The sequence below is a fragment of the Monodon monoceros genome, unplaced genomic scaffold (assembly GCF_005190385.1).
Source record: "Monodon monoceros isolate NGI ecotype Baffin Bay Population unplaced genomic scaffold, NGI_Narwhal_1 Super_Scaffold_11, whole genome shotgun sequence".
Lineage (NCBI taxonomy): Eukaryota > Metazoa > Chordata > Mammalia > Artiodactyla > Monodontidae > Monodon > Monodon monoceros.
In genome coordinates, this window is record NW_021703767.1 from 74,296,887 (window position 1) to 74,368,975 (window position 72,089).

Genomic DNA, 72,089 nt, shown 5'->3' on the forward strand with positions numbered 1-72,089 from the left:
TTGTTGTCTGACAGGCGATGATGATTTAAGAAGCAGCAAAGTCAGAGGACACTGGCATTTTGAAGATTTGAGAGAAGGGCTGACCTCAAGTTTTCATATCTAGGTCTATGTAAACACACAAAATCCTTTCCTCCCCTGTCTAAAATTCTTTGCATAAACTCATTTGACTGAAAGATGAAGTCATGTGTATGAAAATATCCATGAGATTCTGAACATGTTTATCAGTAAAAAGAATTTCATTTTCCACAGGGAACTCTACTCAACATCCTGTAATGGCCTATACGGGAAAAGAATCTAAAAAAGAATGGAGGGCTTCCCTGGTGGCGCAGTGGTTGAGAGTCCGCCTGCCGATGCAGGGGACACGGGTTCGTGCCCCGGTCCGGGAGGATCCCACATGCTGCGGAGCGGCTGGGCCCGTGAGCCATGGCCGCTGAGCCTGTGCGTCCGGAGCCTGTGCTCCGCAACGGGAGAGGCCACAGCAGTGAGAGGCCCTTGTACCGAAAACAAAAAGAAGAATGGAGATATGTACATGTAAGACTGAATCACTTTGCTATACACCTGAAATTAACACGACATGGTGAATCAACTATACTACAATATAAAATAAAAATTAAATTAAAAAAAATTTAAAATTTCATTTTCTAGAAAACTTACTTCTGTTAGACAGTGGGGGTAACCAACAGTTCAGAAAGGAGAATACTGGGCCAAGTCACCTTTAGCATTTCCTCCCAGCTCTAAGATTGAGTCTGTAATTCCCTGTCCCAGGGTTTTATCCACGCTGGAGGGGAGCTGTCTCAGGGATGGAGAGAGACCATGCAGACCAGATACATCTTCAGTGGAAGCTTCATCTTCATAGACATTTGACCTCTAGAAACAGAGTTAAGGTCAATCCCTTTGCCAAGAGGTCAACAAACTACCTTCTCAACTAGGTCAGTAAACTAGGCGTAAAAGACCTCAAGGACCATGAAGTCTCCTTAGAGGGACTTTTTGAACATTCAGAACATGCGTCAATAAACTGGCCTGGACCCAGAATTCACTGAAGGGAGAAAAAAACACAAAAGACTATGATAAACCCAAGGATTATCTTCTTGGCATTCCCTAGAACAGCTGTCTGGCAAATGTTACACGGTGTCTGAGATTATTTTAGAAACTTCGTCTTGAGGAAGAACACGTAGAGAGAATATCAGACAGATTTGCCCTCATTTTTTGTCACAGAATAAGAATTTCAGGGCCATTGGTACTTTCAGTGAAATCATCCTGATGATGGTCTTATCATTTTTTGAAACTTAAATCATGTCACATCCAATAAATTTATAACCAAGTGCGGTCACAAAATAAGGTGATACCAATAGTTACTTGGGTCTTCCTTCTCCTCTTCCTGTTGCTTTTCCTCATTATCATGGTAAATGGAATATTCAAAAGACGTGTTAAACAAGAGAATTCTGCCAAGTATCCATAGATGCCCATCTTAAATGAAATACATATTCAGTGGTAAAATGATATGTGCTTTCCTAAATTTCCTTTCAGACCTCATTTTCTCCCCAAATATCCTATTTTCAGGGCTTAGTAAAACAGATTATGCCAGAGAGGGCGGGGGAGGGAGAGATAAAGAGAGAGAAAGAAAGAGAGAGAAGAAGGAACGTTACCCGTGAGGGCTGGAATGAAAATTACAGCAAGACTGTGATCAGAGTATAAAACTCAATGTAGCTCTTGGTATCTATACCTGTGGGGGTGAGTGAGAGGATGGCCTAGCATGAACCCCTCACTATGTTCGTGTTCGCATCAGAATTCTAAGTGAAAGAGCAGTTTGTCAACATGGATCATTTACATCAAGGTAGTGTCTGAACATTGAACACGTGACTCAGCCATTACCTGAAGATGCCACCTTAGCAGTTCAAATGATGAAGTTTGGGGTTGTGTGTGTGTGTGCAGGTGTTGGTTACTTTATACAATAATTATGGGGAGCTTTGTGGCTAATCTAGAAATCAAACTATCATTTGTAACATGATTTCCACGTTCTAAATAATAATTTTTTAAAAATTTTGGAACAGAGCAGGATTGTGACTTGGGGGCAACCTGTTCCACTTGGAGAGAATGGAGAGTCAGTGCAGCTTCCTATGGAATGCTGTAGAAATACTCCAAACATTCCCCAGGCATGTCACTTCTTTGAAAAAGAAGAGTAGAAAGAGCTAAGCTGGAGTTTGCCCCAGCACACGTACAGAGCTCTGGATGTCGGCAGACTTCATTCTCTCTTCACAAAGGAAATGGGTATGTGCTGACTGCATGTCTCCTCTCATTTCCAGCCTTAATTTTCTTTCTCTTCTGCCTTCCCCAGGTTATATTAAGCTAAATGATAGGTTCGCTAGGTGTTGTAGATTTCCTAAAGTCTGCAAGGAAAATAGACTTACTGATCAACCCAGACAATGCTGAAGTGCATTAAGACAATGAAAGAAGGAAGGAAGGAAGGAAGGGAGGAAGGAAGGAAGGAAGGGAGGAGAGGAGGAAGCGGGGGCAAGCCAGTCATCATTAGACAAGAAGAGACATACACTGTATGATATTTCATTGGAAGTTGATCATTTAGTGGGAAGGCAGTAGAGAGCACAGAAGAATCCAACACAGGAAGGTATTGTTCTGTGTGATGGTGAGCTGGTGTGGCTTTTATTCATCTTACACTCTGATGAGAGCACATTCATTTCTGGTGGTCCTCCTTTTGAAGAAAACCAGTATTCACATTACAAAATCAGACTTAAAAAAAAAAAACCTTAAAGTGTTCTTTTAGATGGGAACCATCTCAATAGCCTTAAGTGTTTTGTTTTTCAGAACATTTTTTTTTCATTGAATGGGTCCAATTTAAAGGTAAAATGAAAGAATGCTTGCTAACTAAAAGTTGACTGTAAATGACTACCAGGCATCATGAATTTAAACTAGCGAGGGGAGGGAAGGTTTGGGAGTGTGGGATTAGCAGATGCAAACTGGTATATATAGGATGGATAAACAACAAGGTCCTACAGTGTAGCACAGGGAACTATATTCAATAGCCTGTGATAAGCCACAATGGAAAAGAATATGAAAAAGGATATACATATATATATGTATAACTGAATCACTTTGCTGTAGAGCAGAAATTAACACATTGTAAATCAACTATACTGTAATAAAATTTTTAAAAAAAGAGTGAGGAGATAGGACTGGTTTATAGACATTGCACGTAATCCTTTCTAGCCCTGCACCAGGCTGCCGCAACTGACAGGTTACTACACTGTCCTTGAAGGATGGAGCCTATTTCCTGGAAGAAGTGACAAAAATATGTTTAATATTCTCTACTTTGACTTGTTTGTGCCTGAATTTCTTCTTTAAATTTTTAATTTTAGAATAATTTCATACTTACACAAAAATTGCAAAAAAACCCACACCTTTTTTTCTGAGCTTGAATACTTTAGTGTGTAATTTTTACAAATTCCCTTACATAATTATAATGCAATCATTAAAATAAGGAAATTAACATTGACACATTCCTACCATCTAATCCTCAGATGCCATTCAAGTTTTGACAATCAAAGAATGTTTGTTATAGCAGATGGATCCAGTTCAAGCGTACCTGCTGCCTTTAGTTGTCATATCTCTTCAGTTCCTTCACTTAGAATACTTCCTCAATCTTTCCTTGATTTTATAACTTTGATACTATTGAATATCACATTCTGATTATTTTGTGGAATGTCCCTCAATTTGCGTTTGCCATTTGATATTTCCTCCTGAGTTCATTGTAAAGTTGCTCTTTTTCTCTTTGTAATTAATAAGAATTTTGTGTGGAAGTACTCTGAAACTATGCAAATCTCCCATTTCTTAAACTTTCACCTATTAGTTTTAACAACTACTGATGTTTCTTAGATGATTTAATTATTACCGTGATGGTTGCTAAATGACAAATTTTCTAATTCCATCATTTCTCCATTTATTAGTTGGTGTTTTACTGTAAGAAAAATTTTTTCTCCTCTCTTTCTTTAGTTCTATCAGTATGGACTTACAGATTTTTATCTTAACGATTATAATATATTAATATCATTATTTATTTTGATACATAAATTGCCCCAGATTTGACCAGTGAGAGTGCTTTGAGGCTGACTTCTGTGACTTTATATATATCCTCATTCTTTGAAAGGCTGTGAGTCTTTTGAATGGTAGCTCTGCTGGGCTCAACGGAAAGGGGGCTGTTCTTAGAGTCTGAAGACCTGGGTTGAAGTCTTCTTGACTTCTTTCATTCCCAGTTGGGTATCCTTGGGAAAGTGGCCCTTCTGTATTCTGTAAATGGGGGTAATCAATACCTGTATTATCTTTAATATCTATATTGATTGAATTAAATCTGTATAAAAGGAAACATGATATTGATCTTACTAATCATGAAATTTAGTATTCATAAAAATTTCATTGCATTTGAAAACTATCTAGGGTTAGAGTTTCCTGGGTCTGTATCAGGATTGTTGAGAACATTGTAGAAAATCAAACAGGTTACTTATAGGCAATTACTTTCAAAAGCAAAAATTATAAAAGAACCATGAAAAGAAATTTTTTTTTTTTTTTGCGGTATGCGGGCTTCTCACTGTTGTGGCCTCTCCCGTTGCGGAGCACAGGCTCCGGATGCGCAGGCTCAGCGGCCATGGCTCACAGGTCCAGTCACTCCGCAGCATGTGGGATCCTCCCAGACCAGGGCACGAACACGTGTCCCCTGCATCGGCATGCAAACTCTCAACCACCGCGCCACCAGGGAAGCCCTGAAAAAAATTTTAAATAAAAATGATATTTGATGTGGGATGAATGTACATTTTAAGACGTTTAAAATGATGTGGAGTGGGACCCTCGAACTAGGAGAGTTGAGGGCTTGTGAAGGACCTAAGCCAGGCAGAACAGTTGGGGAGTGAGTCCCCTGTTCCTGTTCCAAACACAGAGGCTGGACAGCTAGAGTTTTGGGAGCAGCAAGTGCCTTCCTGTGCTGGATGGTGGAGTGGGAATCAATCCCTAATTAGTCTGTGACCCTGAGCAGACTGCGCCCCTCTCTGGGGCTCACAGTCCTCAATAAAACCAAAATACAAGCAAATATGCAAAAGTCCTTTAAGCTCTCTTACACCTCTAAAAACTGTCTGTGACAGACATAGAAAACAAACTTATGGTTACCAAAGGGGATAGCGGGGTGAGGGGGAATGCGGGGTGGGGGGAGCTAAATTAGGAGTTTTGGATTAACATATACACACTACTATATATAAAATAGGTAAACAACAAGGACCTACTGTATAGCACAGGGAACTATACTCAGTATCTTGTAATAACCTATAATGGAAAAGAATCTGAAAAAGAATATATATATGTATAACTATATATATATCTATGTATAACCGAATCACTTTGCAGTACACTTGAAACTAACACAACATTGTAAATTCATTATAGCTCAATAAAAACAAACGAACAAGCGGAAAAAAAAAACAAAAACCCTCTGTCTGAAGATGCTGGACTCCATGATCGCTCTCCATCCTCGAGACTCTAAAATTCTATGTACCATCCTCTGAGCTTTGATTCCAGGAGCTATTTATTTTGAGCATCAGTTACTGCATAGCCCATAATCAAGGATTCAACTTCTCTCGCTGCTGGTGTCTCCTTCAGAGAGGAAGTAGACCCGTCGGGCTTTGTGAGCTGGCGTACTCCCCTCTTTAAACATAATTGCGTCCCCGCCCTAGGGACTGGGCTGAGAGAAGGAGAGGCTTTCTTCCTAATCCATATGTATACGGGTTTGTAGTCCTTGCCCTTGACAATTATATCAAAAGGAGGATATTTTGCTAAGGTGGAGTATTAGTTTTCCATGGTTGCTGTAACAAATTACCACAAACTGGGTGGCTTAAAACAACTGTGATTTATTTTCTCACAGTTCTGGAGGCCAGAAGTCTGAACTCAAGATGTTAGCAGGCTTCAGGCTCCCTCCAAAAGCTCTAGGTGAGAGTCCACCCTTGCCTCTTTTAGCTTCTGGTGACCCCCGATGTTCTTTGGTTTGTGGCTACATCACTCCAATTTCTGCCTCTGTTTTCTCCTCTTCATCTTTACAAGGGCACTTGTCATTTGGATTTACAGAGCACTTGGGTGATCCAGGATGACCTTATCTAGAGATCCTTACTTACTTACATCTGCAAGTTCCCTTTTTCCAAATGAGGTCACACTCACAAGTTCTGGGAGATTGGATATTGACATATCTTTTGGGGGCTACCATTCAACCCACTGCAGGGGGCATGAATGTTGGGCTACTGGCTCTTAGATGAGCTCTAGAGTGTCAGTGATGGTGGATAGAGAGGGTGCTGTGAACAGCGCCAGGGAGAGGGAAGGATGGAAAGAGTGAGGAGTGTGCACATGATCCCTGTTGACCTTGGCTGGTGGCGTCGTCAGCAGTCCTGCAGTTCAGTGAGGGCCATTCTGAGCGCCCGTCTCTCCTCCTTTCCAAAGGACGGTGCTGTATCAGTAAGTTAGGCTTGGCTCTGCTGCAGTCACAAACAACGCCAAAATCTCAATGGTTCATACAAGCATTTTTCATTCACTTGCCTTACGTCTCTGATAGGTTGACAGCAGGACTGCTGCAGGTCACTTTCACTCTGGGACCAGGATGATGGAGTGGTAGACTGGGAATATGGCCAGTCTTGTGGCAGACGAAGAAGAGTGCATGATAAACCTCGAGCTGGCTCTAGAATCTTCTGCCTGGAAGTGATGGGTGCCTTTCCTGCTCATTTCACTGGCCAGGGCAAATCACATGGCCAAGGTCAATGGCAATGAGGAAGAGAAAGATCAGCTTTTCCCAGGGAAGGGCAGTGAATGTTTATGAACCACAGTAAGGCAAGCCACAGGTGCTGCAGGAACAGCTCCTCTGTCTGCTGAAAAGATGCATAGCTTCCTCTACCACTTCTCACCCAGGGAAGATTGCTGCTCATCCAGGTTTTCTTGAAACCCTTAGCATTCAATTCTCCAGGGATTGTGCTATCTGCATTTTTTGAGTATACCCTACTCGTTATCCTGTACTATGCAGGCCTCCCATCCCTGCTCATTCCCCATCCCCCAGGAAAAAACCATCGGGTTATAGTTTCATGCCATTTTCTGGTAGAGCTGCTGTTGGGACTATACTTTCCAAACACAACCTACATTGAGCGTCTCCAGTCTAGTTATTTTCACAGCAGCTGTGGGAAGAACACTTTGCTCCTTCCTCTGTTTGCAGAGGCTCTGAGGAAATGGTCAAAGGCTTGGCCCTGAAGTCAAGATGGAATCATCTACGGATCCCAAAAGTCTTCAACAATTAAGGCGGAATAGGTCTTAAAGAGGTGGAGTGCAGCTTCCGTGAATCTAATGGTCCATAGATGAAATGCAAGGTTCTGTAAGTTTCTTAAATTGTAAGTATAACTGAGGGAGAGTATATGTCCAGTGGCTGTGCATTTTCTGGGGCCAGGAATCATAGCTTACATCTAATTCTCAAAGAATCTGTGAATCCAAGAAGATTAAGAACCATGGAATCTCAACCATGTACCAAATGGATTGATTCTAATGTATTAGCTAACTTCCTCGAAAGCCTTTTCCCTATACGTTGGTTTTGTTTCAATGAGTTAATTTCTCTAGTATCACAACCTACTCTGGGAGAAAGAAATAGTCTTTGGAAAGTTACACTGACTTTCAAAGCCAGGAAGGTATCCTTTGGTGCATTCCTACCCCAGCAATTATTGCCCTTCCAGTGCCTGCAGAGCTCCCTCCAGCCTTCCCTTTAGTCTCCATGGGGACTCATTAGGTTTCTAATAGCCAAGTGGGAAGACTTACAGCTCTGGCTTACCAGAAGGCCTTGTTTTGGGAATTTCACAGACAGTGCAGCTTCTCTCTTGTAAGGAAATTTACACCCCACGATGCAGAATAGGGAATGACTATGGCAGATGACAATAATAGGATTGCATCAATATTATATGCTTGCCAGCCAAAGAACCAATGTTTTAACAGCACAGGTTATTTATTCTCCTTTATGAAGCTAGTTGGATGTGAATAGTATTTCCTTTTTACTGATAAGGAAACATAGGGTCAATATTTTATTAGCCTCTTGGAGCAGAGATTCTTAACAGGGTCCTTGGATGGGACTTCAGGGGTCTGTGAACCCCTGAAATGACCTGCAAAGACAAGAATAAATTTGTATGCGCATTCGGGAGGGGAGGAGAGAGGGAGGAGCATGAGATTTTCATCAAATTCTACAAAGTTCTGTGACTGTACAAAGTTCAAAACCACTCCCCTAGGGCTTCTATTCTCGTAAAATAACTGGCAGATTAGCCTAATCTTAACGTTCAGCCCTATCTTTGTGAGGTTATTTCCCCCCTTGGTTGCTGACCTCCACGACAGTGAAAAAACTAGAAAGCAAGAACAATCGTGGACGAGTCATATTTAGATAAGTTTCTCTTACCTACCTCTCTTCTGGAAAGTTTAAAATCTTACTTCTACCCATGATCATCCCACGTATGTTAGAGTCCCAAAGACAGAGTGGAAAGAAACCTTAAAAATCATCAGGATTCATGGATGGGAAAACTGAAGCTTAGAACTGAGGCTTAATCACACTCACATAATAAATCAGTGATCAAGTGAATGTTCATTCCTTTCTGAGAAATCAACTCCCATCTCAGTTGGAAACCCCTTGCCAATATTTTTAAACAAATGCCAATTCAATAAGATTCATTTTTCTTAACATTATGTAAATGAGGCAAAGGAGACTGAGTGGCCTTCTGTCCAGGGTGTAGGAAGTGAAGCCTGTCTGGGGCTACACGCTCCCTTGGGACACGTTGTGGTGTCAGAAAAGAGTTCTGGAAGAAGGAGGCCCTTGTCCATTTCTGTTTCATGAGTGAGCCCCTTCTCTTGGCCACAGCTGGAGGCGTGGCTCCCGACCCACTTCCCCCCGGAGAGGGAGCAGAGCGTTAAACCAAAGTGCATCTCCCCAGGACGCCTGACAGGTTCTGCTCTCCCAGAGCTGCCATCAGAACCTCCTTTCCTCCCCAGCCTTGCTTCCCACTGAGGGAAACGTTGACTTTTCCAGGTTAAATGTTCCGAGTCAAATAGTCCCTCCCGTGAGAAGCAGAACCATGGTCAGGTCAGGGGACCAGAGAGGCCGTGAGCTGATGCTGTTAAAGTGTGCCGGGTTTGATCTTTAAAGATATTTAAATGTCTTTCTGCCCCAGAGGCAAACTTTGTTCTGGCTGGAGGGACCCTGGACCTCTCTAACCTCCATGAGGGGTAAAGTCTGGTGTTAATGTCACTAGTGAGCCGTCAGTCACAGAAACTGGCCATGCCCCGGTGTCTTCCAAGCGGACCTAACAGTGTTTCTTCAGAGAGACCTTTGATAAGACACTTCAGAAATGTAGTGATTCATAAGAAAGATGTTATTTCCTACAGACTAGGAAAGTTGGAGGATGCTTTAAGATATTATTCACTCATTAGACAGACAGATGAGGAAACCAGAAAGGGGCAGCTTCCTGAGGGTCCAGAGCCAGGAGGTAGTAGCGCTGGGCGGGAGACTTGGGTCTTGTGACTGAGCTATGTGCTTCAGGCTGCTCTCCACATCACAACTTTCTGTCTTCCTTCCTACTCAGACAGTCTTCCTTAAACTTCAATCTCCAAATTGTACCGATGGTTCATTTGTGGGACCCCAAGGCAAATTTCAAGAACTAAAGAATGCAGATCAAAAGATTTGCCGAGGGCTACCCTGGTGGCGCAGTGGTTGAGAGCGCGCCTGCCGATGCAGGGGGCGCGCGTTCGTGCCCCGGACCGGGAGGATCCCACATGCGGCGGAGCGGCTGGGCCCGTGAGCCATGGCCGCTGAGCCTGCGCGTCCGGAGCCTGTGCTCCGCAACGGGAGAGGCCACAGCAGTGAGAGGCCCGCTTACCGCAAAAAAAAAAAAAAAAAAAAAAGATTTGCCGAATAGCATCTAAGAGACTTTTGAACACACTCTCATTGAGTGGAGAGGGCTGCATCCCGTCCTTGCAATCAGGATAGTGCACAGACCCTAGCCCTTCTGCTTCTACATCCTCTACAAGCCCAGAGCCCAGGGATCCTACTAGGACATGGCCGCAGCCAGCTATCCATCCACACACGTGTCCAAGGCCACTTGTGTGGGAACCCGTTCTCATCACCTCTGCCTCCGGAGACTTCAGATGACACCTCCCCATTCTCCCTTCCCCTGCTCCAGCCCCTCTCCGGTCGTGCGGGAGCCAAAGGGGATTTGTGCAAACAGGCACAGGCCCAAGCCCAACCCAGGCCTGAGGAACTTGACCTGAAGCAAGAGGATAACCCAGGACAACACACTCAGCTCCCCGGACGAGGAGGGGTGGCCCGGCAGCCGGAAAGAAAACTCCTGGACTTTTTATTGAATCCATAAAACAAAAGGTGAAGGGGTTCTGGGGAGGGGAGGAACGTCCGATGATTTATGGCGCTGGTGTGCAGAGGAGGAGAGCAGGGAACTCTGTCCAGCTCGGCGGGCGGCGTGTGATTCATTTCCCCCGGGGCCGCGGGGCCGGGCGGGCGGGCGCAGGCAGCCTGGGGCAGCCGCACACCCAGCGCTCGTTTATTTACGGTGGTTTATCAGCGGCTGCGCGCGGCGATAAAGTTTATGAAAAGAGGCGGCGGCTCCGGCCGCCGGCCCGGCCCGCGCTCCTTTCCCACACTGATTAGGATCGAGCAGGGCTTTGGAAGCTGTAGTTAAGGATCTCGGGTGCCCGGAGCCGCGTCTCCCCCTTCCTGCCCCGCCCGCCCGCCGGCTGCCCGGCTGCTGCCCCGCGTGGGAGCCGAGGTCAGGGTTGCGGCCGCGGCCCGGCCCGGGCGGGGGAGGGGAGAACCGCCCCGCGCGGGAGGGGGAAAGGGAGCGCCCTGGCCAGGGATGCTGGCAAGGAAGAGAAAAATACCATTCAAATAAAAATGCGCAATCCCCGTGTTAAGAGGTAGAAGAGGGATGATGGGGATTTTTCTCCCCTGGAAGTGTGGTGTATTCTCATCCCCTGCGCTTACTTTTTTAGATCTTTCTCCATCATTTCACCTACGTTGTTTTGTCTTTGCATTTGGACTTCAACTTTTCTTTTCCTTTTCATGAGCATATTTTGTTCGTCCCTTCAAGATAGTTATTGAACACCTACTTTGCAGGACACCTCTAAGCATGGGGGTTTTGGCGTGGGGGGAGATTCAAATATGAAGAGGGCGGTCCTGTCCCTCAAAGTTCTCATGTCCACAGGGACAGACAGTCCAGTAAAGTGTAACAGCAGCCCTGGGACTATACGTAGCAGACACTGAGGCCGGCAGGAAGGCAGGTGCCGCTCTAATGCCTTGGCGGCATTAACTTGTTTACCGGGTCAGAGCGACTTTAGGAGGGAGGTGCCATTATTATGCTATTTTACATAAGGTAAAACTATGGCCCAGAGAGGGCCAGTGGCTTGCTTGAGATGACTCAGAAGTCAGTGGCTGAGCCGGGATTTGAACCCAGGCAGAAAGGCCCCGGAGCCTGGGCACCTAACCTCGAAATCTCCCTGACACTCTAGAATAGATAGGGAGCAATGGGAGTGCAGCAGTCTGATGGCCTATCCTTCCTGGGAAAGACGGTAGACAGTGGACTGTCTGCAGGTGGGGCGGGCATCATGAGGGTTGGGCTCAAATAGTAGGTTTTCACAAGACAGGCATGATGGCCAGAGGAAGGCAGTTTTAAACAGAAAGAACTTCTTCTGCTGTCCTGAGTTCTCCAGGCCCAGCTCCTTTCACCTTCCATTTTGTATTTTCTCCAAGGAATGGGAGAGCAGTAGTGCAGAACCTTCATACTGCGTGAAAAGAAGGTCACCTTCCCAGGCCATTTCCTTGATCTGGAAGGCTCTATCTGCAACTGCTGTAATCCTAACAGTTTTCAAGTCTGAAGTGTCATCCCCTCCTGAAAGCTCTCCTGGCGGCTCCTTATTTTCCTGCCAATGACTGAAAGCAATCCTTCCTCCTCCTGTCTCTCACGCTTGCCTGTATGCAGTAAAGCTCGTGGGTTTGGCCTCCATCTGTCCTTCTTACTAGACTGTGAACTCCTGGAGGGCACTGGGATATTCCTTCCCTTCTCACCTGCTTCTGCCCCAGGCCTGGTTTAATATCCTGCACATATGAGGTTCTTACTAACTGCATTTGGTGAATAAATGAGGGAGAGAGAGAAAGCATCTGATCTCATAGGTGTCTCATTTACCCCTCGATGGATTTCATAATCAAGCAAGCTAAAAATGGAGATATGTGTCCCCACCAGAGAAGGTCTGGACCAACTCTGCCAAGAGAACACAAAGGCAGAGTCACCCAAACCCCGAGTCCCTTAAAATCCCTCCAGACTGGGAGTAGGATTAGTCCTGGAGCCTGGGCATAGCAGGAAGTCTTGTTGCCCCAGTTATGGGGAAAGGGCTGTGAGGGACCGGAGCCAGGCACTTCATTGCGTAATCCGTCTTGATTTCAGTGAGGTTTTCCATGGGGCCAGTGGCATGGTGGTGGACATTTGACTCCAAAGGGTAAGGCATAACTACGGGCACCTGTCAGCACCACTGCTAAGGGGGTCAGGGCTGCCTCTCATTCTTTGTTGTATTTTTGTTTGTTTAGAACCAGCTTTTTAAAAATTTAATTGGAAAAGTACCACATGCACATGATTTAAATTTGAAGTGATTCAAAAGGGTATACAATGAAAATTCTGCCTCCAGCATAGACTCCTCAACTCATCACCTCCCTCCCCAGGGGCAGCCATCGTTAAGAGTTTCTTTTCCTGAGATGCTGTGTGCACATATATACAATATTTTTGTATTTTTTCATGATGACTTAATGAGGTTATTGTGGACATACTCAGTGCACTTGCAGGTGTTGGTGATGTTGGTACGGTTGTTGACACCCTGGAAAAGAAGTTTAATGTTCACTGAGCTTGAGAACTGGAGAACTAGTCTTGTCCATTCTGAGTGATGTTGAGTAATAAAAACCGTGTAGTAGGGCTTCCCTGGTGGCGCAGTGGTTGAGAGTCCGCCTGCCGATGCAGGGGACATGGGTTCGTGCCCCGGTCTAGGAAGATCCCATGTGCCACGGAGTGGCTGGGACCGTGAGCCATGGCCACTGGGCCTGCGCGTCAGGAGCCTGTGCTCCGCAACGGGAGAGGCCACAACAGTGAGAGGCCTGCGTACCGCAAACAAAACAAAACAAAAAACAAACAAACAAACAAACAAAAAAAACTGTGTAGTAGCAAAATGTAGATATCTCAAATACTATACGGAAGAAGACTGATCTGGCCCATGGGTAGTGGAGAAAGGATCCAAAGAGGCATGGTTGGCCACAGGGCAGGAAGTGTTAGGCCATCTCTAGCAAGTACCAGTATGCTGTCAATCAGGGTGGATCCTAAGGAGTATAACTGATGGAAACCAGCAAATTATTTACTAGGTAGGTTCTCATTAAAGTATTTACAAATCTCCTGTTATTTGTACTCTGTTATAGACTGGTAGGAGGGAGAGTCACAGAAGTGAATAAGGTAACTTCTAGTTAAATAACGAGGACCAGAATGCACTCATATGACATTAAAATAAAGATGCCCTCCATAGACTGGTTGACAGAACTGGCATCCTTTAATCTAGACAAGAAAGGGACAAAAGGTAACAATTATATAAGTACCTGGTAAAGGAAGCTGAGCACCCCATGCCTCACTGCCCGAGTGTGACTTCTTAGTGGCACTCTACCCTAACGTACCTAGGGCAAGGGATCTCCGGCTCTCTGCACAGCCTAAGAGCCCCAGGGCCTGCTCCTGATGGCTGCCCCTAGGCACGCTGCAGCCAGAGCTCTGGGGAATGAGGAAGAAGGTTCTTTGCTCATCTCCCCTCCGTGTGACATTCCAGTAGCGTGGCCCCAAAGCTCTACTGTCTGCACTCTGTTCCCATAAAACTCCAACAAAATTGTCTTTTCCGTTTTCCCTTCTGGTCCTGATGCTCTTGATAAAACTCAGATATGAGTCGGAAACGTGTTTAACCAAGGCGTACTTGGGATGAATTGCTTCCAATGAACAAGACTGTCCTCCAGGGTCAACCCGGGCCCCCTCAGGTCTCCTTTGCCCTAGAACGCCCTCCCTCCCAGGAGCCCCTTGGTCCCTCATGCAGTTGTCAGATGTGCTTGGACACGTCAGACTCCAGCTCAGGCGCAAACTAGGACCTAGATTCCCCCTAATAATAACTAGCAAGTGCTTGGTTGTTTTGATGAAAGATCCTGCTAATTGTTCTATAAGGAAGGTCAAATAAGAGGCTGTGGATATAAACGACGGCAGGAAAGATTTTAGAGAGTGAAAAAGGAGGATTTCTTATATCAGGATGATAGGAAGGAAAGTTATTTCAATCTCTCTAGGGAAAAGTCTGCAGTCTTTCTTGAATTGTTCAGGAATAGGAGTCCTAGTTCTTTCCAAGCCAAGACCTTTAAAATCGAATAATAGTGGCTTTCCCCCTAATTCAGGTAATGTAATTTCTCCATGTAAATTTTTTTCCATGCATTTTTCTTACGTCTTAAACCTTTAGCACCTGCAGGCAACAAAACTAATGAACAAGTAGTAAACAGATATGAATGGGGAAACTTGAAAACCACCGATCCTGCTGAGTTTGTTGCTTTTTCTAAAGAACATGAGTGCTTGTGGTTTTATACTGCCTGCCCATAATGTAGCCATATTTTCTGCTATTAAAGTGGTTCCTAGTTCATGGATGGAATGAAACAGACCATTAATCCAGGGTGTTCCTGGAAGAGCCTCATATTTCAGGAGGCATACCACGACTTTTCACCTTTTCATCCTCCACCACTTGAGTACACTTGAGCTTCGCTATTGTCCACTCTTGAGTATTAGTTTCCGTTCCTTCCCCCTGCCCACCTCTCTCCACCTCTGCTGTTTCACATCATGGCCCAGACTGACTCCCCTCCTCTGCCAGGCTAAAGATAACGTCTCCATCTGGGATATCACCCACAGGCTAAATTTATTCTCAGAGGTGAGTTGGGGCTATCCTGTCCAGTGACTCCAGGCAAACATCTAAGCCCTCAAGGCTGTATGTCATTGAAAGAGATGAAAGGAGCTTGGGAAGGGGAAGGGACCCCTGGGGAGAGAGGGGGAGGGGTAGGAAGGAAAGATGAAGGGGGAGATTCATAGGAAGCTGGCAAAGGGACTTCAGAGAAAGGGTGACACACCGTGACACTGTGACTACAGCATAAGCTCAGTTAGTCTGAAGGATTTGACTGCCCCCAGCAAAGATTCCATTTCTGTCAGTTATAATATTACCGTAATACAACACTCAGAGGGAAAAGCCCAGTGCTAATTAGGGCTCAAGAAGTCAGTGGACTTGATGTACAGAATGGGGTGTTTAGTTTTATGATATGGCTATGGGTTACATGAGAGACTAATAAAAGAACTCCATAAAATGTGGCTTGGAGCAATGGGGTTGCAGCCTCTGCCAGAGGGTCAGCCCTGTTCAGAAGTTGTTTTAGATCAGGGCTGATGTCTAGCTGGTATGGCCGTTCTGGTTCGTATTACTGAGTGGTCAGTAAGTGCCAGACAGTGTTCCTGGAACTGGAGATGCTACAGTTATCTGGAAGTGGTTCCGCTCTGAGAGACTGTCCAGTCCATTGGGGCCAGAACTAGGTAATCAAGGAGACCAGGGGAATCAGGGGTGGCTGAGCTTTGCTTCTGAAGCCCATTCCTGGCCTGAGTGTATCTTAGGTGGGGGCCATCCTGGGTGACTCTTGGTGAGAAGCTTCTGTCTGTGGTTCTGCTTTGCCCCCACAGGTTACTAATAGCCTGGTGGGTCCGCTGAGAGCATGGAGTTCCCAAGAGGGGCTCTCATTGTACAGACATAGAGGTGGAGAGAGGCCAAGGACTGCTTGCCATCTCCCTCCTTACACTCTAAAATTGCTTGTAAGCATCAAACATTTTATGATGTATTTCGCTGAATTAACAGTTGAACAGAATAATTCTTTAACCTTTCATAAGAGAGAAATATTAGACAATCTGGATAGGAAAAAAGAAGATAATAAAAATTATAAATTCACCATCTAGAGACAACAATTTAGCGTTTGTTCATGCAAACTTTTTTTTTTTGGATGCACAGGCTCAGAGGCCATGGCTCACGGGCCCAGCCGCTCTGCGGCATGTGGGATCTTCCCGGACGGGGGCACGAACCCGTGTCCCCTGCATCGGCAGGCGGACTCTCAACCACTGTGCCACCAGGGAAGCCCTCATGCAAACTTTTTTTCTGGATGTATTTCCTATTTCTACAGATGAGGGAGATACATACACACATACATACACATATGTATGTACTTTGGAATCTGCCTTTTTCACTCACTTTCCCAATGAGTGCAATTTTAAAGTAAATCCAATTATTCAAAAATATTTAATTAATGCACACAACTTTGAAGGACTTCCCCCCCAAAATCCAGCAAGAACAAAGAGCTTAATCGTCTTAGAAGTAAATGAGGCACTTGCCAGGGATAGCAGATCAAATTTTTCCTGTTTTTACATTAAGACATGGGATGGAAATTTTCATATGATGGTGCCCTGGCTGCCGTTGACTCTCAGTTCCAACTTGGTGTTCTCCTGATGAGGCAACCAATGGAAATGATGGGGGCGGAGCCTGGAGGAGCAAGGGCAGGTGAGGCTCTGTTAGAGACTTGGGGAAGGGAGTCAGGGCAAGGCTTTCTCCCCTTTGAGCCAGTGGATGAAGAGATTGGGGATGAGGCTCTAATTGAGGTGGGTCCTGGGCTACATCAGCACTCATGACCGGCCCCCCTCCCACCAGGTTGCTGAGGATAAGCTGAACCTGGAGACACAGTGGAACTGAGAGGTTTGCTCCCTCCTGGTGCCATGATTGAGACCGACTCCCTATATGCAACTACTTACAGGACTAATGTCACCTAAGGAATTCACAGAGCTGGCCCTGAGTTTCAAAGAACAGATAGAAAAAAAATAAGTGTGCATCTAAGAGGGATCAGGGGGCACAGAGGGAGAGGAACCCACCAAACAGCTAGAATGTCAGCCTGAGCAGAAGTAACAAGGACCTTCAAACACAGTAGAAAAGGAAAACAAAGACTTCCTGGAACTAAACATATTTTTAATGAAACTCCTAACTGGATGAATTAAATCAGGAGATGGACTTGACAGATCAAATGCAAGAGCATCCTATACCCAGAACAAAAATACAAAGAGATGGAAATCATGAGGGCAAAATCAGAAACCTGAAGGCTGGACCCAGGAGACCTAAGATGTCAGTAATAGGAATTCTGGGAGGAGGAGAAAAATAAACACATGAAGGAGAGGGAATAATTAGACAAATGACATATGATTACTTCCCCGAGTGAAGAAGACTCGGGTCTGAGTCTTTGGTTTAAAAAGAACTCATGGGGTCACTAGGACTGAAAGCCACACACCTAAGCCCATCCAGATAAAATTCTTGAACAGCAGGTGTAAAGAGAACCTCTTGCCCCCTTCACTACAAAGAGGAAAACATTAATTACAAAAGAAAAGAAAAGAAAAGAGGTGGGTGTCATGTTTCTCACTTACCATAATGGGAACTTGAAGACATCTACAAAACACTGGAGCAAGCCAAAATACTTCTTGCTGGTCAGGGTAAAAAAAAAAAAAAAAAAAAAGAAAAATCACCCAGATATCCAGGCAATGGTCTGAGAAAAATACTCTAGAAAGAACCGTAAGCAAATGAAAAAATGAACTGAAGCAGATAACTCAAGACAAGAGAAGGTGAAGAAGAGAGAATCTGGTGGTGGGCAATTGGGCCTCACAATCTCTCTGTCTCTTTGTCTCTGTCTTTTCCTCTCTTTCTGAGGCAGTTGCAACAGAGGCCTCTGCTCAACCCAAGGGGAACTTTGGAGCTGGGGTTGTTCTGAGTTGAGATGGATCTGGCTTTTTCACCCTAGTAGTTGCATAGAGGGTGCCCCCGGGAAGGGAGCAGGCCTGGGGTTTGGCAGCTTCTTTCAGCTTCAGGCAATTCCTGGAGAGAGAGAGACTTAGCTGTGAGCTGTCAGCAGCCAACACTCCTTCAGCTGGGGGCTGGGATGGGCGTAGCCCCCAGCATCCCTCACAATGCATGCATGGTGCCATTTATGTAAAATGATGTGTATCAATACATACTTAGGCTGGGGAATGTTTAATAATCAGCTCTTGGGGAGGTGGGGGCTGGTGTGTGTGTGTAGGGGTTTTCCGATTTGTAGCCTCTGTTGATTCTTGTGGTATAAATACTCCTATCATGGCTGATCTCAAACTACCAATGTGATGGGACTGCAGAGGGACCTGGGACCAGACCCAGCAGCTGCCCAGGAGGTTCAGGGAAGGGGAGGGGAGGACAGAAGGAGCAGCAGTCACAGCATCTTATATGGTGGGAGTGCTCTGATACTGGGAGTTTTTCTCTGTTTGCCTCATTTTTTCTATTTGGTCACCTTTCTAACCCTTGTCCCTACAGTCCACTTCGGTAGGTTGGTATTCTTTGCAGGCAGTATTCTAGAAGAAATCTCAAGCCCTTGTTCTCACCAAGGCCCACGTGACCATCAAAACTCAAGGCTGCTTCTTGGTGGGCGGTGCTGGGGATGGAGTTGAGACGGTGTGGAGGGGTTGGCAGACCTCCTCTGAAAGGGGCCCGTGGTACATATTTTTGGCTTTGTGGGACCTATGGTCTCTGTTGCAACAACGAATCCCCTGCAGGACATAGTCTGCTGACTCTTGCTGTACATGATACCATTGTGTCATAAACCTCACTGAAGTGTTAATTATGGCTATTTCAAAGGCCCCAGAGGAAAGAGCCCCTTCACTCTAAACCAACCAACGAGTTCAGACCAACCAACGCAGAGGAGGGATTTAGGCCTTGGGGGAGGTTTTGTGGTTTAGCCGCCTTCTCCAGGAATGTGTTTTAACTTCTGTTCTCCAGGGTTAAATAAAATGAGGAAAAGAGAATGCCTGGGTTAAAAAACAAAAAATAAACTGACAAACAAAAAAATCCCAAACCCCTCAAAAACCAAAACCCCAATTCTACTCACAAACTCTTTATTTATTAGGATCCTGTTAATTTTGGATTTGGAAAAATAGACCTGGGAAGGAGGCAGGTCCTCCCCACAGCACTAGCTCTGAAGGAAGGTACCGTAGACAGATCAACAGAGTAAACCAAGCCTGGCAGCCAGAGCCTTCATAGGGCTAAGACATCTTCCTCAGCTTTCTAGGATTATTTGAATGTTAATATGAAATCTATGTCTATTTATAAAAGTGAATCATGTAGGACCTTTTTTTGGGCAACACTTGATGAATACCTCTAGCATGTTGGTGTAGATACTAAGCTACGGTTTTCCAAATATATTTGGGGCAAGTCTCTTTTCCCCCGGCTTCAAGTTTTCCATCTTTGAGTATTTACAATGTCTTGGACAGCCTTGTGAATTTTTGTGACTGTATTAATGCGGATTCTTAAATTTCACCCAAACAATTAAGCCCCTCTACTCAAAAGAACTGCCTTTGACTCCTGACCAGTCCTTGCCTTGTAACTCCATGAGGTGGACAGCATGACAGGTGAGTTCTATTTTGGCTTTTGGTTTGTCTTAGAATGTGTGTTTGTGTGTGTGTGTGTGTGTGTGTGTGTGTGTGTTTATAGTTTGGTGGTGAAAAAGTTCTTCTGTAGTAGAAAGTCCTTGCCTTATCATTACTTTGCTGATTTTCCCCTGGTGACCAGGAAGCTCAGAGCTGAATTTAGGGTCCATAGAATCCCACCCTGGTTCTGTTGCAATGATCTTTCGGTAATTCTCAGTCTTTTTGGGTTCACAGATCTCTATGGGAATTTGATGGAAGCAAAGAGGAATCCCTCAGGAAGCGTTCCTATCTGCCCACAAAACATAGGCAGAGAGTGGATTCTGATCATTCCCTTTGGAACTCTTCACCTACCATATTTTACATTTTATTTGTGTTACTTTCTGGTGCCCCCAGTGCTGACGCACCCAGGACTTCAAGGAACAGAGGAGGTGCTGACAAGTGTTGGAAGGGTTTCTTTGTTCTCATGCAAAGGGGCGAGAGGTAGTCAACGCTTTCTACCTCAAGAGTATTTCTCCAGGAACGTTATCACAACTTAGTCCTGTAGTACACGGGGAAAGCACCGGACTAAATTAAAGCCCTGGTTTTATCACTAGCTAGTTCTGAACTTAAACAGATCCTTTCACTTCAGTGAGCCTCCATTTCCTTAACTGTAAACTGAGAGCCCTACCCAGGCCAGTGGGAGATTAAGGGAAAGACTCTCTGTTGGAAGAGCTGGCTACTCTGTAAAGTGTGGTGCAGATGACTGGTTCCTTGGGATCCTCCCTAACCGGCACTCAGTTAAACCAGGACCAAGGGGTGGGACACGCAGAGGCCATCACCTTGCCTTGTACAGTGATGGCCACTGACTGATGACCCAGCAGTCCTGGGCCTCCATTTGTTCCTTCCCGATCCAGGAAAAAGATGAACATTTAAGGAGGCTCTAACATGACTGAAATGAGCAGGTGGAAACTGATAGACCAGTGAGGGGCCTGGGCCCTGTCTCTGGGATGCCCAGGAGAAATGCCAGTCTCTCCCACAGATCACCCCTCCCCCTCCTCCACACTTGCACAGTTACACCTCCTTGCAGCTCCAATGCAAGAACCAGCCCTACCACAGCCCCTTCCCTGACTGTGTTCTTTTTTTCTTCTGCAGGCCACGGGATTCTTGCCCATAGGATTCCAGTAGCATTTACTGCTTGTTCTGTTTATCTGTTACTAAAGCTAAATTCAGTAGTCTTCTGAGTACTTACCACGTAGAAGGCTTTGCTCTGATCAGAATCCTATATTGCTTGATTCATCATTTTCAGATTGTTCATCTCTATATGTGTTGTACCCCTTACGGAATGGGATCACTTGTGATACATGCATCCTCCAACCATCCAGCACATTGGAGTTGACAGCTAAATGTCCATGCTTAAGTCAACTCCCCCTGGCTACAGCTCTGGTATAACATAGTGGTGAGTCAAACACATAATTATAAAAGTTATACATACCCAGCTTAAAGAGTTTGGGAATATATAAAATATAAATTTACTTAGAATCCTACCATCCAGTGATAACTTCTATTAATATTTTAGTACATTTTATTTTAACCTTCTTTTATCTATGTATTTATCAAATAAGGAACCATCTATGTGCAAAGTTTTACACTTCACATTTTCCCACGCCATTACAAATTTTGAAAACATAATGCTGTATAAGATTCCATTACAGTGATGAGCCATCTAATTTATCAATTTCCTTATTAGACACGTAGACTGCCATCAAGTTTTCCACTATTACAAAACTTATTGTAATGAGAACTTTTTGTACATATGTCTACATGTCTTCATGCCTACATCTCTGATTATTTCCCTTCAATGTGTTCACAGAATTTAAATTACTACTCAAAGGGTACAGAACTTCTAGTTATTGGTTTGTATTACCAGATTGTTGTCAGAAAGGATTATCCTTTCTATCCCATCAGCAGAGAAGAATGCCTGGTTTATTATTCCTACACTAACATTAATTATCTTTTTCAACATTTACAAATTTGATTAGCGCAGATGAGTTTCAGTTTTGCCTTTCCATATTTCTTTGATCATTAGTGAGCTTAAACATTTTAATATATTTATGAGAAACATTATTGCTTCTCTGAATTATCTGTTGATGTTTTTGACCATTTAAAAAAATGAAGTGTTAGTATTTTTCCTATTGGTGTGCTACAGATGCATTACTGAAGGTTTTAAAAACCATTTTAAAATCAACTGAATATTTTTTTTATTTTTTTATGCCACATCATCCACGGCCACCTTAGAAGAAAGACCAATTCCAGACACAAAGAGCAGTTCCTTCAGTTATTTTGGGTTATTGAATCATTCCCTCTTTGCATAAAGAATGCATAAGAAAATGTGAGTGCAGTTTTTTCCTCAACACACTTGCTTTCCATTAAGTGGATCTTTTGTACTGAAACAGATTTACAGACCCACCAAACCAGAGGATGCCGCTGGCAGAAAGATGAGCCTGGTCTGGTGTTAATGCAAGAAGATCCCTGTGGTACAGACGCAAGATGTTGGACCGTACGCAGAATTTTCTACCTCTGCCTTCTTTCCTTCCTTGTTCCTTTCTTTTTACTTTTTTATAACTGTAAGGTGTCAGGAATGGCTTGACTCGTTAGACGATACATATTTTTCAGAAAGTCTCCATTTTTTACATCTCCCTCAGGTAATATAGATTCCTGAAAGCATTGAAAGAATAAAGACATTTTTTGAAATCCATTCATAAGATGCGCAAGAGGAATTCATCACAGAAACTTCAATCAATCTTAAAAAAAAAACAAAAAAAACAGGCTTCAACAACTCCCTTGAGATAGGTGTTAGTATTATCTTGATTTTACTTATAGAAGAGGCTTAGAGAAATTAAGCAATTTGCTCAAGGTCAACAGCCAGGAGAGCAACGACACCAAAACTTGGACCCAGTTCTGCTGATGCCAAAGTACCAGTTCCAATCTATACTACTCCGCTAAGCTAGTTAGTTATAGTTCTTAATTACATGTGATCAGAAAGCTCTAGTTACAGCCTTTATACGTGATCAGAAAGCTTGTGTCAGATCTATGAGGCAGGTGCTGTAGGAAACTGGGCACAGTGTTGGGACATCTGACGAAGTATTGGACCGTGGAGCCAGGAGAGTCAGCAAATTCGTGAATGAGAGAGAATCTTTAATGGGGGTCAGGGTGACCATCTTTCTGGCGAAAGGGCAAAAGGGAAAATTGGACAAACTGGTATAGAAAGACAAGGGATGGTTAGAGAAGGAATCAAGGTGGTTTCTCTTCTTCCTCAAAGACTCTAGGGGCTCCACGTTTGAGTCTGTTTCAGAATAATTGTGAAAAGCTGTGGAGTTTCTAGGACGATGGGGGAAGAAGAGTTGGCCCCAGGAAGATGGAATTGAGCCAGGTGAGGCTCTATCAAGGTGTAGAAAGGAGGACCCAGGAGCAGGGAGCTGGGCTTCGGGAATGGTGGGGCTTGAAGGCGGAAGGCACAGCAATAGGGGAATGGATGCTCCTTTCTCATGAGCTGTGTGATGAATTGTTCTCTTAATCAAGTTCCCATCATAACTGCAAACAGTGCTCTCAAGAACTGGGACGTAGAAGACGGGAAAGAGTGCTTTCTGGTTTGGTGCAGCAGATCCTCTAAGACAGTGGCTTTCATGCTTTTTTGGATTATGACTCACAGCAAGGAGTACCTTTTCTCTCATAAGCCAGTGACATATACATATCTATGAAACTGAAGCAAAATTTCATGGGACAATGCTTACCCTTACTATGCAAGATACATGCTGGTATTTTCTATTCTCTTCTGTTTCATTTGAGCAAAATTGCTGGCACCTCTCACGAAACTGATTTCTCAATCCTTGAAAGGGTCATGACTTACTGAGTGAAAAATCAGTTCTGAGTTGCACCATGTGTCAACAAACAGAATGTCCACAGAAGCCATCCTTCGGTTCTTACAAACCACAATCAACAGCATGGAAGTAGTTGCATGCAGAATTTTTTCCAAGGCAAAGAGATAAAAAAGCAAGGTTTTAATTCTGGTTAGCCTGTGTCCTTATAGCCTGCAACTAACTTCCATTGCAGTGGATTTTCAGATTGTCCAGAATGTGATTCTGTAAGGGGGGATTGGAAACATGTTCTGAATATGTGCAGAAGTTTCCTGAGTACCATTTCAGTTCAGTCGTGCTAAGCCTGAGATAGGGCGTCATCCCTCGCAAGCTTCCCAGGACCCCTTGGCTGTGCACACAAAGAGAACCCAGCTTTTCTTGTTTGGGCCTTTGCTCCTTCCTATTTGATTGAATCTGAAGAGGAACTGTTTGCCTTAGGCCGTACATCCTGAATCACAATCAGGATGCTGCTGGCACAGAAAAGCTGCTCCCACCCTTGCCTGAAATAACTGAACAGGGAAATAGAGTTAGTTCCTCCCATCCCCAGCCTTAAAGAAAGAGGCTCACAATTTATGGTGTGCTGGCAATACATCAGAAGTCAGTTCAGTCACTTACAGTAAAATCAAGGAGGGCAGAACAATGAATATAAAGTGAGATTAAAACACCTCATTAAGGGACAAATTGTTCAGTGGACCCCAGAATAACGATGCTTTGGTCTTTGTTAGCCAGACTCCAGTGGCCTTCAGAGATGCTTCCTTGTCTATAGGATATGAAAAAAGGTATAAAACCACATCCTCAGCTTTTTCAATTCTTCAACAAATATGCTTTATTCAAACTATCTATCAGGGACAGTGCTACTAGGATATATGGGTTCCCTAGGGCTGCTGTAACAAATTACTATAAACTGGAGGGCTTTTTTTTTTTCTTAAATTTAATTTTATTTTTGGCTGTGTTGGGTCTTCATTGCTGCATGCAGGCTTTCTCTAGTTGTGGCGAGCAGGGGCTACTCTTTGTTGCGGTGCATGGGCTTCTCACTGCGGTGGCTTCTCTTGTTGTGGAGAATGGGCTCTAGGCGTGGGGGCTTCAGTAGTTGTGGCACGTGGGCTCTAGGTGCGTGGGCTTCAGTAGTTGTGGCGCACCGGCTTAGTTGCTCCGCGGCATGTGGGATCTTCCCGGACCAGGGATCAAACCCGTGTCCCCTGCGCTGGCAGGAGGATTCTTAACCACTGCGCCACCAGGGGAGTCCTAAACCTGGGGGCTTTAAACAACAGGAATTTATTCCCTCGTAGTTGTGGAGGCCAAAAGCCTGAAATCAAGGCATTGTCAGAGCTGCTCTCCCTTCAAAGGCTCTAGAGGAGAATCTTTCCTTGTGTCGTCCAGCTTGGTGGTCCTTGCATTCCTTGGCTTGTGGCTGCATCACTCTAACCTCTGCCTCCAGCTTCATGTGGCTTTCTCCTCCTTCTGTGTGTCTCTCCTTTACGTGTTTCTTATAAGGACACTCACTTGTCATTGGACTTAGGGTCCACCGACCTGGATAATTCAGGCCGATCTCATCTGGAGATCTTTAATTATATTTGCAAAGACCCTTGTTTTTCCAAGTAAGGTCTCATTCATAGGTACTGATGGGGTTAGGACATGGCCATATCTTTTGGAGGGCCACCATTCAACCCACTATACAGAGGATACAAAGTTGAAAAGGACAGGGTTGTTTTTCTCAAGGAGCTCAGTCTAGTGGGGGAGGCACTAGTTATATAACCATGTCAAAAGGATAACCACAGACAGAGCTGTGTTCCATGGGCTGAGGGGATCTTACGCGTTTGTACTGGGAGTTGATGTGGAGGTTATAGTGGGGCAGGGAGGGAGTGGTTTTGTTTTTGACTTTTAACTTTTGAACTCTACAATTTTCTGGCATCTAGAAATCACTATAAAATAAGTCCAGTCTGAATGGAGAGGATTAATAGCAGCAGAGCCAGGTCTTTTGGGTCTGGCTGAGTTCAGCCAACCCTGCTGGTTGTCTGGAGGTTTGGGAGAGTGGGCAGGAGAACGAGGGAAAGACGAAGCCCAGGAATTGGTTGGGATTGTTGATGGCTACGTTGCTGGCAGGTGAGGAGTAAGACACCATGAAATGGGTTATTGGCTTTCTCTGTGGTGGAGAAGGAAAAGAGGGGCATCTGTGTCTGCCGCCCAGCCCAAGTCAGAGCATGTGGGCTCTGGTGGGGGGATGCCACAGGCCAAGGCAGCTGCTCCACTGAGGTCTTCTTCTCTCCAAGGCCTTGGGCCAAATGATCTGCCTGGGCCTGGCGCGGAGGAGGAGGGCAGCTACTGCCTCTAGACGTGCTGGGGACCAAAATAGAGGTGGTTTGCACATTTCTCTTTTGGGGACAGCGTTTTTACAATCTTTGCAGATTATCACCTCCAGGTCTCTATGCTCTCCTGGGACTTCACCTTCTTTGTGATTATTAAAAAAATTCTTGTAATAGATATTATGGAATTATTGTTAATATGCTTGGGTGTAATACACTTGTTATGAAGAAGAACATCTTTATTCTTTTTTTTTTTTTTTTGCGGTACGCGGGCCTCTCACTGCTGTGGCCCCTCCCGCCGCGGAGCACAAACTCCGGACGCGCAGGCTCAGCGGCCATGGCTCACGGGCCCAGCCGCTCCGCGGCATGTGGGATCTTCCCGTTCCGGGGCACGAACCCGTGTCCCCTGTATCGGCAGGTGGACTCTCAACCACTGCGCCACCAGGGAAGCCCCAGAACATCTTTATTCTTAAAGAGCACATACTGAAGTATTTATGGGGGTGTTATTAATGTTGACAGTTTCCAATATTTCGGTGAAAATGTAGATAGAGAAACCTAATATCACAAAAATGTTAAGAATTGCTAAGTCTACGTGGGAGGTATGTGGATGTTCATTGCTCTATTCTTTCAACTTTTTTCTGTACTTGAAATTATTCTTAATAGAAATCTTGGGGGAGATTGGGAAAGGAAAATTCTTGAAGCAGAGTTTCTTGACCTATGTTTCATGGGCTCTGGGGGAAGAGGTAGATGAGCTTCAGGGACCAGGAAGCTTCGAAATGTATACGTCAACCTTTGCGGGGTGTGTGTTTCTATCCTCATTATAGGGAAAGGTTTATTGTTTGCAGCTCTTCTTCGATTCTCAAATGGATCTATGCCTCCCCTTCCTCAAGATTAAACACGATTGCTTCAAACTAGAGATAAATTTGCAAGTATTAAGCCTTTTGTAAATGGATACAAATGACCAGAGTCTGTTAGCATGTATCATTAGTACTTTGTTGCAAAATTTGAGTTAGTTTATAAATTGTATACTACTCTGTCTTTATATTCATTAACTCATTTCTTGGTTTTTCTTAATTATTACTTTTCCTATTACAGTTGACTTCTTAGACTTTCTCATAGTTTAAAATGCTAATTGCTAATATGAACATATCTGTTTTCCTTTGCACAAATTTAAAACTGAAATAATCATTTTGGTATCTTTCTACATTATAAAAATAACATAGCCTCACTATATACAGTAAGTCTCCAACATATGAACGAGTTCTGTTCTGAGAGCACGTTCTTAAGTCCAATTTGTTTGTAAGTCCAACGAAGTTAGCCTAGGTACCCAACTAACACAACCGGCTATATAGTACTATACTGTAACAGGTTTATAATACTTTTCACACAAATAATACATACAAACAAACACAAAAAATAAAGACAACATTTTTAATCTTACAGTGCAGTACTTTGAAAAGTACAGTAGTGCAGTATAACAGCTGGCATACAGGGGCTGGCATCAGTGAACAGGCAAGGAGAGTTACTGATGGGAGGAGCGAAAGGAGGTAGGAGGTGGTAGGGCTGAAGGATCGTCAGCAATAGGGGATGGAGGGCAAGCTGCAATTTCACTCACGCCTGACGTTGATGGAATGCACGTTTGCATCTTTGAAAGTTCGCAAGTAGAAGGTTCCCATGTATGGGACCTACTGTACAACTTGTAAAATACAGAAATGTATAAAGAAGGAAATAAAGTTACCATTAACCCATGCTCCGGAGGTAACCGCTATTAACATCTTGTTGGATTTCTTGCTTTTGGTGTGTAGGCTCCTGTGTGTATGCATATATATATATATATATATATATATATATATATATATATGAAACAAAATTGAATAAGGCTGAACATGCAGGTTTATATTATGCAAAAAAGAACATTTCAAACTTCTTTACACTTTATATTGTCTCCCCAATTTTTATATAGAAGCATTCAAATGGATTTCTTCAGTCTTCATATTAAATATGGTTGTTCAAATCCATGTGTTTAGGTTTTAGTGAAGGCAACTTTTCCTTGAAATCTCTTATCTCTTCTGAGTACTTAATACCCTGACTAATATTATTTATGTTCAGTGCCTAGAGTTATAGTTTGTTTTACCCATTGAGTTGCCCCCATGAGATGGGCAAGAAAAAAACAATTTTTCAGTCCATACTGGTTGTTCGGGATAAAACCAAAATACAGCTGACCCCAAACAGTTGGAAATCTGGGGGGGCTGGGGTTGGGGGGGTGAAATCTGAATAAACTCTGATTTGTGTGTAGCTTGTTCTTACAGGTCTGATATTTGGTGAAATCAGAAGAGTGCAAAGGAAAAAAGCTATGGCTGCCTGCAGGAGCCACTTCTGGGAGCCAGGAGGTTGCCATAGAAACGTCATGGGGCAGAGGAGAGACAAGGGGCCTGGAGAGACTGGCCCTGTGACACTTGCCATCCCCTGACTTTCAGTGGCACTTGGTGAGGCCCTAAACACATTTTGATTTGAACCAGGGTTATTTGTTTACTTAGGTTAATGTACGTAAAGCGCCAACAAAGTGTCTGGTACTTAAATAGCACAAAACAAATACTAATCCCCTCATGTCTTATTAGACCATGAGTTCTTGGGAGGCATTTGTGCTGTTCAGTGCAGTGTATAAGAACATGGGGCTTGGATCCAGATAAACGTGTTTAGGGTGTTGAGTTTGCCTCTTATTAGCAGTATGACCTTGGGAAACTTGCCTCGTAAGGATAGTAATGGTTCCCATCTCTTTGGGTGAAAGGATTAAGTAAAACCATCCCTATAATAAAGGCTAATGTTTATCAAGGGCTTACTACATTCAGAGCACTGTTTTAAGTGCTTTAGGTAGGACCATCTTATTTAATTCACATAAATCTGTGTGCTAGGTGCTAGCATCCCCATTTTGCAGATAAGAAAACTGAGGCACAGAGAAGTTGAGTAACGTGTCCAGGGTCACAAAGCTATTACATAGGTGAACTGGGATTTGAACTGAGGAAGTTAGTACGCTGGTATTTTTACATCCCACTTTGCACGGCACCTTGCCATGGCCATCCCCTCATTGCCTGTTTTTGCGACTGCACGTCTGGGAAATACTCGCTGAATAACATCTACAGGAGTGTCTTTCCAGGTTGCTAGTTAGAAGAGCACTAAATGTATTCCTGTTGTGAATAAGAAAATGTGCTCATTTAGAAAAGAGACACATCATATGAACCTGATGTTCAGTCCTTTCAAATAGTAGCTTTAAAACTCACGTTTGAATAACCTCATGGAAGAAAGATTGGTCTGGTGAACATTTGTGCTGTTGCCTATTCCAATCAGCTGTTGAGTTGGGCTTCTGCCAGATTAATGACTCTTCTCCCATATGCAAGAGGGCGAAGCATGAGAGCGTTACCAGGAGCTGAGGCCTGAACGGGCTTGCAGGGCCGGGCTCCCAGCCGAGTCACACCCAAGTGGTGGGCACTTGCCAGCTTTGGGGCTAAGCTATTGCCCCAGAGAGGCTGAGCAGGGCGGGCAGCTCTTTGCTTGCTGATTCTCTGGTCTCCCAGGGCAACAGCCTAGAGCCGACTGTGGTCACCCGTGAGAATGCTCCTCCTGACTCAGCGGGGCCTGCAGTGCCCCAGGGTGTGGCTGTGTGTTCCTTTGGGCCCCTCACAGATAGCATTTATTTCAAAGGATATCACTGCGCCATCGTGGGTTGAGGGCTAGAGCTGCAGGACGGAAGCTGCTTGATTTGAGCCCTATTAGGTCCTCAGAAAGTGTCAACTTTTAGAACTTTTCACTGGGCTGCTGCTGTATGCATAAAGTGCCTAAGATGGAGACATTTGAAGCCTGTTAGTGTATCAGTACATCTGTGACCATCAGAAAGAGACTAGAGACCTCGGTTCCAGAATCAACTCTTTCTCTTATGTGTTGTATATTTGGAAAGATCACTTTCTCTCCTCTAGGTCTCAGTTTCCTCATCTGGAAAATTAATATAACTCCTGCCCTACCTGTATCCCTGGATTCGGCTGAGAACCAGACGGGATGATGAATATAAAAATGGTCACTAAGCAGCCAGGGCTACCTGAAAGCAAAGAGCCATTTCTTCTCCTGCAGGTGAATCTTCCTGCCCTGGTTCCTAGTGATCCTCCTGGTTTTTTGTTTTTTTTTTTTTTTTGGCGGTACGCGGGCCTCTCACTGTTGTGGCCTCTCCCGTTGCGGAGCACAGGCTCCGGACGCGCAGGCCCAGCGGCCATGGCTCACGGGCCCAGCCACTCCGCGGCATGTGGGATCTTCCCGGACCGGGGCACGAACCCGTGTCCCCTGCATCGGCAGGCGGACTCTCAACCACTGCGCCACCAGGGAAGCCCCCTCCTGTTTTTCTGAGTCTCTGACCATGGCCAGCTTGGAGGGCTGGAGTTTGATTTTATTAAGAGAAGTGGCTGGATTCCTGACCTGAGAGGCCAGCAAGGAGCTCCAAGAGGAAGGACAGTCTCAGGAAGCCGGTGTTGGAGGCTATGGGATTAGCCATGCCTGTTCTGTCTGGAAGCCTCCCTCCATTTCCAGCTTCAGTGGGTTGGGCTCTCATTTTACTAAAGGGGGTAATGAGGGTTTCCTTAGTGCCTCTCAGTCTTCCGTGGTACTTTTGGGAACTCTTTTATGTTAGGGGTACATATTGGAGTGCAGGGCACCTTCAGAATGAAGGTTACTTTGGGAGGGGGAAGTGGAGGCCCCGACAAGGCTAAATCTCAGCTCATAAGGACCAAAAACGAGAGGAAGAGAGGGAGGGGGAAAGAGGGGTGATGCTAGCCCAATGGCAGCTATGCTGGCTCTTATATGCTCACCATAGATTTTTTGGCAGGAACAACAGAAACTTTTCAGCCAATTCTTTTTTTGGGGGGAGGGAGTGGCACCCTTGCTCTTTGTACATTAAGATATAGCTGTTGTTGTACCAGAATAGTCTACTAATGGCTGCACAATGGTAGACAGGAGTGAGGTCTGGCCCCCAGGGTTCTGCACTCAGTTCCAGCTAGAGCATGCCCTCAGGGGAGTGACATAAAACTCGTGTCACAGAAAGTGAAGGGATGCTTAGTGAGGAGCATGAAACTTGCCTTCATATACCTGAGGACCCATCCCGGGGAAGGGTAGCCGGCTCTGTTAGCTCCCAGCCTTTCCTCCTCCTCCCCTACTCTCCAAGCTTTGGCTCATTATAAGCCAGAACTTTCTTTAAGTCAAGATACCTAAATGTGGTGAAGCAGAAACTGACTCACCTCATGAAGCAGCCCACGTGGAAGGGTCTCAGAGACACAGTGGGGTTGACCTAGCTGATGTCCCTCCAAGTCCTAGATCTCAAGGACTGAGTTTGCAAAGTTATGATCCGACCTACAGGAAGTTCACTCAGCAGTGCTCCAGAGCTTTCTCCATGATAAGAATATCCTTTAGGACTATATTGCTGGACCTTTCTCCATCACAGTAGGCCTTTGAGGTGCTGTAAAGTTCCACTGCCCTCTGGTTTTGCTGGGAGGGGAGGATGCCCGCATTTGTCATTCTGCATTCTGACTAGCCCCCTTTTTCACGTTTCTTCTTCCTTTTTTATTCTCATTTTGTTGCTCTTGGCGCTAGAATTTGTGGAGATTTGTTCATAACAAGTACCCTCTGCCTTGAGAAGCATGTGGAATGTTTTAGGAATATTTTTACAGAGTCTCGGACCATATTTTTATGGCTGGAAATTAACCAGAGAACTGCAAAAATGCAGGCTTGCTTATTCAGCTCTACGTCCTGATGACGAGCACTTCTCGCCTCCCGCTTCTGTTTTCTGGGTCCTTGGGCCATAGTTAGTCCTTAGACGGGATCCCTTCTCCTCCGACAGGACTATGGGTTCCATGAAGCTCTGTGTTTTTATTGTCAAGCCTTCTGGTCCTCTCTCACCTCCCAGATACCGTCTTTCTCCTTGATTTCCTTTTTTCTCTCTTCAGTCCTTGCTACCTCCCCGTGCCCCGTATTTCTTCCATCTTAGAAGCCCCTCTGAGCTGAAGGTACTTGTCTGCAACGGTGTTTACATCCGCTTCCTGAAGGACTCACGGAGATCATGCATTTGGGGCGGGGGGTTAAGATGAGTGGGCTTTAGTTCCCTTTAAAAGGGCTTTAGCCATTCAGACTATTGTTTCTCTTGGGAACTGAATTGACAGGATGCTAATCTCCAGCAGACATCCTTTTGCTCAGCCATGCTTGTGAAGTCCTTGTCCATTTCCACATTTTCATCATTTTGATCATTCTTTTCAGATTCTGACATAAAGGCAGGTGTCTGGTGCCTTTTATTTTCAAATTTAAAATGTTAAAGGCTGAGGAAAACTGTCTGAGTCTTTAATGCTGGTCCACAGAGTTCTGTTTGTTGGCCCATGACCCCACATCAACTGAGCATTATTGACGACTGTGCAACAGGTGTTGGGGGTCCGCACGGGGACAAAGGAACTGGTGTGACAGCTTCCTGCCCTCGGGCACTCAGAGTCCAGCCAAGGAGACTCCCCTAGGGCACGGTGAGGGCCGGACCAGCCCGGACCAGGTGCTGTGGGTGCACCGAGGGGGAAGGCTTGAATTCTGCTTGAGTGGAGATGGTGTAGGAAGGCTGTTCAGCTAAAAAGGTGAAATCTCAGGTGGGTCTTAAAGTACCTGAGGAGAACCTTGCTGGGAAGACAAGGATTCTGTGGGCAAGGAACAGCATTAGGAAAAGCAAGGGATTATGAGAAGAGCGGTATGTTTAGGGATCAGAGAGCAGCTGGGTGTAAGTAGAGGTAGTGGACGCGGGTGGAAGCCAGGGTGGGAGATTGGGGAGGTGTCTTAGAGGGGGCTCATGAAGGGCCTTGGGCGCCACGTGAAGAAGTTAGGATATTGGTGATGGGAGTCATATTGATCTCTGCCCCCAACCCCAATCACCACGACCTTTCTGGAGGGTTTTCCTGCCCACCAACTCACTGCGAGTTGCTCGGAGAGGCCTCTGTGAGTGTATTTCTGGCTGCAGAATGAAAGACAAACAGGAGTAGTGGGAGACTGGCCACAAGGAGATGGCCTCGGAGGATTCTGTGATAATCCAGGTGAGAACCGTGGAGCATCCACAAGACAGGCAGCCTCTGCCTCACGGACCGCACGTCAATACTGCCCGCCACGTCCAGCGACAGTGCCTCCCCTGGTGCTCAGGCTGCCTCTGGCTTGCTTCCCAACCTCTGTGGTCACCTATCACCTCCCTTCCCAGAACTCATCCTCTTGTTTACGGTGGCCCCTGACTGGGGCTGCATCCCCAAAGCTCCCTCAGGCAATCCCCCCAGGACACACAGGCCAGAGACATGGTGGGATGGATGAGGTGTAGCCTCGGGGGCCCCCCCGCAGAGGAACAGTTACAGGAAAACAGAAGTTCTCTGTGTCTCAGCTGAGTTTGGGTTGGACTCACCATTTCCTTAACATCCAATGCAGTCCCTGTGGCTGTCTGAGGAAAAGGATTGTGTGGGCTGAGGAGGCCTGCCTACATTAATGTGAACTCAAAGGCTTCCTGCTCACGGCATGGGATGGCTTCAGACCTGTTTTTGCAGGCCTTTTGGCTGCAACCGGGGGAAGTTCTTGCATGACATCACCCAGCTGAACATGTGCTTGTGTCATCCTCAGGAGCCCTGACAGCTCCCAGGGACTCTGCCAGCTTCCATCTCCCGGAGAAGAAGGCCTGTCCTCCTGGCCCTTCCCTCTACACTTTGCCTCCCAAGGTTTAGAGCAGTGTTTGCCTGAATGTTCTAGCTGTTCAGCAGACAAAAGATCTCATGGTGGTCCAAAACCTTTGGGAAGACTGGGTTGAAGAATGCTAAGTAGTTTAGTTCACTTCAGGCCTTCTCGAGATCTCTAATGTGCTAATACAGTTGGCCCTCTGTAGCCAGTGGAGGGTGGATTGTACTATGCCTTTTTTTTTTTTTTTTTTTTGGCTGCATTGGGTCTTCATTGCTGCTCACGGGCTTTCTCTAGTTGCGGCGAGCGGGGGCTACTCTTCGCTGTGCTGAGCGAACTTCTCATTGTGGTGGCTTCTCTCGTTACGGAGCACGGACTCTAGGCGCAGGCTCAGTAGTTGTGGCGCACGGGCTTAGTTGCTCCACGGCACGTGGGATCTTCCCGAACCAGGGCTCAAACCCGTGTCCCCTGCATTAGAAGGCAGATTCTTAACCACTGCACCACCAGGGAAGCCCTACTATGCCATTGTATGTGGAGGAGTTGAGCATCCCTGGATTTGGGGATCCACAGGGGTCCTAGAACCAATCCCACACCAATCATGCAGGATGACTATATATATACTATGAGTCTCCCAGAGCGGTTAAGAATATGAACAGTCCATTTTCCACACTTATTTGGCCAAGGCGCTTCCTCATGCCCCTTTCTTTGTTACCATGGAGGCTTTCCGTCTGGGGAAAAGGAACTCAGCTGGGGGCTGAACTTTGTGGAGAAGATTCTGAGAGCAGCTAAACTTTATCTCCTAGATTTTGGAGGGATTCTAATTAGGGTCAGCAACACCCCAATTTGCCTGGAGCAGTCTGTTTTTTTTTTGTTTTTTTTTTTTGCGGTACGCAGGCCTCTCACTGTTGTGGCCTCTCCCGTTGCGGAGCACAGGCTCCGGACGCGCAGGCTCAGCGGCCATGACTCACGGGCCCAGCCGCTCCGCGGCACGTGGGATCTTCCCGGACCGGGGCATGAACCCGTGTCCCCTGCATCGGCAGGTGAGCTCTCAACCACTGCGCCACCAGGGAAGCCCAAGCAGTCAGTTTTATATGCGTTGCCCCAGCATAATTCAGATAGACTCCCGACTTTTACTCTCCAAAGTGCCCTGTTCGAGGGCTGAATTATATGGTCACCCTGGCTGTAAGTCCACTACAGGGTCCAGAGCCCAGCCACTGGCCTTCTGGACTCCAAAGGGCAGCTATTGTTAGACTTACTTCTGCTTCTGCCCATAACACAGTCTGATGTCACCCTTTGACTCACCACTTGCTCTCTGACAACCTTTGATATTTGCCAGTGGGTCCCGAATTCTTTCCCCTTTATTCAGCCACCATATTCAGCCTGGCAAAATGTCTCACCTTCTCAAAAGTGGTTCTGCAAGGGAGAGTGACAGCAAATCAGGGCCCCTAAGAAACGCAGACCTTTTGTGTTAGGTGTCTCTTCACAATGCAGGCCTTCAGTCGTGGCATTTCTGGACTTCCTCAGCCCATGAACTTTTGGATTCTGCGTCTGCTGGTCTGTCTCTGTACTGTTTGTCTGTGTCATTCTCTCTCCTCCTTCCCTTGTCTCCTCTTTATTCCTGCTTCTGAAACAGCCACCTTCCTGCTGTCAGACGCTCTGAAGGAATTCGTGTTAGAAAATATCAAGAAACCATTCTTATTTAGGGGATGAGAGGAATAAAAGGAAAAAGGCCAAGCACACAGGGCAGGAACCAAGTAGCTGATGAATTAGGGCGATCACAGAACTTATGGAGAAAAATGAAAGAATTAGAAATGTTCTTGATTCTTTTGGAGGGGCAATTAATGGCCTATAAGGTTTGAGGTCAACTTTTGTTCGCTTTTTGAAAAATATTTTTGTTGACAAATTCATTTTCAAAGTGTTAGAGTCTGGCTTTCCAAAATTCTTTACGTGGAGACTCAAAGTGGAAAGATGAGGATTTACTGAAGAAATGCTTTCTTTTTATTTGATAAAGTAAAAAGTGAGAAGCAGCTTTAATATTTGCAAAAGCCTCCAAAAAAATCTCACCAGTTAGAAATACAAAAGGGAACTAGTGATCAAGTATTTGGGATTTCTTTTTTATTAGGGGATGTTTCTGGATTTAAATCCTACATACCTGAGTTTCATCCTGGTTGTAAATGTCCCAAGCAATAGGGTTTCTTCATGGATTTTTGCTTCATGTTCTTAGTTGTCCGGGACAGACTCTTAAACCCTTGTCTCTTTCTCAAAAGAAAAAAAAAAAAAAAAAAAGTAACTATTTTGATTTTAAATTTAATCCTTTAAAAAATTGCTCAAGTTATGAATCTTAAAAATAAGATCCACTCTTTTTTGGTGACCATTTTGGCCTTTTTTTCCTTTCCCCCCACCCCCTTTCTCCCACCAACTGCATAGTTTTGCTTTGCCTTTTTTTGAGCACGTGGAGGAAGTATTTTTTTCTCCTTAATTCTTTTGAAAGAATGAGGTTATATGGCTTTAATACTGTCATCTAGGCTTTTCTAGAATGTGTCTGTTTATAGCAGTTTTTAATTGGCCTAAATACCATAGTTTTCAGCTCATTCGTCTGTTGTAGAGTCTTCATGACTTTCCTTGCCCAAACCAAACCAAACTAAACAAAACTCAAATGAGAGCCCACTCTCAAAAACACAGCAAAACTGGCCCTCTGATTCTCAGGAGAGAACTGACTAAGGCTACTGTCTTCTTTTTTTAAAATATATTTATGCACATAAATATATGCATATATATCGGTATTACATTTCAAATTTTTTTCAAAAGATGCTTCAACCCTCTTATGTAAATCCTGACTGAAAAACTAGAAAGAAATATTTGTACCTAGACATTAAAATCAAACCTTGATTACACAAGCTCCACCTTATTTTGTTGACTTTATTTTTAAGAGAGAAGGCCATTTAATTAAAAAAATTCTCCGTTTCTTTCTTTTCTTCCCCTCTCCCCTCCCCCACCCTTGCTATTGTCTCTTAGGACCAGGAAGTTTATATGTAAACAGAAGCTGTAATCAGACCCCTGACCTCCTCTGGGCTTTCAACCCAGTGTTTCCACAGAGGGATTAACCCCAAATACCAACTTGCTCTCAGAGGCAAAATTGTTCCTGAGGCGGGCATCACCAAAGGGTTTTCTTCTCTCTAGGCTTTCACATTCACCCTGCAAATAAGGTCTTCTCAAAGGGAGGCTTAAAGGCGGCCACGGGAAAGCAAATTGCCGGGCAGCCTGGAGCCGGGAGGGATGCTGAGAATTCTCTGGGCTCTCCAGCCCCTTAGTCTGTCCTCTGCCCACCAAGTGGTCATAACCTTCCCGATCCATGAGTGTGGTGGGAAAGGGCCAGTTTGCTCCGTCTAATAATGCATCACTCTGTGCATGCGTGTGCATACTTGTGTGAGTCAGTGTGGGTGCACACATTCCCATCTTTGGATTTACACACAGGGTGTCTTGTGGATGGCCGGCTTGGGGGCAACTCAGGGGTGCTGGCAAGGAGCAGAGCGTGGGGATGGTGGGGATCATGATTTCCTTCTGGGGGGTGGTGGTCACGAGCAATAGTCCTGGCCTCTTGTCCAGAACCACAGCTGTGTGCCTACAAGGGGAAAGTTTGCAAGTCGTTCTGTTTTATTCTTCCCTGCAGGTCTTAGAATGTCCACTCATTCTAAGACTTAAGGGAACGCTTTGAACCAGGCATCAAGCTCTGGGCTGGATTCCAAGTCAGCTCTGAAAACAGTCAGAGCTCCCCTCTGGCTCCCTACTCGCTGGGCAGAAAGGCTGAGAGAGTGGGTTCTCACTTCTGCACCCACCTCACACCGCCACCCCCCGGGCCCCGCCCAAGTCGGTTCCCCACATCGCCTGAACAGCCCTGCTCTAAGCCGGGATGCGGATGAGACAAGACAAGGAGCTTTTCTTAGGCCAGCGCATCCTCTCCCCACCCAGACCCCCAACAATTTCTCATCCGAGAGACAAAGTATCTTTCTTTTAGAGGCTCCATGTGGCGTGTCCAGAAATATCTCATGTTATTAAGAAGGGGGATGGGGGTGGGGAAAGGGCCCGATGAGGCTGCTTAATAGCTCCTAACAGCTGTGGAAAGTTTGATGCCGCAGGAGCACCCAGACAGAAAATTAAAAAACTAATAAAGTCCTCAGTGAGGGGGCGCTGGCATCACGACAGCTTTACTTCTCCAGACACCTAATAAAGAGACATTCCAGGACATTCACTCATAAGGGGAGTCTGCAGGGGTCACGGAGAACAGTGGAAGGCGAGCCATGGAAACACAGCAGTCACTCACATCCCTGCAGGGAAGGGGCCTTGGCTTCTTCTCTCCCCCCCCCCCCCCAGCCCCTTGGCTCCATGTTAGGAAAATGGCAGGGTGCTCAGGACCAAAAGAAAAAAATAGAAAGACCAAAAAGAAAAAAACCCACAAAAGAAGAGGGGATCGATTACAGGAGCCCCGGATTTAGAAATGTCACTTTCACGGAGAGAATAAGCAGGAGGCTGACGTTTGACAGTTTAGGTATTAGAGGGACAGGAGGTGAGGTGGAGACTGGCATATGGTTTGGCTTCTGGAGGTGGCGGAAGAAGAGGGCTTGGAGGACTGAGGTTGGTTCAGCTGGCGTTTTGGAAGCACTCTCTTCACCATAGGTTTTCTCACGTGGATTTTTCCACTGCGGTTACTTGGTCCTTTTGGATCTGAGTTTCTTGGGGTCTGCGATGTTATGGGGTTGCCGGTTGAGACTTTGGTTTTAAAGGACATTTATGTGATTATGTCTTGGCTCTCAAGTCGGTTTTGTGTGCATTTGAAGATTTTTTCCCCATTTTTTTTTTAATGGTGACTTTGAACAACCAAACCATCGGTCAGTTGTGGAGATATTCCCATGGGTTGGCGGTACCAGTCTTTTCACACAGATAACTGTGAAAGGGCCAAAGTGGAACGGAACAGCCTGTTAGGAACAAGAGAGTGAAGTGAAGTAAGTCAGACAGAGAAAGGCAAATACTGTACGATCTCGCTTACGCGTGGAATCTTAAAAAACCAAATGCGTAGGAACAGAGAGAACAGATTGGTGGTTGCCAGAGGGGGGTCGGGGTGTGGGCTTCGGGGTGGGGGGAGAATGAATGAAAAAAAGTCAAAAGAAAGTTGGTTGCGTTTCCTAATCTGTTGAATTCAGTTCAAGTTTTTGAGAATGGCTTAACTTAGTTCTCATTTTCCACTTAACATTCTGGGACCAGCCGCCAGACTGGTTCCTCGGGATTGCCTCTCCACAGCAGTGGTTACAACGGAGTAATGATACATTTGCTTTAGAAGAATACAGTTTCATGTTGTGCAAATGGCCTTTGCAAGCTGGCCTGGAGATAGTCCTTGCACAGATTTCCCAAGGGCTCCTGATACCATGGAAAGAGAACCTGAGACAAGAAACCTGGGCCCCATCCTGGCCAGCTCTGCCACTAACAGGCCTGGGTCGCTTGAACAAATCGCTTGTCCCCCGTGGGCCTCAGTTACTTGTTCTACAGGGTGAAAGGGTGGGAAACGTCTTCTAAGGCCCCTTCCTGCTCCCAGCCGCTGTCGTTTTGTGAGGTGAGAAGGTTTGCCTCTGTATTGGCGTTCCTGGCTCTCCTGTGTCAGAGAGAATGTTTTCCCTCTGGCCTTTCGTTCAGCTGTGGCTTAGCAGAGTGGAGCTGTAGCCATTGAGTATGATGCCGGACAGATCGGTGGTTATGGGATGAAATATGGGCTTTTCAACTTTTCAAGTCCAGAAACTCTTTCATGGTCTTTTTGGTTTCTTTGTTTTGTTTTTTCTCAAAAAAAAAAAAAAAAAGTTTTTTCTCCCATGAGTAGCCTCCCACATTTAAGAAAAGAGCAATGCTGCCACTGGGGTGGGCGTGGGCTTGTTTCTATTGGGTGGATCTCTCTGAGGGAGGCCTGGGAAGTTCTCGTTTATACTGGAAAGATCTAGAACACTGCTTCTCAAATTTCAAAGTGCATAAGGATCATTTGAGGGTCTTGTTGAATCCAGATTCTGGTTGAATAGCTTTGGGGTGGGACATGGAAGTCAGCATTTCCAAAGAGCTCTCAGGCGATGGTGCTGATGCTGGTCAATGGACGACACTGTGCGTAACTCGGCTAGACGATCCCAACTAAGGTGTCCCCTCGGCTCCTCCAGGGAACAGCAGAACTCACAGAATGGGAACACTGCAACCAGACCCTCCGGACCAGGGCTTCCAGAGGGATAGAACTCCCTATGTTAAGAGATAACTTTTCAGGTGCATTCTCGATGTCGGTCTGTCACAATCTGGCTGAGAATCAGTCTTTACGTATGTTCTCCCTTTTGCCATCTGACACTTGAGTGGTTTCCTCTCTCCGTTTCTCTGTCTCTGTCTCTCTGCTTCCGGCATTGGGAAAAGAAAAATTGGACAATAGGGTAGGGAAGAACAATGCGTCAATTACTTAGAAAGCTACAGTATAGAATCAAATGAGCCCCATACTCTGGCTCATTAACAACATTTTATTACTTAGCAAGTCTAGAACTAGTGCTGCAGCTAAAGAAAGAAACGTAAATCATTTAATACACCTTTCTTAATTGAGCCGCACACCAGGGCCACCTTCCCAGTGGTATTATGGCACCAATCACCTCATTAGGAGAGAAGAGCTGCTTATATGCCAGGTTTGGGAAATTAAAATGGCAGAGGGACATCCTTCAGAAGGACTAATTCTGGGCTGGGCTGAGTTGGACAGTGAACAGCGGCCCAAAGGGCCTGTGAGGACCTGGGACTGAAGGTAGGACAATGATCCCTGTTCAGTCTGACCCCAGGCTTGGGGACAAGATCCGGTTTCACTCTTCCCGTGTTCTTTGGTCAAGAATGTAAACCCCAGTGGCTCTTGTTCTTCGGTTTGTATAAGATCCACTGGGGAGGCTCGTTAGGAATTCACGTTCCAGGGCACTACCTTGAGATTCTGGTCCAGGAAATCTGGGCTGGGCTCCAGCCAAACCAGCCTGTAGTAAGGCCCCTGGGTAGTTCCCCTGCAGGAAGCCCACAGATGCTCACTTTTTTGGTAGAAATTGTAAAGAGGGTCCCAGTGACTTCACCCCAAACCCAGTTGGGTGTATGCAGGTTCCCCCATCAACCACGGGTTTTCATCTTTCCAAAATACGGACCAAATGAGCTTTGAATGGGTTTGTTTCTTTAGACACAACACAGATAATTTTCTCTCTTTCTCTCTGTCTGGCTGAGTAGCAGGACAGACTGAGTTGGACTATTAGCTTGGATGTTTACTTGCTGTGTGACATTGGGCAGGTCATGGTGCCCTTGAGGCTACGGTTTCCTCAACTCAAAATGGGCACAGTCATTGGGAAGAGTGAAGTACATAGACATGTTATTGGTCAGGCCACATTGTCTTTTGGCAACCATTTCCCTCTCTGTAAAACGAGAATGTTGCCCTTGAGGATGGATTTGGGGAGTCCAGGTTGCAAGTGGGTTCTCTTTGTGGCAGCTTTTCCTGTTTTCCTTCCCTGTAGTGACAAGAACTTCAACCTCCAGATTTTGTGTAAGTATTGAACTTATAGCAATGGTCTTGTAGAGTGTTCCAGTTTCCTGGGTTGACGATTAATGTGGTTTTCTCAGAGTACATTGTGCCTTCTCCAAAGGCCTTTCCTGCTAGTCCTGTGAACCACACAAAAGCTAAATGTTATTTCTGCTTTTCTCTCTATTGTCACGTGTCACCTGCTGTCGCGGCAGGTGCATTCGGTGTTATCCCATAGGGCAGAAGAAGCATCTGCTGAGAGACACGTGGGCAGGTGAAGTTAGGCTTAGAAACTGGAATTTCCTATTACAACAACTTCCCTGATTCAAAACCTTGGCTGGCTTTACATTGCCTACCATGTCATGCACAGACTTCTCTGTCTGGATTTAAGTGTCTCATTGCCTGGCTTTAGCAGGCTTTGCTAATCCTATATCTTCTTCCTAAGTAACTTGCATTGTGTGGCTTTAATTCACTTTTGTGATGGTCACTCTCCAATCCAGATCCCGTTCTGCATTTTCATCAGTCTGCAAAGCTTCTCCAGTGGGCTATCTTGTCATTATAACAAATTCAAAATGTCCTCATGGACACCCATCAACTTTCCCTTAACTTCACTGCTCTTCCCATCTTCCTCATTTCTGTTTGTGGAAGGATGATCTGGCCTTAGGGAATGAAAGCTGACTTGGAAGATTTGAAACCTCCTTATTCTGTCATCTGATCTTGTACTAGGACCCGTTGCTTTGAAATATCTCAATATTAATAGTTACAAGAAATCTTTTCCAGTTCTTATAGCTCATGCTATTTCTTCTTCCTCTAAATCAATAATGAAACCTCTCTAGATTTTATAGTTCATGGGCCTGGTTGGATCTCACATGTGGTGGAGAATGGTTTGTGAGCAGCACATGTGCAAATGGGGTTTGTTGATAGCATAAGCCAATTACGTGTATAAATCCATGAGGTATGATGCCAAATAAGTTCACATACAGTACGCTTTCATTAGGAAAAACTCACCCTCTAGAACAAGCAGAGCTATTGTCCTGATCAACTTTGCACTGATTGAAACACACCTGGGGTGCTTCTTGACTATTATATTGTTGTATGTGTACTGCATACACATGTATGAACTGTCAAAGACATTATCTGAAAGTTTCCCATTACTATTAGATTTCTATCGATTTCCCCCTGAATTTCTGAGAATTCTTGCTTTATTTTTTTAAATTCTATATTATGTGGCATATAATGGTTCATAACAGTTATGCTTTCTTTATGTTCGCTTTGTCAATATTTACCTAAATTTCACTTAAGCTTTTCACTTTTAATTCTACTTGGATAAAAAACATTGTGATCCTGATTTTTTTATAGATTGTACATTTGTGAGTGTGATGTATTTACTAGTTTATCTTTCTTTAATCTGATACTTTTCTTTCTTTGTTTTAGGTATATATCTTGGGATAGCATATGGGTAGGTTTAGTTTTTCAAATATTGGAATTTAAGTCATTTACATGTATTATCATAGTTACTCTGTTAGTTTTTTTGTTTTGTTTTGTTTTGTTTGCGGTACGCGGGCCTCTCACTGTTGTGGCCTCTCCCGTTGTGGCGCACAGGCTCTGCACGCGCATGCTCAGCGGCCATGGCTCACGGGCCCAGCCGCTCCGCGGCATGTGGGATCTTCCCGGACCGGGGCACGAACCCGTGTCCCCTGCATCGGCAGGCGGACTCCCAACCACTGCGCCACCAGGGAAGCCCTCTGTTAGTTTTTATTTGACGTAATTAAAGTTGCTTATGCTTTCTGTTTTTGGGTTTTTTTTTTTCTTTTCTTTTCTTTTCTTTGTTTTCCTTTTTTTTCTAGTGAGATGGAATATATAGACCCTATTGCAAAATTCCATTTGGATTGCATTGAAAAATTTTAAAACATATGGACTTTATTTTCCTAATTAATAATTAAAAAAAATTCTACCTATCAACTGTTTCCTATGTAAGGTTATGAAATAAACACACTTTTATTTCCCCCTTCCCTGCTTTACTCAGTTTCCTGTTCTATTTATTTAATCTGGGATTTTAGACTCAGATAGTACGTTTTTCCCCCAGTGTTTTGTTTTATGAAAATATGCAAACATACAAAAAAGTTGAAAGGATTTTACAGTGAACGCCTGTGTGCCCAGCCTCTAGTTTACACTATTGCCATTTTATTTTCCTTGCTTTGTCATGTATCTATCCATCCTTCTGTCCATTCACCAGCTCATCTTTTTTTAAAATGCATTTCAAAGTAAATTGAAGAAATCAGTATACTTCGCTCTAAATATTTCAGCATGAATATTATTAACTAGAATTTAATATTTGCTTGCAGTTTTTTTACCCCTTTGAGGTAAAATTTACAAACAATGAAATACACAAATCTTAAGTGTATTTTCATTGAATTTTGACAAATATATACCAGATGTTATTTTTTTAACATTATTTTCTCTTCCAATTATTGTTTTGTATTTTAAAAACTCTTTTACAATCATGCTTTAAAATTATTTAGATGATATATTTAAATGGTTTTAGTAATCAACATGAGTTCCATTTCATCAGAAGAACTTCTCCATTCTTTATTTTGATTCATCTCTCAGTTGGCTGGAGTGTACCTTAAGTACTTTTTTCAAGAAGGATATGAGTGATATACTTAGGAGTCTCTGAGTAGCTAGAAATTTTCTTATAGTTCTTTCAGACATGAATGACAAGTTGGATGAGCTTAGAAGTCTTAACTGGCAATCTTTTGTACCCAAAACTATAGATATTTCTGTATTGTCATCTGATCTTTAATGTTATGGGGCTATCTGAGGCTATCTGCCTGGATAATTGTAAATTCTTCTATCGCTTCTGAACTTGAGTATATCTAGTAGTTGAAATCTTTGAGGTAATTTGCCAGGTACTCAGTGGGATCTTTTGATCTGAAGTATATAGTTTTATTCAATTATGGCAGAGGTTGGTAGCGGTTCCCCCAAATGCACATTTTCCTTCTTAGTAAACTAATTCTTGATTTTCATACGGGCACATAGCTGCTTGGAATAAAACCCATATTTTCCAGACTCCCTTGAAGTTTAATGTTGCTAAACTTCATTTCTGTCACAGGCAGCTGACTCTGATCCTTATGGTTATATCAGCTCAGGAAAGTTTTCTTCTCTTATATTTTTGGTTATTTTGTTTTGTTTATTCTGTTCTCTTTTGTTTTCCCCAGGAACATCTCTTATCTATATTTTCTGTATTATCTGTTCTTTAAATCCAACAATTTTTTCTCTTTTTTCTCTTATTATTTCAATCCGTTTGTCTTTTTCCTCCTCATTCCATGGCAGAGTTTCTCTTCTGTACCTCCGATTTTGACTTTTTGCTGTGCCCATTCCACTCTTTATTGTTTTAAATGAAAAATTTAATTAGCTATTGCTTTTTTTTTTTTTTTTTTTTTTTTTTTTTTTTTTCGCGGGCCTCTCCCTTTTTTGGCCTCTCCCGTTGCGGAGCACAGGCTCCGGACGCGCAGGCTTAGCGGCCATGGCTCACGGGCCCAGCCGCTCTGCGGCATGTGGGATCCTCCCAGACCGGGGCACGAACCCATGTCCCCTGCATCGGCAGGCGGACTCTCAACCACTGCGCCACCAGGGAAGCCCAGCTATTGCTTTTTAAGTTCCCTTAACTCACTCATAAATTTCTGCCTCCTCTGAGCATCACCATTTTCATCATTGCCTATGGCCCTCAAAGCTTTGCAACTGGAGTGGGGAGGGCAGTCAGGTTTGGTGGGGTCTCATTCTCTCTGCTGCTTACTTCCTGGAGCCCCTGCTGTTTCTCAGGAAGCAGAGGTGTGAGATGGCTTTCAGTGCCTTCTTTCCTCCGGGCCCACCTGCACCATGTTGAACAGGATGGCCCCAGGCTTTCCACCTTGCGGAAGGCACGCTTTCCTATGCTGGTCCTCCCTCCCCGCAAAGCTTCTTCTCTTTAAATTCTTCTCTGGGTCCTTTCAGAGGAAATCTGGTGTGCAAGAAGTTAAACAATTAGTTCCAATGCCTTTTTACCCAGGAGTCTGTAAAAGACATTCTTTAACATTTTTCATATTGTGAGAGCATATACCGTATGCTATAAATTTATTAAAAACAACCTTAGTCTTTGTAGGCAGAGGAACAGAGGTGTAAGAGAACTTGAGTCCCCAACTTAGTCATTTGTAAACCATGTGATCCTGGTCATATGCTCTTCAGTTTACTTATCTGCAAAACAAGAGTAATACCTTGGATTGAATGAGATCAAGGACAGTATTTAAAAGCATTTTTAAGTTCTTAAAAGCTAAAAACAATGTAAGAAATGGCAACCATTCTCTTGATGTTCTTCCTCTTTTTGCTTCTCATAGGCTGGGTCCACGGTATGGAAGATATTCCATAAATCTTTGTTGGTTAGTTATTTGGAATGAATGTCCAGAAAATGCTGAAGAATACCTGAGGAGACAAAAGAGAGTGATAGAGTGATTAAATATGTCATTACTGCCTTCTTTGCTATTTATAAGATTTCTTTTAACCTGTGGTATTATCTGCTTAGAAAGTGCCAGATTGTATTAACCATGTTCACATTTTCTCTCTGATCCCTCCTTCTAACCCTTGCTCTCCATTCCCCCAACATTTATTGTAAAAAGGTGTTCTTTTAAAGACTTTTTTAAAAGAAATGTAATTATCCATGGCTCAGTGTCATTTTTAAAGTTGTCCCTTGGTACTTTTTGGAGGCTGCAAAATATGTTTAATTTCGAAACCTTCTTGGAAGTCACCCAATAAATTCAGGCATGGAAGGCATGGTCAGAGTACAGGGTGAACGAAGAGATTGTGCTGTGAGTTGGCCAGTATCGTTTATTATAGGCAATCCAGCAGGTGCGTAAATAGCTCCTATTGGGAGGTTTTCCCCTCAGCTTCCCAAAATGGCTCCATTTCAACATCCAGCAGTGACGCTGTATTCTCAGAATTGGATTAGCTAAGCACTGGGCAAGTAAAATCCACTAGAACGATCCAAAGGAAAGCTTTGCTCCCACATCGACAGCATTAGTATGAAATAGGCTTTTATTTATTACAAATGGTAGGTTTCATCAACTAATTGAAAAGTCTAGTTCTTGGAAGTGCACATATACATTTCATGTTATATAGTTCAAGTCTATGTATGTCATTTTTGAGTCCTTACTAAGTATCAGACCCTGTACTGGGTGCTGTGGAGGGTAGTCAAATGAGTGCAACCTCGCCTTGTCTTTGGGAGTTCACACGTTTGTTGGGAGACAGGGGCAGATATATCATCTCATCATGAAACAGATTGGGAAATTATAAATGCAAGCAAAATGCCGTGGTGTTGGAAAGGAAAACTTGGAGACGCCTCTTGGTAGCGTAAGAATTAAAACTAGGCATTCTTGCATTCATTTTTTACACAGACAATTATTGAATGCTTTATATCATGAACACTCCAAGAGGGCCAATTTCAGTTGTTAATTATTTACAGAAGAATAAAGTTCAACAGGCAGAAAAGGGAAGGGAGGGCACTCCAGGGAGTAGGAGTTTAGTTGAGGCCTTGAGGCTACAGGGCCTGCCCAAGAGATGGGGAGGAGTCAGGTGTGGCTCTGACCCAGGATGTGCATGTGGGAGTGGGGGAGGGGGTGCTGTAGTGAAGGTAAGGATGGAAGATAGATGAGGGTAAAACTGCAGAGGGTTCTGAACGCCCAGCAAAGGAACAATAAGTTTACATTTAAATCACATTTTTACAAATTGCGTCATTCTAAGTTTACTGAGATTGCTCCCTTTCTGGTGTAACAATTGGAAGTGCGCTGTCTGGGGATCAGACCACACTGAATTTGAGCTGTGTCAGATGAATAACTGTGGACAAGTTATTTAACCTTTCTGACACTCAGTTTTCTCATCTGGGAAAATGGGGTTTGTGCAGATTAAGTGACAAGACATAGGTGAAATGTCCACCAAGGGCATTTGTCCATCTTTAGTAGGTACTCAATAAGGATTAGCCTCTTCTCTTTCCCTCCCTTCCGTTCCTCTTTTTCCCCTCCCCTTCCCAGAGGAAGGCTCTGATAAACAACACATTTCAGTAAGATCACTGAGTCCTCAAGCTTGGTTGCTAAGTTTTTTTCTCAATTTTTATCCCAGTGGTTCTCAAACCAGAGCAGTCATCAGAATCACCTACAGGTTGTGTGAAATCACCCCAGAGTTTCTGATTCAGTAGGTTTGGTGGGGGGGGGGGGGGCTGAGAATTTGCATTTCTAACACATTCCCACATATTGCTGATGTGGGGAGTGCACTTTGAGAACCCCGACCTTATCTTGGTTTGCCCTGGCGTAGACCCTGTTAGTTGCTTACCCAAGAGCTATCCCCTCATCCCTGCTGACAGAGCCCTGAGTTGCTCTGGTAGCATAGAAAGATTCTTGGATTTCAGTGTTAGGCTCCTACCTCAGTGCCAGAAGGTGATGATGATGATGGGTCTAAACCAATCATGGTAATCTCAGTTCCCTTGATCATTGATTGATCTGAATGTACCATGTAGTGTCTCACGAGATGTAAGGGTGAATCAACTGACAACAACTCACAAAGAGAAGGGCTTCTGCCCCTTGCACCTTCTTCCTGCATGTGTATATACTGCTGCAGTTACACTAGCCATCTTGGGACCAAGAGACGACAAGCACGAGGAAGAGAACCAACATGACAAGGACGTTAGGGCAGAGATACAGGAAGAACCTGGATCCCAAAGGCATCATTGAGCTGCATGCCCTGGATTCCTACCTCAACTTGTTCTCGGTGAGAAAAATACATTTTCATTTGTTGAAGTCACCATAATCTCTTCTTTTGTTACTTGCAGCCAAACACACTCCTGACTGATACAATCTGTTCTAGTTCTCTGATGGCATAGTTAATATTGACTTCTTTTATAGATGAAGACACTGAGGTTCAGAAAAATGAAGATGACATAATATATAGTGGTAGAGCTTAGATTCCAACTCAACCTTCCTGATTAAAAGTTCTTGGCATTTTCCCACTGACCTATAGCTCAACCATTCTAATTATTTCTTCCTACTAATATAAATAAATAAAAATAAATAAATTTCTGTTTTTCCTTCTATTAAGGAAGAAAAAATTGATAATTCTCTATCTGTTCTGAGCTTTACTTGTGCCTCTGCTCTCAGCCATCTAACTTCTGATTGTTATTTATTAATTATCTAAATAATTAATTCCTTCCACATTTACATATAGATGTACTATATATAACGTTTGAACTTGATCTTTTTTGTAATGGACAATCTTACTTTTGTTCAGATTTTGTTCCTTACAGAAAGAAGCAGTTCAAATTAGCTTTGTGTCCTAACCCTTATTTTTTTTCTATCCTAAGATTTTTACTTTTATTTATTTTTATTTTTTTGAATTTCATTTTATTTTATTATAGTTTTTATTTTTTTATTTTTTCTGGTACGCAGGCCTCTCACTGTTGTGGCCTCTCCCATTGCGGAGCACAGGCTCTGGACGCACAGGCTCAGCGGCCATGGCTCACGGGCCCAGCCGCTCCGCGGCATGTGGGATCTTCCCGGATCGGGGCACGAACCTGTGTCCCCTGCATCGGCAGGAGAACTCTCAACCACTGCGCCACCAGGGAAGCCCCATTTTATTTTTTTTATACAGCAGGTTCTTATTAGTTATCTATTTTATACGTATTAGTGTATATATGTCAATGTGTCCTAACTTTGAGACATAGGCTTCAGTTATACTTCTAAATTTTTGAAGACCTTGAAATTCTAATCAAACAAAAATTATAGAGCAATACTAGTAATCTTCCAGAAAACACAATTGGATGCAGACTACTACGTAAACCAGTCTGCATCTCTGACTTTGATATATCTTCTTAGCCCACCCACCCATTCATCATACTTGGGCCCTCCCAGCTCTACTACCTCAAGCTGTCAAGCTTAGTGCAAATGTATTGAAGAGACCAGCCTCCCAGTCACACTGACACATATGTTTATTCCCCCATTGCCTGGTTAAGACAATGGGCCCATAGCCCTCTGAACCCCTAGGGAAGACTGAAATCCCATTTATTACTAGCTCTTAGATTAGAGCTGGGTATATATGATGGAACTTAAATTAACTACAATTGCTAACAATATTTTCTCTAGTATATGAAGAAATATTGTTATTTAGCTCAGTTAAATACCTTAAGTAGTTTACTCATGCATTTGGCAAATTTTTATTGAATGTTATGTGTGCTACAGTGATAACAATGCCATCCATTTATACAGTCACTTATCCACAGTTTATAAAAGCACTTTCATAGCATTAGGGGCTGGGGATTGATTTACAATGGAGAGCAAAGCCAGCGTATATTGATGAAATATACCTATTTTTCATAGAAATATTTGTTAATATAGTTATGAGAACATGTACACGTGTGGCTTAATTTTTTATTACTATTATACGTTAACATGGTTATGTGCATATGTACATATATGCTATTGCTTGCATCTTATTACTATTTTCTGGTGGGAGATTTTGACCTCACATCTTATCATTTCTTTAGCGTTACTGTCAATAACAATGTAAGGGATCAATTAGATGTGCTGTCTTCTCATCTATTAAGGAAGAAGGGATTGATAAGCCCCTATCCATTCTGAGCTTTACTTGTACCTCTGCTGTCAGCCACCTGGCTTCTGATTGTCCTTATTAAGTATTTAAGTAATCATTCCACCCCGATTCACTGAGCAGAGCCCACTTAGGTTTGGCACTTTGGAGCAGGGAGAGATGAAAAAGCTCAGGACTCTGTGAGAAGAGGCTCATCAGACAGTAAAAGAGAGAAAATGTGCAAAAATAACTGTAATATAACTCAACAATCAAATAGGAGACCAAAGGTGAGAGAGAGGACTTCTGGCAGGAGAATCAAAGAAGGCTTCCTGGTGGCAGTGGTGGTGGTGGTGGTGGTGTTTATGCACTAGAATGTTAAGGATCCAGCAGGATTTGGGTACTTTGACTGAATTGGAGACCATGGGCTAAAATGTGGAGAAAGCTCTCTTCACTCTGTGCCTGAGAGGGCAAAAAGCCTCTCTATGAGATGGGAGTAATACTTATCCACCAGGTCAGGTCTTGTTCCACAGTAGGAAAGGGCCACCCCAAATACTGAGATTTGTCTGGAAAAGCTCTGGTACCAAACAGCTCCCTTGCAGAGGCTCGGCCATCTTCTGTGTAGAGGTTTGGGTGAAATGGTTTGCACGTTTTCTGGAAAGGGTGGACCCTCATGCTTCTTAGGAATGGAGCAAAGCCAGATTAGCTGACACTTGGAGAGGGGCAGGTAGATTCTTGGCTCAGGAAGCTTTTCGGGGTACATTTCCATAAGGTTGTTCCTTTTGAGATAGCACAAAGGAATGACAGGAGGAGGAGGGGGGTGATCAGAGAGCAAGACAGTACAGTACTCAATACTTTCAACCAGCCCCTTTGAGTTATGTACAGTGTGCTCTCCCACCCCAAGTTACGAGCAGCTGAGTTGAATTAAAAAACAGTCCCTCCTTTGCTGCGACCTGGCCTGCCAAATTCTCAGCTGGCGTGAGCTTTTATAGCTATGTTATAAACCCCCCAAAAAGTGAGGCATATAATGGAAACATTGACATAACTTGAACTCCAGCGAGCGGCTTGTGCCTCTCTAATTATCCTTACGTTTCATTGGCCATTTCTCTCCCTCCTCGGGCAGGACCTGCTGCAGAGGCTCTGCCTAATGGTCCAGGGGGCTGGAGGGTTGAAGCTGGGCTTTGCTGGGGATAATGAGACAGTGTCTGCTGGTGGGAAGCCCCTTGTTCCATACATACTAACCCCTCCCTTTTCCTTTCCTTCCCTTGTTCTCCCCCTGCACCGCCTCTCACAATGCCCTCGCACCGCCCCCCCGCTCCCCAAAAAAAGGCAGAACAGTTCAGTTGGTTGTAAAAATTAATGAGTTCAGATACAGACTTGCCTTATTCCGGTCCAGCTGCGTAACCAGGGCGATTCCGACCAGCATTCTAGACGCTGACATCAGCTCCACACCCCGGTACAATGCTGCTCTGTTTGATCTCAGAAACAGATCAGGCTCCTGGGCTTTATACATCCTGCTTCCTCCCTTCGTAGACTCATTTTATCACCCACCAGGAGAGCTCATCTCACCGCTCTCCCCCTGGGTAGCTAATACCAGAGGATCAGACCCTACAGCTGACTCTTCTTTCACCAGCTGGACACTTTGACCCAGTCTTCCTGGTCCGCTTGGAGGATCCCTGCCCCCATAGGCGTTGACAACTGGTGGAGGATGAGAGTGATAATGATTTCACCGCCTTGTCTTTGCACAGGACTTCACGATTTTCCATGCACTTCCACGATATCGTCAATGTGGCCCAGGACCACCCTGGGCGGTGGAGGTGGGACACCCATTTTACAGATGAAGAAAGTCTGGGAGGGCTGGTGAGTGGTGAGAGCAGGAACCGATCCCAGAGTCCTGGACTCCTATTCCCAGCTCATTCCATGGACTCAAGGTGCTCACCGCTTAGTGCAGGGACCAGGCAAGGTAGATTGAGTTTCTGTTGGTGAACGGAGCTGGAAGAAAGCTCTGTGGACCCGCTCACTGCCAGGCTAAAGGAGAGGGGCAGTGACAAATCACTTTAGGCCCCTCAAAAGTGTGTCATTAATCTGTCACAGCTCACCCCTTCTGCAGAATGCTGCTTCCTCTTCCTCTGGTTCAAGAATATTTATGTCCCAGGAGGACCAGACAGATGTCTTGCCTACAGTGGCTCCGGAAGCATCAACACCAAAGATGGATTGTAAGCAGTTTAGAAGGATTTCAGGAGAAACTGTTAAAATGATAACAAACCTTTTTAGAAATAAAACATAGAAGCATAAACCTTATTACAGGGGGTGTTTCATTCCGCAGTTTGGGGTAAATGTTTTAGCAAGTATAAATTTAGCAAAGAGGAGCACCGAGGTCAGTATCAGTTTCCTGTGGCTGCAGTGCAGCGTTCCACAGACTGATGGCTTAAACAACAGACATTATTCTCTCCCAGTTCTAGAGGCTAGGAGGTTGAAATCAAGGGCCACGTGCCCTCCAAGACTCTGGGTTGAGGCCTTCCTTGGCTCTTCTGAACTTCTGGTGGTGGCCGGCAATCCTTGGCTTGCCCTGTGACACCGCGGTCTCTGTCTCTGTCACACCTGGCATTCTCCCTGTCTTCCCATGCCCTTTTCCTCTTCTTATAAGGACACCAGTCATATTGAATTAGGGTCCACCTTAAGTTAAGATGAGGTTGGAAAAGATTGGGGGGATCCTAATCCAATGACTAGTGAGGGTCTTTGTAAGAAGAGAAACGTAAGTTGATAACATCTGCAAAGACCCTACTTCTAAATAAGGTCACATTCAGAGGGACCAGGAGTTAAGAAATGAGGAGAGAGGTGGCAGTCTTGAAGAAATGCTCTGGGAGCATCACTTGGAGCTCCTGATTCCCCTCAATGGCTCTTCTCACTTGACTACAAGAATGAATCTCAGAGAGGTTATCCAACCTGACGAGGACCCCATCTGGAAAACTGAGCTGGTTTGCAGTTTCCAAAACCTACGTTCATTCCATTTCATCTTGTCTTTGGTGGACTTTGAATGTGACTGAGACCTACCCTTGACTTTTGGTGAAGGTGCTGGGAACCAAGGCCAGCGAAGCCGCTTCTCGGAAGCCTTCAGGGGCTCATCAGCTGACCTGGAAGCACAGCTTCAAGGTCCTCACTCTGGGTCATGTGCTCTGCCCGCCCTCCTACCCCCAGTCATGGCTTCACATTATCAGACAGCCCGGCTCCCTTTAAAGTTGCTTCAACTCATGTTAACCGTCATCTTGCAACATTTCTAGCTGTTTTCCTGTGTCCCTTTCTTTTGTAGAGTATATAAACTCAGCACGTTTAACTTTTTTTTTTTTTTTTTGCGGTACGCGGGCCTCTCACTGTTGTGGCCTCTCCCATTGCAGAGCACAGGCTCCGGACGTGCAGGCTCAGCGGCCATGGCTCACGGGCCCAGCTGCTCCGCAGCATGTGGGATCTTCCCGGACCAGGGCACGAACCCGTGTCCCCTGCATCGGCAGGCGGACTCTCAACCGCTGTGCCACCAGGGAAGCCCAACATGTTTAATTTTTGAAATAGATTTGCTGTGAAGCCTCGTGGTTTTTTAGTGGCTTAAAATGTATTGTCTTGTGAGTTTTTCCGTGCCAGTCACAGTGTTCACTGTGGGAAGCAGCAGGACACCAGGGAGGTTGACGTTTATTCAGTTTTAGGGGGTTTAAGGCATTCCTGAGACCAACCAGATTTTAAATGTTCTGTCTCATTGTTCCTGAAGCTATTAACATATGGCAGAAATGATGGTGTCTCAGCCCCTAAGCCACACATTTCAGATTGCCTCCTGTCCCCAGAAATGACTTCTATCAACAGCCTTCAGTAAGCCACTGTAATGGTTCTGAAATGAGAACAACATGGTCATTCCATCATTAAAGCCCCTCCTACTCTGAGACTGGACACACATTGCTGTTTTCTGCCAGGGTACTGATTTACGAGATGCTCTATGGGTTCTGGGTTTAATATATATGGCTGGCTGCCCTCAATGTACACAACTTGCTGGAATTCTTTCTCACATGATTAGATGGATCACATTTATGTTATATCGTTACTGTTTGGGTATGCAGGCAATCCTAGCTTTGTACAGTATCAGTTAACTAAAACACGTGCCTATTGGAATGTGTCCCCACTTTGCACGGTTCCCTGGTAACTGCTAAGTGAAGACACAAGAGTTTCTGTATGAGTTTCAGTGAACATGGTTCCAGCGCTAAGCAGGACTAGCTGTAGCTGCTTTTTAAATAAAATTTAGATGAAGAATGTGACTATGGAGGCGTCCCTGATGGCGCAGTGGTCAAGAATCCACCTGCCAATATAGGGGACACGGGTTTGAACCCTGGTCCGGGAAGATCCCACGTGCCGGAGAGCAACTAAGCCCGTGAGCCACAGCTACTGAAGCCTGCACACAGCAACGAAGACCCAACACAGCCAAAAATAAATAAATAAATTTATATATGTAAAAAAAAGAATGTGACTATGGCAGTTCTCATTTCTTAAATGAATAGTGAGTACCCGTTGGGTCCAAGGCACCAGGCTTGTCTCTGTCCTGAAATACAACTGCCACAGCCTCCACACTCGAGCTAAATGGTGGAGGACGTCTGATGACGTATGGAAATGACTGAATGAAGACAAAGACAGCTGACAGTTATCAGAGAGGGAGTGTGGCAGGGACTCAGAGGGGGCGTGGTCTTCTTTCTGGGGGTGGGAGGACCAGAGAACTTGTATGGAGGAGTCAACATTTGAATTGAGCCTTGAGAGAGGAGGGCATCTGGGGAATGCAGAAGACGGAAATGGGAGGTGGGCACTCCAGGCTGACCTGACAACATGAGTAAAAGCACAGGGGTGAGAAATCTTGAATCCCAGAGCTGGGAATTTATAAATGATGACCTATGGGTGACACTTTCCAATCTCTGCTTCTAAAGCTCACACACCAAGGGCAGATGGTGAGAGCCAGTCAAGTATGAGGGATCTCACGGTGCTGTCGCCTTCACGGCCTTTTTTTGATGCCCAGAACAAATCTGTGAAGGACGGAACCTGGGTGTCCCCATTTCATAGACGAGGAGCAGAGTCAAAAGGCGGAGACCTGCCCAAGCCTTCAAAACTAGCAAGTGGCTAAGCAAGGAGAAGAAGGCAGGTTTCCAGAGGTCCAATCCCCTCCTTTGTCTATTGCCCACCCTGAGAAGTTGGGGCCTATGACAGTTGTATTTGGTTTCTGCTAAATTGTCCAGCTACACATGATTGTGTTCACAAAAATACACAAATACACAAAAAATAAAAAATATACAAAAAATACACAAATACACAAAAATACTAATTATTATAGCTAACCTCTCCCTAAGGAAACACTCATTGAGGGGAAAATGAGAAATCAACCTGGGCACGTCTAATGGCTTTGAGTTTCGTTGCTTTCTTATTTCTTGTGTTCTTTTACTTTGAAAATTAATGTCGATTGGATTTTAGAAAACTGTTCCCCACAGAATATTTTCAATTGTTAAAAATAAGAATAATAATAACACCCCCACTAAAGGAAGCTGTGGTGTCAAGCTGTCTTCCATTTTGGACGGATTTTCCTTTTGTTTAGCCAGTAATTACCGCAGGACTGCTGTCCTGGACTCATCCCGGCAAGGGCTGATGTGTCTCTGAAAGCACATTGCTTCCACGTCTGAACTCTTCCGTCCTCTCAAGTTTACCTCAAGCATCACGACGAAGCCTCTCCATCAGTCACTTCCTGACAGATCAGCACGGATTTAATCCCAATCAGAGCAGAATCTGAGAGCCAGCAAGATGGGGCTGTCAGGAGGCCCACGCTGGCTGGTCTGAAGCCTTTGACCAAGTAAACACAGTCTCAAAGGGCTGGGGAGCTTGAAAGTAAAACTGTAAATGATCCCATCTGTGATTCTTGGCTGGTGATTCCTCTGGGGTGGACCAAAGAGGGGGAAAGCAGAAGAGAGGGTCTCTCTTTGCTTTAAACAAAATATAGTTAGCCTTCTAGCATCTTCCTTGTTTGGGGTATTTTCCAAGTGAAAGTTCATTAGGGAGACACGAAAGCACGTCTTACTAATGTCCATCAAAGAGACGGGCTCAGTTTCAAAGCACAGAAGAAATACGATAGTGTTGAAGCAAACTACATGAATAAGATCTTATGGCCCCAAGAAGCGAGAAAGAAACAGGGACCGGTGACTTGGATTTTTTTTTTTTAATCCAATCTTTATTTGGGACAAAATAAGTGAGTCCCAGGAAAATGAGTATCTCCTGGGCTTTCTCTTATTTACATCGGGCAGGCTGAACTAAACATTCTGGAATGTTTGTAAATGTTTGGGTTTCCTATTCCATATTTTCTCCTGTTGGCACCAAAGCTGAAGGGTTCAGAATTTCTCAAACAAGGTTCTTACCCACAGTGATGACTATTATTAACATGTATTGATCTAGAGGATATACAGAAACAGGATTAAGTGCAGATCCGGAGCCCAGGGATTAGGTCTGGCTGGAGAGCAGAATGTAAACAGGGGATGTCTGAGTGGTGGGAGGCAGGGGGGCTCATTAGAGGTCTGGGCCAAGGCACAGGGTGGCTTTGTGTCTGTCCTCAAGCCAGGGAGGGGGCCTGGATGCTGGCGAGCCTGAGGGCCAGAACGTCCCTTCCTGGGGCTCCACAGGGGTACTGGGCAGGTTCCCAGGGTGACATACCCCTCTGCAAGGAGCACTCGGGCCAGGTAGAGGGAGGCTCTGTCTTCTGTTGAGTGCTTTGCTGAGGAAATCCCAGCTGGTCTCAGGCATGCTCCTTGGGGGAGCAGTTCTCCTCCATTTCAGAAGGGTTCGTCTCCCTTGGCTGCCTGTGGAAAGGGTGGCTGTTTTCCACGCTTCATTCCTCGTGCATTGTGAACCCCCCAAAATACCTCTTTCAAAACAAGGCCCTGGGTGAACATCAGGCTCCCCAGGAGAAAATCCACCATAAGAATTCAGGCTGCCATAAAAGAGAATGAAATTTTGCCATGTACAGCAACACTATGCTAAGTGAAATAAGTCAGACAGAGAAAGACAAATACTATATGATATCACTTATATGTGGAATCTAAAAAATACAACAACTAGTGAATATGACAGAAAAGAAGCAGACTCATAGATATAGAGAACAAACTAGTGATTACCAGTGGGGAGAGGGAAGCAGGGAGGGGTAATATAAGGGTGTGGAATGGGAGGCACAAACTACTGGGTGTAAGATAGACTCAAGGACGTATTGTACAATGCGGGGAATATAGCCAATATTTTATAATAACTCTAAATGGAGTGTAACCTTTAAAAACTGTGAATCATTCACTATATTGTACACCCATAACTTGTATAACATTGTACATCACCTATACTTAAATTTTAAAAATTAAAAAAAAAATTCAGGCTGCAACCTTGCGCCACAAGAATCCACTGAACCTGGGTTCCCAGCAGTGAGATGGAGACTGCTTACTGGAGTAAGCCATCGGGATGGACCCTCTCACTCTGCTCACGAGGCCCACCTGGTGTTCTCAGGCTCATAGGTTCATGTGGGGACATCTTCTAGAGCAGAGGTTCTCAATCTCAGCACTATAGTTGTTCTCATGAGTAGCGGAGACACAGGGAAAGCAGAGCTAGCCCTGGCACTAAGCATAGTGGTTATCTTCACAGGCTTTGGAATCTAAGATATGGGATCAAACCTAGCTTAAGTTGCTCAGTTTTCTTATCTGTAAAATGGGGATAATATCACCTACGTGAGAGAATACCTGTGAAGAATAAATGTGGTACATATGTAGGTGGTTGCTTAGCCCAGAGTCTGGCACATAGTAAGTGCTAAGTAAGTGGTAGGTTTACTGTTTCCTGCTGTGGGCTTCACAGACAAGTGTGTGGATGGGGACATTAGCATTTAGGAAGCATCAGTCTATGTTACACATCCTACGATTGCTTTCGTGGGTGTAGGTAGAATAGACCCTTCCCTCCTCAGTTGTGGTAGCAGCTGTTGACCTAAGGTGACAGTGATGCCTGGCGCCAGAAGCTGAGGGTGGAAGAAATGAATGTCACTTGTCCTTCTTAGATCTAAAGCAAAAAGTCTGATACGTGCTTTCTTCATTTGTTCTTAACTGATGGTAAGCTTTCGTAGCTGCAGTTATAGTGTAAAGTCTTTGAAGAGAAAAGGCTTATTTTCTCTTATGCCCAGGCCTTGGATCTTACCGAGTTGCATATCCAGGTTTGGTTCTTGGCATCCAAGCTGACCCCATCCCTCTACTCCCAACCACCAACACTTCCTCACAAGCCTCATCGCTCAGAATTCAGGCTCCCAAAGCCTAGGCAAGAAATCCTGAATTATCCGTTGAGCAACTCAGGTTAAGGGGGAATTGGTAGAAAAGGTGAGTCAAACAGAGATGAAGAGACAGGGAGAGAACCATTCTTTGATCCATTCAAACACTATTTGTGAAGTACCTGCCTGCCAGCCACTGTGCTTGGTGCTGAGATTACAAAGACGATCAAAACTCAGCCTCTGACCTCAAAAACGTAATGGCCACTTCTTGTCCTTGGAGCAGGTTAAGATGTGTAAACATTCAGCAGGTTGCAAACTTTGGACAGTTCTTGATGAATGTTATTCCTCAATAGAAAGTTGCTGTTGTCGTTTTTAAGAACAGTGCAGACAAAGACACAAAACCAGATCACTTTAAGTGTGAGATGCGGATGTGCCCAGGGCATTGTGGGAGAACAAAAAGAAGGCAGGATGTGTTCTATAGTCCCGGAGGGGCAAGTGTCATTCCTGACAGAGGTTCCAGTGTAAGTGAAGCTGTGGAGGAGAGAAACCATGTGGTGTGGGCAGGAAACTCTGAAGAGCCCCATGCTCGTGGCGCATAAATTGTGAGGCAGGAAACAATGAGCCTTGAGATGGGAGAGGGAGGTGAGGACATTGCCTATGAGGTGGACTTTTTCTTGTGGGCCATGGGGAGTCCTGGGCAGGTTCCTGTCAAAGAGGGAAGTGGTCAGATCTGCATCTTAGACAGCAGTGTGGAGGTGGACTCAAGACCAGGGGCAGGGAGGACAGTTTTGAGGCCATTGCCATTTTCCAGATGAGAGATGGGTAAGAGTTCGAACTAAGATACAAGCTTTTACACATAGTGTAGTCACACACGCACGCACACACACAATTTTCCAACTGAAGATTTTCGTGTATTCTGCAGAAAAGCCCACTTGAGCTTGGTAGACACAAAGGTGGAATTGTTCCACAGGAACTCATGTCTCTTTTTAACACTGTTTTTTAGTACCGGCAGATTTCGAGTGTGAGTTCAATGCTCCTATGTCAGCTCTAAGCAGCACGTATTTCACGTCCTTTGCATTTTTTGTTTTTGGAGACATTTGTGAGGAAGTAATTCTTCCTTATTCTTTTGGGTGTTTATTTGCTGCTTGTCTCTTGTCTGAAATATTTTCTGTTATCTACTTTACTGGCGAAGCTCTAGTCTGGGGAGTGAACACCCTGTATTAGCTCACATTTTCCACATTTAGTTCTTCACTTCTTTCCTCATATTGTCCAGAAGAAACTCTCAAGCAGCAAAATTGATGAAAAGATTTTGTCTCCTCTCCATAGCCTCTCCCCAGCCCCTGCATTGACTGATGTGTTTCCTCCTGTCCTGTTCCTTTAAAATAGTAGACTGAAAGGTCTGCTCATTCATTCCAGAACAGCGGCTCAGAGAGGCACTGCTGATGACCTGGACTCCGATGGGAATGGTAAGCTTGGGGCTGTGGACTCAGAATAGACTCTGACGGCTGCATACCAGCTGGAGGAGGGGAGGGGAGGTGGCGACCAATACACCCTGTCTATCCAAACTCTCCTGCTTCAAAGGAACGTTGATTTCATTGTTCCCTAAAGAGGATGAGTAAATAACGAGATATTGTCAGGAGCCAGGGTGTTTCCTGCTGGAGACTAGGGTGCTGCCAAGTGTCAGAAGACTTGGGACCTAGGTCTGTATGAGCCACTCGTGAGAAGTGTGGGTTCGGACAAGTTACTTCACCTCCGGAAGACCCATTTTCACTTTATAGACAATACAAGAGATAATAGAATCTGTCGTTTTGCCCTTACAGGTTGTGTGATGTTGGGTGTAGAAACATTTTAGATACTGAGAAACGCATTTTGGAAATAACGGTCTAGTATGAGAACTTTCTCTTGCACATTAAACAAAGCACCACTGAAACAGCTTTGATTGTAATAAAACGGTTTGAAGAAACACAGAGAAAGTATGCAAAATGCACCTTCAGTTGGGCAGGAGTATATAATAATGTCTTGATAAACCATTACAGGAAAACCTATGACAGATGCTTGCTGGCTTCCTTTTGCCTTGCAGCCTACTTCTCTCTGTCTCTCTCTTTTCCTTTTCAGGGTTTTACAAAACTGATTTCCACACCAGCCGAGGCAGGCACCCACTGGAAAGCGGAAGCTGGGATTTAACACTATGAGAAGGAGGGCACTGGCCTCAGACCCACCACCTAGGTTTGGATCTCAACTCTTCCCTTCGCTCCCTAAGGGTACCTGGGTAGGTTTCTTCGCCTGTCTTGACCTGAGTCTCTTATGCATAGATTGGTTAGGATTTTATTAAGGACCTTTCCAGCACATGGATTCTGTATTGTCCCAGCATTGAGTCAATAATACTTTCCAGGGGCTGAAGAGCCTGGTGTAGCTGAGTGACTGAGTCATCACTGGTGCAGGATCTCCTGTCCACTCAGGGCAATTATCAGGAGTTGACACTGCTGTGCTAAGGCCCTGGTTTTGTCTCCTCACAGTGGCGTGGGGCTTGGACACACCACAGCTTGCCCAGGATGCAGGAACGTGCGTGGTGCAGACAGATACCGTATTTTCCTTCGGTCCTGATTCTGGGAAAGCAGCAAGAGAAGAGGTTGGGGAAGGGAGTGGTCACTCTACACAGGCACCCAAGGCGAGGGGAGTGGGAAGAGGGTGACTTGTAAAGTAGCAGGCCACCGCTGAGACCTGCCAAGGGATGAGTATTACTCAGAGGGTGCGTCCAGTTCCCATTTTACAGCAGAAGTAAACTCTCCAGACCCTGTTGTAGTTGGCTAATGGTGATCCCCAAACCACAGGCTCCAGAGATATGAGCCAGCGTTCCAGGAAAATCCACCCACGGGAGAAGGGAGGACAGAGGGACAGAGCCTGGAGCAAGGGCCTGCGTGTTTGGGGCTGATTGCTTCAAATGGAGGGTGATTGCGCCTTCCAGCTCAGGGTTCATTGGTCAGACCTCCAGCGCAATCCAGTCCACATCCACGGAGGCCTACATGGCAGACAGTTAAGTCTGCCCTCCCCAAAGTCAACATCCTGAGAACCAACAGAGTCATGGGGTCACTGGGAAGTTCTTCATTCTGGTTCTTTTTTTTTTTTTTTTTTTAAGCTTAGAAAGCCCAGCTCACCACTTAGGAGGCCTTGTGTGGATGGTTCTCCAAACACAGGGTTAGTTGAATTTTCTTCCAAATTTCATTTCAAACAATTATCTTGGCATGTTATCTGTAATATCTCCTTTGGAAGGTTATTCCACATTAAAAAAAGATTCATCATATCCTGTGAATGAGTGGATTGAGAAGTAAAACCTCAAGTCAGTGAAGATGTATGAAGACATGAGTGACTCCTGAACTACCTTTGACTGCAGCTCTCAGCAGCAGCAAAGGAAGACCCTAGAAAGATACAAGTCTGGACCCCTGCAAAATTTGAGCGGTCTTCCTTGAGAAGTCAGTTGTTCAATCCCTTGCCTTCAGGTCAGATCATACTTGAATCATCAGACACTGTGGTCCTTCAACACACACACACACACACACACACACACACAGAAAATACACATTTGTATGCAATATTGCACACCCCCTCCCCCAAACTCTCAGCAATTAGGAGTTGAATTCCCCAGTCTGCTGAGCTGGACTTAGAGACCTAGCAAAAGGGACTCTTGAGAAGAAAAAAGGAATTCCACACTGGTGAGGTTAGGGCTGCCGTCCTTAAAAGCGAAGGGGTTTCACCCTTAAAAGCGAAGGGGTTTCACGGAGCCTGACTGCTTTAGAAAGGGACAGGTCCTGATGCTCCCAGAGGGGAATTGGGTGAAATGCTGGGGAAGGGGTCCAGGAGCCTTGAAGATCAGAGCCGGCGCTGGGACTGGGTGGCCCGGTGGGGTTCACCTTCTGAGCATCCCCACCTGCCCTCTCACTCCCACTGCCCAGGGCCCTACAGTTGCTCTATTCTTCACCCATCTCTGAAAACCTTCCATCTCTGATGCTACTTCAAAGCGCCCTGGGAAAGCCAAGTTGCCAATTAAGCCTCTTTGAGGCAGGTTCTCATTCCTTCCCCCACTAATTGAAATGTTACTCCTTTTACTAAACTCCTAAACCACCCAAACACAACGGGTCCTCCTCATTTGCATTGTAACAACGTCCCTAATGTGCTTCCAAGAGCTTTCCGTAAAGGGGACCTTCTCTCCTCTCCCGAACGGTCAAAAGCAATTGGAGGCAAAGGCCTTCATTTCCATCCCTATACAGCTGCTCATTAGCTAAGGTGGAAGAAATTCCTTTTATTCTGGATTCATTTCCCAGGATGATAATGTCTTTTTTGTCTCAGGCCACTGTTCCCAAACTAGTCCTTAATTGCTGATAGTAATTGAGTTAATACATATTTACAGCCTGGTAAGGTTAAAGAAGGTCTCCTGTAGTTTTATGTGAGGCATTTTATCTAACCTGCAATAAAATCATTAACAAGTTGTTTGGTGTTAATTCTCTATCCTTTATCTTGTCTCTGCCCCTTGGGAAAGTTGGGTGAAGGCAGATGGCTATGGTGTGGGGATCGATTCTCAGGCTGGGTGGACCAGAGAGCCCCAAACCTCACCTCAAAAGTCACCTCCAGGTCCTCTATTCAGAGAGGAGGGCCTCTCCTCGGTGGAAGCAGATAGCCTGGGGCAACACTGTGTAGCTCTCCCAGGCACCCAGCCAAGCAGCGCAGGCAGGGTGATGAAATCCCATCAAAGCCACAGGGCTGGGCCAGGCTCCTGAATTAGCTCCCACCAGTAACTCGAGCCCCAAGTGGCCCACAGGCTGGGCACCGAACCAAGGTGTCAGGCCATGCGACCGTCTGGCCACTGGAGCCCGCCCAGAAAGAGGGGCTGAAAACAGAGCAGGAGGAGGGGCCAAGGGCCAAGGGCAATGCCAGGGGAAGCCAGGGGTTTTCCAAACTTTACCCTGGGAGGCCCGGATGGCTGCCTGTGAAAAGTCGCTCTTGTCACATCCCTTCTCTCTCCTTCCCAAAAGCAGCGGGAGTGATGTGGAGGCCCCCTTCCCCGTGGGATTCCAGACCTCTTCATCCCATCAGAGGGAAATTGGCTTACCAACAATGAAGCTGTCTTGAGTCAACAGCATGTCTGACTACCCCCAGAGTACTGCTCCCGGTTGCCTGACACTTCCTATCTCTCCCCCTTGCTTTGCTTGGGATTCTGCCTTCTTTTCCTGCTGACCCATCCCTGAGGAGTGGACCAGGCTGTATGGCAGAGGCTGGCATCCCCCAGAATCCATGTTGCTGTGTATTTCCTAGCCACACGTCTACATTTCCCAGCTCCCCTTGCAGTAGACACGGTGTGGGGAAGGGGGGAGTGACAAGCGCCAGCTCTGGGCTCTTTGCCCTGTCTGGCCGCCTGGAGTGAAGATGACCCTCTGGGCAACTTCTGAAGCCAAATGTTAAAAATGGCAGAGCCTCAGTCAGCTCAAAAACTTAAATGATAGGTGGAGGGTAGCGGCTCCACCCATCCTATGTATGAGCTTGAAATCAGTGTCCATGGGGTGTAAACCACTGTATGCTTTGGGGACTCTTGGCTATAGCAGGGAATTTGCTATACAGTCTGAGACTGTTCATATAACACTAGGAACTGTGGGAGCTGTTGCCTTTGCCTAGAATGTTCATCCACCAGTGCCTCTCCCATGCATCCCTAAGACTCAGCTCAAATTCCAGCCCCTCCGTGGAGCCTTTCTGTGGGCAGAGGGCGCACAAATGTAGCTTTATCCAGTGTTTCATCCATGGGCTGCAGCAGAACCCATCTTTGCCTACCTACACGGCCCACTGAGTGAGATTTAGAAACTCAACCCAAAGGCCAAAAGCCTCCAAACCAAAGGTAGCTCCCTCTGAGACTCTGATTTCATAATTCTTTTTTTTTTTTGCGATACGCGGGCCTCTCACTGTTGTGGCCTCTCCCGTTGCGGAGCACAGGCTCCGGACGCGCAGGCTCAGCAGCCATGGCTCACGGGCCCAGCCGCTCCACGGCATGTGGGATCTTCCGAGACCAGGGCACGAACCCGTGTCTCCTGCATCGGCAGGCGGACTCTCAACCACTGCACCACCAGGGAAGCCCTGATTTCATAATTCTTTGTTTCTGAAATCAGGTTCAAGAGCCTTGGAGGAGGGGGATAAGTACTAAGCTGATTTCTCGGGTGATTCAGCAACCTGGCAATAGATGGGCCCTTAGAAATCACCTGCTCCTGCCTTTTTCCTTACAGATGAAGAGGCTGGGGCCCAAACTGGAAAGGCAGAATCAGCACCCGGGCCTCCTGACTCTCAGCCCGGTGCTCCTTAATTGTCCTATTTAAGCAAGGCAGGTGACATGCTGTTGTCAAGTCTCCCATTGCATCCCCTGGTCCAGGCTCAGAATTATTTGTTCTTTTCAGTTCTCCAAGTTGTGCTTCAGCCCACTCTGTTTCAGTGTTCTCAAATACTGCCCCATGCCGCCTTCCTTCAGTCTGAGCACTTCATGTCAAAGTTCTTGGTGTTGATTTCCAGCCAAGGCATGTTGGGAAGCTCCAACATTTCCAAGGTTAACTGTTCAATAGCCTATGGACAGATATTGCCCACTCATGGAACATAGACCTATTCCTTTGCTCTATAGCGAGGGGCAGGAAACGTGCCATCACTAAACTATTCCCTGTTTCTCTGTCTTGTCCTTCTCTTCGTGGGAGGAAGAGTCCTTGAAGAGGAATTCTGTCCCCATTTTACAGAGAAAGGAATGAGAACTGAGGCTTAGAGAGGTTTGGTGATTAGCTCAAGGCTCTACAAGCTGTGATGCCTTTCTTCTGATTCCCCCTGCAGAGTCCTCTGGCAGAGTGAAAAGAAGTTTATCTTCTTCGCTTTCTAAGCCACAAAAGAAACACTACGGTATGGTTTGGGGGTATATTTTGGAATTTTAAACTCAATCAACCACAATTTCTCTTATGATTTCCCAAAAGCAGAGACTTATTTTGCAGTATTCATTTCTTAGAGTCTAAGAGTCCTATTGGTCAAAACTTGACATCTGACCTAACATAGGGGTTGATGTAGTTTTCCACAAGGCAGTCCCATCCTGTCAGCATTTTTTCTGATTGTTGGAGCTGGTTCAAAACCCACATTTCTGCCCTCACATCCTTCCTTTCAGGAAGCTGCAGGAGAATCAGAGTCCTGGCTGCTTGGCTCAGGAAGGGTCCTTAAGGTTATATAGGTCAATCTTCTCGTATTTTGTGGGGGGACCATAGGCCCATAGCGAGCCGGTGGCAGGGCTGGCCTGGTGTCCTGACTCTTCAGCACAAAGTGCTTTATGGACAACATGTGATAGTGAACCCAGATTGAGTAGTGTCTCCATAAAGTAAAGAAGGAACATCATTTTCTTTCAATTCGATAGCCTGGAGCAAGGAGGAGTCCATTTTCCTTTGGGAAATATGTTCCGTACCATCCTGTCTATAATTCATTGATGAAATGGTCAACTTTTGGGATTGCTGATGCCTGTTTTCCTCTGGGATGGCTCCCTGCATCTTTCTGATTCATGGCTCTGCTCTGTCAGCAGTTCTTTTTTAGCTTAGTGAATGTGCATGTGGGGAGCGGGGAGGTAGTGGTATGGGTAGGGTGACAGTCACTCAGACACCGCAGCTGCAGGAGGGAAAGGGAGTGTTTGACAAGGTTAGAGTTGGGGTTGCCCACCAATGGCCATTCCTAAGCATATTTATTGTATGCTTAGTATAATGAAGGAAGATTTCTTCATATATGCATACTTGATCATTCCCTTGGTGCTTTTTCCATTTGGTATATTTTTAAATTCCTTAACAAAAACCTTTGGAAAGCAGAGACCTGGAGAGGAAGAGCTAACGTGTTGCGGAGTCTACAATACTCCAGGAAAAGTGCTTCTTTCTTTTTTTTTTAAATTTTATTTATTTACTTATTTTTTACACCACAGGTTCTTATCAGTTATCTATTTTATACATATTAATGTATATATGTCAATCCCAATCTCCCAATTCATCCCACCACCACCTCCCGCTTTTCCCCCTTGGTGTCCATACGTTTGTTCTCTATGTCTGTGTCTCTATTTCTGCCTTGCAAACCAGTTCATCTGTACCATTTTTCTAGGTTCCACATATATGCGTTAATATACGATATTTGTTTTTCTCTTTCTGACTTACTTCACTCTGTATGACAGTCTCTAGGTCCATCCATGTCTCTACAGATGACCCAGTTTTGTTCCTTTTTATGGCTGAGTAATAGTCCATTGTATGTATGTACCACATCTTCTTTATCCATTCGTCTGTCGACGGGCATTTAGGTTGCTTCCATGACCTGGCTATTGTAAATAGTGCTGCAATGAACATTGGGGTGCATGTGTCTTTTTGAATTATGTTTAGGAAGACTGCTTCTTATGTTCACATATATATGAGGAAACTCTTTCCATCCCCAACAATATCATGAGACAAGTAATCATATTTTAATTGTCATGGTGAGGACATCTGTGCTCAGAGCAGTGACTTTCCTAGAGCTCACAGCTAGTAAGTGGCAGAGGTAGGATTTGAATTCAGATCCTATGAGTCAAAGCCACAGTTCTTTCCACAACATCAATCTGCCTCCCTCAGTACCTAGAACTGTTAGCAAAGAGGAACAAAAACCCAATTTGTAGCTTGAGAAAAATGAGTTTGTAAGTCTCAGAGAGGCAAGAAATACAATAGTTTCTAATCTCAAAATTGGGACTAAAGTTCCAAGCTGTGCTAACTGAAATGGTATTCTCCAAGATATGGTCTCCCCTCAAGAAACCAGCCATCAGTTGGGAGCCATGCCTGATACTTGTGTCCCAATAGGTAGTGGTTCAGAATGAGCCTGTGGGTGAGGGATAAGATTGGCTGGTCTAAAGGAGAGGACTGAAAGATCTGAGATGCTAGATCTGAGTCCAGACTGCGGTCCTGTCTGCCAGTCTGTTAAAATTGTCTTTGCCACGGGCCATGGATGTGTTTATACCATTTATCAGAACCTCTTGTGATCTGGCAATAAGGAAACCCAACTCAGTTGTAGACAAATATTTTGCAGTCATTTCATTTACTTAACAAGGGCGGGCTCTCTCCCCTTGGAGAATGAAGCTGGAGCCCGTGTAATCACTGGTCAGATCTTCTCCTCACAATGGTCTGAGTGGGAGCTCTCCCCTCCGTGTTACCTCCCAAAGGAACAGGGGATAAACGCCCTTGTAAGACAGTTGGTCTCATTTTGTGGATGTGAATTCAATGTCTCACAGCTCCATTCTACTCATCCTAGCTCCGGCTTAAGTTTTAAAAACGAATTCTCTCTGCATTAATCTGAAAAGATCCTTCAAACAAAAGCTCAACATCTGAGTCTATTTACTGAGTGTGCAGCTGTGTCAATTGGCCAAGACAAAGCAAGGCTTCCTGGTCAGCCCACAATGGGCTGCAGGTAGTCCTGCAAACAGAGAAACACAAGGCACGGTCTTTTCAGGAGCCAGCAGCCCTCCTTCCAATAAGGGAAGAGCTGGAGCTCAGGGATCAAGAGAAAAGAAGTGCCACCCTTCCCCCACGTCACCACACACACAAGTGGGGACTGAAGGATACGATCTGTAAGCCCGTCAATTAGGGCTATTAAAAAGGTAATTAGCCTTCTTCCATGGAAACCAAGGACAGAGATGTGAAAAGGGGAAATTCATTTCCATATGGTTACATTTTTATGTGACCAGTACACTTTCTCAAGGAAGCAAGATAATATTGTTGAGAATATCACTTGGTCATTCATGATGGGAAGGTGATATCAAGTAAATTTAAGAGTTATCTAAGAATAAAAATAATAATTTTTTATTCCTGAAAAAAATTTTTTTTTCTGCTACTAGTCAAACACTAGATTCCAATCAAGTGGCCAGAGTTAGGAGGCCAGGGAGGAGTTGAGAGTTATTTCCTTTCTAGTTTCCTCTCCCGAAGAGAATCGTGGCAGGAGATGAAATCTGAAAATGTCAACAATGAACAATTTGTCTTGGATTCTGATAAATGTGAAATTCAGAATTAGTGTTTCTGTTCCCTCTCTTTTCAAACATGTGTGGGTATTTTGGTAATAAAGCCCAAGAGAGAAGAAAACGAATTGAGGAAAGCCCTTTCTCATAATGAGATTTGAAGATATCTATTGAAATGGATCTAAAGTATACAGTACTCTGCAACACTGGCCCAGTTCACAATGAACATAACGCTTACACGTGTTTACTTTGTCTCTGTGTGTGTGCATGCTTTCAGGTAAAAGATAATTTAATTTTGTTTTGTTTTTCTCCACCATCTCTTTCCTTCTCTTTCACTTTCTCTTCCCACTTTATTGAGGTCAAATGTACATGCAGGGAGATGCACAGAGCTTAAGCACCCAGTTGGATGTATCACATCTTGTTAATCCACACAACAATCAAGATATACAATATTTCCACCACTTCAGAAGTTTCCTGCTCCCGTGTAGTCAATAACCACCCCCAGGTAATCACTGTTTTAATTTTTATTGCTACATATTCATTTTGCCTGTTCTTGAATTCCATATAGATGATATCATATGGTATGAATTTTTTGTGTGTGACGTCTTTTGCTCAAAATAGTATTTTTGAGATTCACCTGTGATGTTGATGGAGTGTATCAGTTTATTCTCTTTCATGTATAAGTAGTATTCCATGGTATGATGACACCACAGGGGACCCATTCTTGTATTGATAGACGTTTGGGTTGTTTCCAGTTTTAGGCTGTTATGAAATAAGCTACTGTAAACATTCTTGCGCAAGATCTTTTTTGGGCATATGTTTTTTTTTCTCTTGGGCCATTACCTAGGAGTGGAATTGCTGAATCACAGGTTAGGTGTATGTTTAATTTTATAGGAAACTAAGAAACTGACAGTTTTCTAAAGTGGTTGTACCATCTTATGCTTCCAGAAGCAATGTATAAAAGTTTCAGTAGTTCCATCTCCTTACAAACATTTGATGTTTTTAGTCTTTTTAACAGTAACTGTTCTAATGTGTATGAAGTGGTAATCTCATTGTGGTTTTAATTTGCTTTTCTCTAAGGACTAGTGATGTCAAAAAACCTTTTCATGAGATTATTATCATTTGCATATCTTCTTTTTTTTTTCTTTCCATATAAGACATAAGACATTCTTTTTTTTTTTACAGCATATCTTCTTTCTTGATGTTTCTATTTAATTATTTTGCCCATTATTTATTGGCTTTTCTCCTTATTCATTTGTAGGTATTCTTTATATATTCTGGATAAAAGTCTCTTCTAAAATAGGGGTACAGCAAATATTTTCTCTTGGTCTATGACTTTCATTTTCCTTTTCTTAATGGCATCTTTTTGATGAGCAAAATTTTATTATTTTGAAGAAATCCAATTTTTCAATTTTTTTCTTTATGATTAGTGCTTTTGCTAGCCCATCTAAGAAATATTTGCCTAACTCAAAGCTGTGAAGACACTTCTCTATGCTTTCTTATAGCAGCTCTACAATTTTAGCTTTTGTGATTAACTCTACAATTCATCTCAAATTAGTTTTTTGTGTATGTTGTGAGGTAAGGGTTGAGGTTTATATTTTCCAAGCATTTATCCAGTAGTTCCAGAACCATGTGATGAAGACTTTCCTTTCTCCATTCAATTGTTCTGATGCCTTTTCATAGATCAATTGACTATATATGTGTGGCTCTATTTCTGAACTCTTTGTGTTTTTGTCTTTCTTTATGCCAGTACTACTTTGCTTTGATTGTTATAGATTTTTAATACATCTTGAAATCAGATATTGTGGGTTTTCTAATCTTCCTCTTCTTTTTAAAGATGATTTTGGCCACTCTAGTCCTTTGTATTTTTATATAAATTTTAGAATCAACTTGTCAATTTATTCAAAAAAGTTCATTGAGATTTTGACTGGGATTATGTTAAATCTGTAGATCAAATTGGGAAGAGGGAGAAAGGCTTAACATTGATCCTTTCAATTAATGAACATGGTATCTCTTTCTACTTATTTGTTTTCTTTTTCTTCAGTAATATTGTATACTTTTTAATATAGAGGTCTTGCATGTATTTATTTAAACCTATTCCTAAATGTTTCAAGTACTTTGATGCTATTGTAAATGGTAGTTTGAAAATTTTATCCTCTAATTGTTGTTAGTATGCAAAAATAGAATTGATATTTGACCTTGTAGCTTGCTATGCTGCTAAATTCCCTAATTAGTTCTACTAGTGGTTTTATACATCCTTTAGGATTTTTTACATACATATTCATGTCATCTACAAATAAAAATAATCTTACTTCTTTCTTTCCAGTGTTTATACTTTTTATTCCATGTTATTGCACTGGCCAGAAAAGAAGAGGTGAGAGCTGACATCCTTGCCATGTTCCTGATCTTAGAAAGTGTTCAGTAATCTACCGTTAAGTAGGATGTTAATGTGGATTTCTCAGAGCTGTCCTTTATCAGACATTTTATTCCTAGCTTGCTGAGAGATTTTTAAAATCATAAATGGGTATTTAACTTTGTCAAATGCCTTTTCTTCATTTTTGAGATGATCATGTGGTATTTTTCTATGGTTCTGTTAATGTGGTGAATTAAATTGATTGCTCTTTGAATCTTAAATCGACCTTGCTTTCCTGGGATAAGCCTCACTTAGTCATAATGTGTTATCCTTTTATATATAATGCTGGATTTGATTTAACAATATCTGTTAAGTATTTTTGCATCTATATTTGTGAAAGATATTGATCTGTAGTTTTTACTTTCTTGTAATATTTTTGTCAGTGTTGTGAAGGTGTGATGGTTAGTTTTATGTGTTAACTCGGCTAGACTATAGTACCCAGTTATTTTATCTAAAACTAATCCAGGCGTTGCTATGAAGGTATTTTGTGGATGTGGCTAACATCTGCAATCAGTTGACTTTAAGGAAAGGAGACTGCCCTTGATAATACGAGTGGGCCTTATCCAATCAGTTGAAGGCTTTAAGAGTAAAAATAGGTTTCCCAGAGAAGATATTCCACCTCAGGACTGCAGCATCCATTCCTACCAGAGTTTCCAGCCTGCTGGCCTGCCCTACCATTTTGGACTTGCCTAACCCCACAACTGCATGAGCCAAGAGCCAATTCCTTAAAATAAATCTCTATCTGTTCAAGACATATGAATATATAAAATCTCAATCTTGTGGAAGCTGGTGTTAAGGATTTGTTAGGGTGGGTCTATTTCAGTGTTGTGTTTTGGGTATGATCCTTATTCTATGACATGGTCCTTTCTCTGAAGGTGTGGAATTTCTGGAGTTTCACATGAATGGTGAGGCACTCACCAAGATATCTCTTCACTCTGCTTGGCTGGAACTCCAAAGTCTTTCAGCATTAAGAACCTCTGGTGTCTCTATTTAGATTTTATCCCCAGAGAGTATGTTCTCTGATAGGCCTAGTGGGGTTTTGTCCTGTGCATTTGCAGCCCTACTCTCCACCAAGAAGCCAGAGGGAACTCCCAATATAAACGTCTGGCACCCTTCCTGCACAGCTACCTCTTCACTGGTACCCTGCCCTGCTAATTCCAGCTGCTTCAGCATCCCCAAACTCCAGCCTCTGCTTCCTCAACCAAGCATGCCTGCCTTCCTCTGCTTGTGCCCCTCCTCTGTGCAGTATGATCTGGTAACTGTCCCCACGTAGAAAGCCAGGTTACATGTAGGGGTCACTTCATGTGTTTCTTTTCTCTCAAGGATTACCGTCCTGCTGTCTATTGCTCAATGTCTGAAAAGAGTTGCTTTATTTATTTTGTCCTGTTGAATCATTACTTATGGTAGGAAGGCATGTCCAATACCCGTTTACTCCATCATGACCAAAAATGGAATTTCAGCCATCCATACATTTGTCAAACCATCCTCCAAACCAAGACCATCCCTATGCCGTCTGCTTCACTTCTTATGTGCTCAGCAAAGGGCAGAAATCACCGATGAGTTCAGAAAAATCACTGGGTGATTCTTACAACACTTGTCTTCCATGGTTCTCAGAAAACAAACAAACAAACATATCATAGTTTCTAAAAATTCAAATAGTCCTTAGTCGTCCTTTGTAAGCCAGCATTTTTCAAACTGT

General features: G+C 44.4%; 2 long non-coding RNA genes across 2 annotated transcripts; both read left to right on the forward strand.

Moving 5' to 3' along the window:
• The first annotated feature begins 10,349 nt into the window (after positions 1–10,349).
• On the forward strand, positions 10,350–17,695 carry LOC114891089. Its single transcript, XR_003792414.1, has 2 exons — positions 10,350–10,429; positions 16,840–17,695. It is a non-coding gene; the product is annotated as an uncharacterized LOC114891089 (long non-coding RNA).
• A 2,332-nt stretch (positions 17,696–20,027) lies between these two features.
• LOC114891088 lies at positions 20,028–22,480 on the forward strand. Its single transcript, XR_003792413.1, has 2 exons — positions 20,028–21,057; positions 22,055–22,480. It is a non-coding gene; the product is annotated as an uncharacterized LOC114891088 (long non-coding RNA).
• Positions 22,481–72,089: the final 49,609 nt, after the last annotated feature.